This window comes from Gorilla gorilla, chromosome 22, assembly GCF_029281585.2.
Source record: "Gorilla gorilla gorilla isolate KB3781 chromosome 22, NHGRI_mGorGor1-v2.1_pri, whole genome shotgun sequence".
NCBI lineage: Eukaryota > Metazoa > Chordata > Mammalia > Primates > Hominidae > Gorilla > Gorilla gorilla.
In genome coordinates, this window is record NC_073246.2 from 37,335,228 (window position 1) to 37,407,316 (window position 72,089).

The window sequence follows — 72,089 nt, forward strand, 5'->3', positions numbered from 1 at the left end:
AGTCAACAGCTAGGACATCGTTTGGAACTACGCATACGTATATAGATCTGCAACCAGCTTTTTTCAATTAGCAATATATTCAGAGAAAAATTTTGTATCAGAAAATATGGTAGTGCTTCATTTTAAGGCAACGCCATGGTATCTGTATTAGTCAGGACTTTCCAGAGACAGAACCAGTAAGAATCGATGGATAGAGATTTGATACATAGAGGATTGACTGATAGGTAGACAGATGATAGATAGATGGTAGATAGATAGATAGATAGATAGATAGATAGATAGATAGATAGATAGATAGATAGATAGACAGACAGATAGACAGATAGATAGATAATGTGATTTATTTTAAGGAATTTGCTCAGGGGATTGTAGAGCCTGGCAAGTCCTGATTCTACAAGCAGGTTGGCAAGCTGGGTCCCAAGGAAGAGCTGATGCTGTAGCTCTGGTCTGAGGGCAGTCTGGAAGTAGATTTTCTTCTTCCTCTGGGGATCTCAATCTTCTTCTCTTAAGGCCTTCAGCTGATTGGATGAGGCCCACCCATGTTATGGCAGGTAATACATTTTACTAAAAGTCTACAATTTAAAGTTTAATCATAGCTAAAAAATAGCTTCACAGTAACATGTAGACTGGTGTTTAAGCAAACACCGTGCACCATGGCCTACCCGGGCAACACATGAAATTAACCAACAATAACCATGAAATTAAATGTAACCATTACAGTTTAGCCACAGTAATTTCTATAACCAGCTTCTGATTGATACAGATTTTTCCTTATTTTTCCATTATCATGAATAATGATACATACAAATAAAAACATTATTTCATATGATAAATGATGATATAGATTTTATATCCATATATGACATGATACTGTTACATGATAATACTGTATTATTTTAACATGATAATATGGATATTTCTGTTGCATACATTCAACAAAGTGGACCTGCTGCTCAGAAGGTATGTGCACCTAAAAAATCATAATGGATACTGTCAAACTGCCTCCCACAAAGCTTCATTCCACAACAGCATGTGAGAAAGCTTGTTTCCCTACGTGCTCTTGGACACTGGGTATTTCCAAGAATCACCATATTTGCCAATACACTTTTCATGAGCATAGCCAAGGGAAGTGGGTAGAAATGGGAGCAAAAGCAGTAGTGGCTGGAGCAGGCAGGCCCTGGGACTTTCTCCACACAGCAAGCATACTGCCCACCATGAGACATTAGAATGATTCACCAAGGCAGTCAATGTCTTAAAAACGAGAAGCACAAAAGAAAGGCATTATGTCACTCAGGGAACATTGGCACAATTTTCTTTCTTGAGATCCCAGCTGATCCTGCCTCATCCTTCTGCAGAAATGACAAAAGGAGTCACCCCAGGGGGATTCTCCTTCAAAATGTTCCTTCAAGGACACTTTTCGAAGAGGAAGGGAACTGGATTAGACCACTCTTGCATTTCTACACAGACATACAAGATGGGCAATTTATAAAGAAAAAGAGGTTTAATTGGCTCAGGGTTCTGCAGGCTGTACAGGAAGCATGGTGCTGGCAGCTGCTCGGCTTCTGGGGAGACCCCAGGGAGCTTTTACTAATGGCGGAGAGCAAAGCGGGACATTTTGGTATCCCATGGCCAAAGAGGAAGCAAGAGAGAAAGGAGGGGGATCTAAGTTCCTTGAAACAACCAGCTCTCATGTGAACTAAGCAAGAACTCACTCATCATCAAGAGGATGACGCTAAGCCATTCATGAGGGATCTACCCCCATGACCCAATCGCCTCCCACCAAACCCCACCTCCAACATTGGGAATCATATTGCAACATGAGATCTGGAGAGGACAAACATTTAAGCCACATCAGGAACCTGCCTGAGCTGCTGGGAACTCACCCTCATCTACCCTCTAGCCAGAAGCTCCATGTGGCAGGCACTGTTCACACACTCTATGTGCATTGACCTAAATGAGTTAAGTAGAATGTTTCTAACATTTTAGAGATGAGGAAACTGAGGCACAAGGTATTCAGGTATTGACTACGATCTTACAATTGAAAAATTGAGGAGCCAGAATTCAAACCTATATGGACTGACCTGGGGCCTGTGTGAGAGGTTCCACTTACATCTATGTAAGGTTTCAATTGAAGAAAGGGCTCAATGGCAAGAAACATGAGCAAACTGCTGCTCTCAATGGCGCCAGAAGTGACACCCTCGGACTAGGAATTTGAAGAAAAGCTCCAGAGTAACATGCCAGGTACACACACATGCACATAGGTGCATGCTGGTTCATGAAAGCACCCACATTTTTCCCACTCAAACTGCCATAGCATCCAAAGTCTACCATTAGAAATTCATGCCTATTCGTCACTACCCTTTCTTCTTTTAAAATTCAAATTCCACACCATGTCAGATTACAGCAATCATCAGTTTATTTGATCCCTGTGAGAAGATGATCAGATTCAAACTTAGGGATAAAAAGCAGGAGGGTGCTGGGTGAACTTAGAAGGGATGGTGCTAAGAGAAACATGGAGTGCTAAAAGAAGACCCACAGATGCATTCCACCACTTTCTGGAGTGTTCAGACCTGTCTGAGGATGTCTGGCAGAATGGTGGGGTGCAGCTGCCTGGAGTCAATTTGCATGCAGGACCCAGGAACATTCTGGAAAAAAGCATGTGCAGATGTAATACAAAGGTAAGCAGATAAGGCTGGCTTGACCAAGTGTCTGCTTCCTGAACTTTCTGAATGTAGCAGGGTCTGTTTTCACTACAGATTTCCTAAGACATCTGTGCGTAGGTCCTGCCTTGATGATCCTCTCATGGCACACAGTGACCAAGTGGGAGAGAAGCTTCTCCACACTTAAGAAGGCACCTTGGGTGGAGAGGACTCCAGAAAACAGGCTAGCCTCATCACCCCAAGACCCAGAGATGCTGTAGAGTGCTGGTGTGCCAGTGGTCACAGGCAGAAGGAACCAGGGCACAAGTGCTGGTGCCCAGGAGAGCCAGGGTACCTAGGAGAAGAGGCAGAGGTCCTCTGTGAACAGGCTGGTGGTAACAGAAAGCAGTGTTTGATGGGTGTATTTGAGAGCACCATCATTCACTAGGAAATACTTGCTCAGAAATATGTGAGGGAGACTTAAACAGAGAATTAGAGATGAGGAGGTTAGGTAATGTCATCTAGGGGAGGTGACAGCAAAATGTGGAAAATAATTTTCCTATTATTATGAGTGAATTGTGTCCCCCATCTCCCAAGGTTTGTATGTTGAAGCTTAGTACCCCAGAAAGTGGCTTTACTTTGAAATAAGATCATTGCAGATATAATTAGTTAAGATGAGATCATACTGGCTTAGATCTACTCCAAAATGACTGATGTCCTTATAAAAAGAGGAAATTTGGTGGATGCAGTGGCTCTTTCCTGTAATCCTAGCTCTTTGGGAGGCCAAGGTAGGCAGACTGCTTGAGCCCAAGAGTTCAAGACCAGCCTGGGTAACATAGCAAGACCCTGATTCTACGAAAAATACAAAAATTATCTGGGCATGATGGCACATGCCTGTAGTCCTACCTACTTAGGAGGCTGAGGTGGGAGAATTGCTTGAGCCCAGAAGGTCAAGGCTGCACTGAGCCATGATTGTAGCTGAAATGCTACTGGCATTTCAGCCTGGGTGACAAAGCAAGACCGTGTCTTTTTAAAAAGAAAAAAAAATGGAAACACAGACATGCACACAGGGAGAACACCATGTGAAGATGAAGGCAGGTATCTGGGTGATGCTTCATAAGCCAAAGTAATGCCAGGTTGCCAGAAATCCACCAGAGTCTAGGAGAGAGGCACAGAAGATTCAGCCTACAGCCTCAGAAGAAACCTTCCCTGCTGACATCTTGATCTCAGTCTTCCAGCCTTCAGAGCTAAGAGATAATCAATTTATGTTGTTTAATGCAACCCAATTTGTGGGACTTTGTTACAGCAGCCCTGGGAAATGAACACAATGAGGAATGTAGCTGCATTTGTACCCACAGGCCAATGTGACCTGGGTCAGCCAACATCTGCAACTAGAAGCTCACCTTGAAAATCGATGCTCCTTAAACTCATCACCAGGACCTGATTATGATACAGTCAGCCAACTAATTACTGCCAAGAATAAGAAATAAAAGTTTTCTGTTTTCACCAGAGTAAGAAGGTCCAGCTGTTCCATTAGGAGCAGTGATTAATCCAGTTTTGAAGAGCTGGGTATTTCCTGTTGAGCTAGGTCTTTCCTCTGGGGAAATTCTTATTTTTCACAACCAAGGAAGAAAGTCTTATTCACTATATAGCAGGAACTCAAGAAACATGGTATTGAGGATGTTGATGACAGAGATGATGGGAGTAGTAGTGGTAAAAACAGAAATTAGCCATTTCTTCAATAATCTTCACTATAAGAGTTGGATGGAGCACAACCATCTTCCATGGAAGTTGTTCCTGTTTTCTCATTTCACATTCTGACATCACTTGTAAAATGTATATTAAGACAGCAACATACTATTTTTTGAAATGAGACACTTAAAATACCTTGAATCAAGTAAAAATATGAAAATCTTTAAATTAATAATAAGGACTTGCTGGCCTTTAGAACATTCATTTGAGCTATTTTTGATATGTGAGAAAGTTGTGCAATCTCGTCTCTTGTAATGTGACTTTCACTAGTGTATTAGAGAATATGTTATTCCAATTTGCAAAAATTATGTAACCAAGAATTTATTTGCTGTCTTTCATATGCCAAGCAGTGTGTAATGGAGAATAAAGAAACTCAATACGTGGTTTCCGCTCTGAAAGACCTTACTTGTTAAGCAGGGCAAGACCTTAAGACAAGAAGCAATAATGGGTGAATAAGGTGAGGTGTTGAATTTTTCAAGACTAAGAAAGCTCGAAGAAGGAAATATGCAGTCCTTGGAGAGACAGGACCCAAAGCAACCTCACAAAACCAGTCCTGTTTTGACTGGAGAGTCTGTCTGGCTTAGATAATCCTTTTCATGTTTTGGTTTCTAGTTTGGTACAGGGAAAAATGTCCTTGATACGCCAAAGCATTCTCATGAGAAATGCACCAAAATTTTTTAAATGTGCATTTATTTGATGATTAGCAAATGTTAGGTCAATTGTGGTAAAACGTTTTCTGGGTCGGGCGCTGTGGCTCACACCTGTAATCCCAGCACTTTGGGAGGCCGAGGCGGGCAGATCATGAGGTCAGGAGATCGAGACCATCCTGGCTAATATGGTGAAATCCCATCTCTACTAAAAATACAAAAAATTAGCCAGGTGTGGTGGCGGGCGCCTGTAGTCCCAGCTATTCGGGAGGCTGAGGCAGGAGAATGGCGTGAACCCGGGAGGTGGAGCTTGCAGTGAGCCGACATCGCGCCACTGCACTCCAGCCTGGGAAAAAGAGCGAGACTCCGTCTCAAAAAATAAATAAAATAAATAAAAAACTTTTTCTGACCAAATGGACACCTGTTGGTTTTGCCTACTCAGCACCCATTTCCCTGTTGTTGTTGTTGTTGTTGTTATAATGCAAATATTTTCCTTTAGAAACCACTTCTCACCCACCCTCAGAATAACCACATTGGCTGGGACTGATCCCACTTATCCCTATTTTCCTATGGGCCCTGACAGCAGCCTGGCCATTCAGAGCAGTCCATGCCTCAGGCCAGACTTGGGCTCAAGAATTGGCATAGGTTTGTGTATATGGAGCCAAGACGTACTTTGAAAAGTACAACGTTGTTTAATAAGTATTTAAGTGCCCTTTTCATCTGCCAATCAATTTATAATAAGGTATTGAACTACTAGTAAAGTCTAAATTAATGTCATAATATTAAAAATAAAACGAATATGATATTCAAAAATACATCAATGTCTTGGGAGGGTTTTAAACAAGCGTTTTAGAAATACTTTAGAAACAATTATCTGGGCCAGACAGACATAGTGCTTTATGGACTGAGTTGTAGGTTTATGATCCTTACATTATCCGAAGCACCTGATAAATCACAGGGCTGTTTCAGCTCTTTCCAACGGTCACTGAAAACTTTGAGTAGATATAATTATCAATGTTATGCACATTTTCTACATATTGAAAGCACTGGAAGCTCTTCCTACATAAAGTATCAAAACATGAAAGAGTTTGAAAAATGTGTCAGGCTTCATTTTATTTGATAAAATGCTGTATTTAAATATAATTAAAATAAAAAGTCAAAACCACATTAAAACTGTGTCAATATTTCAGCAAAAGGTGATATTTTTTTCCTCAAAACTCAGAAATCTATCCCATCTCAACTGATGTTCCACGGGCTATACAGTATATTTCCTGTATGTAAACAAATAAAAATAACACCAGCACTTCTCCAGGGCTTCTGTGTCAATATGTTATCAGAAAATGTCACCTATCTCTCTCCCCTCTTGGGCTTATTAAAATGAAATTTGGTAAGTTAAATCAATTAGATGAAAAAATACTTTCTTAAAAAGTTCAATTTTATATTTTAAAATTAGAAGTAAAAAAAATCATATTGTACTTTTGCTATGTTGAAAGCATTGGTCATTTCTTAATAATGAAAAGGGAAATGTTACATCCAGTTGAGAGGAAAAAAAAAAAAAGATGCTGATGGTGATGCTGACTTAAAATAAATAATCACAAATAGCCACGCATTTGTAGCCCTGCACTTCCAGACTTTCCCTTCATGAAAGCCCTTGGGATTGGGGCCATTTTTAAAGGCTCTGGAGTGACCAGAACATTAGCTAATTTCAGAGAGTACAAAATGAAATACTATCTATGAATTCCAATAAGCATCGTCTCTAAAGATGACTTCTCAGAACTGCGGAACTCTTTATGGAGATTTTAGCTGGGATGATGGTGCTTGTAAGTAATCTCACCCCAAAGCAGTTCATTTTCAAGAAGACACTTACATCACTAATTGTTCTCACTCAGAGAGCTATTTAATGCTCCCAGATCCTCCAGCCCCTCCCCACTGCTCTCCTGCGTTCCAATGCTGTCTTGTCTCCTAATGAGAAGCCTGCAGCATCTATCAGCCCTCCCAGAAGCCCTGTACTCCCACCTCCTGCATGGGAACGTGTAACTGCAGAGGGGGCTCTGAGCAACAAATGACTCTTCCTTAGTGAGGAACGAGATAGACTAAGAGTTCATGGTAAGAAAGCTCAGAAAGTATAAACAGAGCACCTTAAAAAACAATGACCAGCAATTTAGTACAGATAGAAGTAACAGCGAGTTAGTAAGCTCTAAAGCAGAATTGTAAACCCCTATTCTTCAAAAAGCACAGCACATTCTAAGGAAAAAACTGAATTATCTAAACACTCTAGAAATCTAAAAAAGACAACTCTAAATCAAACTAAATGTTTCTACCCCAAAGAAAAGACAAATGCTGATCTTGGAGAGTTTACATGCTCCTAGAGATCTTTGAGGTTAAAAATTCCCCAAATGATTCATTTTGACCACCTCAATTTTGGTGAGAAAGGAAGAAGACAGCTTACGATACTGAAATTAATGTGCATGGGGAGTATTCATCCTGCATGGAAATCACGTCAAAGAACACCTTAAGTTGTTAATTTCATAGACTTAAAATACTTTAAGCTTCTTAGCATTCATAGGAAAAATTACTACATTTCGTGATAAGCTGAAACTAAACATTTTCAAGAATTTTCTTGTATGAAAAGAGGAGGAGATTAAAGGTATCTTTCTTGGGATCATGGAAAGTCATCAAATTGATACAAATTGAGTGTTAACTCTTTTTCTGTTCCTTTTATTGTATATCCCCCAGTCATTTATCCTCTTTGTGGTTCAGCGCCCTTCTTTGTGGAATCAAGCTGTTTTGAAAGTGCTAGATTCTCTACCCAGGAAGATAGTGTACATTCTAGGAGTAAGTGAGCCCCCACTGAGAGATGTGTGAATTAGCCCTACTGTGGGGTGGCGGACAATGTGTAAACTCTCCTCCAGTACACACACACCTAGTAATTTAGATAATTCTATTAGCCATATGTTGCTAGAGATTTCCCTTTCCCATAAGCAAATCACAACGAAGGGAAAGGTTGTTTGAGCATCAGCCAAAAAAATAAAAATAAAAAATAAAAAAAGAATGTTTATTGATGGCTTTCATTGTGCTAGATTCTGAGACTCCGTGAGATAGCCCATTCCCCCTGGGTTTTACCCGCCAGCCCGGGAGCTATGACACAAATTCCCGGAGATGAACAGAGCAGCCTCAGCTCAGTGTTGGCTGTGAAGGCAAGAGGCACATGCTCTAGGAATTCCAGAAAGGAGGTGATACGAGGGACCGGGCTGGACAGCAAACAGCATTCTGCAGAAATTATATGACTTTTTTTTAAAGACCTTTTTATCTGGAAATAATTTCAAACTTACAAAAAATTACAAAATACCACAAAGGTCTCCTTTATGTCTTCACCAGATTTCTCAATTATTAACATTTTGTTATTTTTGCTCTGTCATTTTCTACCTTATGAATCATTTGAGAGTAAATTACAGACAAGATGCCTCTCTACTAAACACTTCAGTGTGTATGTCCTAAGAAGGACATGCTCTTACATAAGCTCAGTGCAGTTATCACAGTCAGGAAATGATCATTGATACAATACTCTCATCTAACCTTGGAGATGACTTTTTAACTGCTCCTTTTGCACAGTTTCTCCTATTCCATGGGTTTCTGTGTATTCAAAACAATAAAAAACAACCCTCATTTTTATTTGGGTCTTAAGAGATTCCCAATAGGGAGAGAGGTGGATCTCAAACCATCCAAACCTCAGTCCAAAGAGTCTCCAATAAGATGGCATTCAACTCTCAAAGGAAACACATTTTCAACTCATCATTTAGCCAGCTTCATTTCTCAAAATTCCCTCTGACAGCAAAAGTTTTAACAGTTAAGTTTCTGCCAGAAGAGTTGTCTAGCAGTTGTTCCCGTCCCCTGTTCCTCTGTGCCAGCTTCCTCCCCCTCCCTGTCTGCCCCATGTCTGACACCGAAGCCACATCAGACGCTGGGAGAAGAAGCAGACACACACCCTGTCAACACATCTTTGGCTGCCCGACTCTCAGCACAGTAGTGGCGGGGGGTCACCAGCAGACAGGATGCTTCCCACACGGGGATGATTTAATCCCCAGCGTTTTCATCCAGTGCAAGAGAGAAGCCCGCTGCTTGTGGGCCAGGTGATGGGAATTAGGCAGGAGCCATGGTAAGAATAAAGGCGCTCCTGAGTGACAGGCATCACCCCTCCTTCACTGGGGTTTTGCCACTGCAAGGCTCAAAATACCCGACAACAAAAAACTTCAGAAATTAATCTGGGATTTTCATTTTAAAAAGACTTTTTGAGCCCTTTTAGGCAGATGCTGAAATCATTTCAACATGCTCTTCCATAACAAGGTTCAGTGTTATTTTAAAAAATTACTTGGAGCAGGGTGTTCATGCTTGGTAACAGATACATTTTAGGACTTGGCTCCTGGGATGGCCTGTTAACCAAATACAATCATGTGATTATTCTAATGACACATCTGGGTCCTTCCAGAAATGTGAAAGAATGAACAATCTAATAACCAATTCCTGGAATAAATCACATGTGCTTTTCCAGAACTTTCTCACAACCTAATACAGTTTTCTTCCATTAACAAAAGGCATAACATTTAGCATTTTCTCTGGCAAACTGAAAGCATAAAGAACCCACAAAAATTAAAAAAGTAAGCATAGAGAAATATTTTATGATCGTTTTATAGTTTTATTTATGATTAGTTGAAATGAGAACTTGGGTCTTTTCTTTTTTTTTTTTTTTTGAAACAGGATCTTGCTCTCTTGCCCAAACTGGAGTACGGTGGCACAATCTCTGCTCACTGCAATCTCTGCCGCCTAGGTTCAAGCAATTCTCCCGTCTCAGCTTCCTGAGTAGCTGAGACTACAGGCATGCACTACCATGCCCGGCAAATTTTTGTATTTTTAGTAGAAACAGGGTTTTACCATGTTGGTCGGGCTGGTCTTGAACTCCTGACCTCAAGTGATCTGCCTGCCTCGGCCTTCCAAAGTGCTGGGATTACAGGCGTGAGCCACCATGGCCAGCCAAAGACTTAGGTCTAGACACTTTGCTCAAAATGCAACCCAAAGATTAGCAACATCAGCATCACCTGGGATTTGTTAAAATTCAGACTCAGGTCCCACCCCAGGACCCCTGCATCAAAATTTGGATTTTAACAGGATGTCTGAGTGATCTGCACACACATAAACTGTAAGAAGCCATTTTGTAAACAAGTGTGTCATCCAGGCAAGGCTAAAAGAAGCCACCAGAGAGTGAAGAAAATCCCAACAGAAGTTCGCAGAAGAGGTGGGGGCCACAGTAAACTTAAGGAGTATGAGTATTTTCCAAAGAACCAAAAAACTAATATCCCACTTAATTTATCCAAAATAGAGTTACCAGATATAGCAAATAAAAATACAGGGCACCCAGTCAAATTTAAATTTCAGAGCAGCAATGGACAATTTTTTGGTATGTCCCAAGAAGCATTTGGACACATTTTTACCAAAAAATTATTTGTAGCTTATCAGAAATTCTAATTTAACTGCACATTCTATATTTTATCTAGTAATCCTATTTCAGAGACTCTAGATTAAAAAGCAAATTGCAAATATGTCCTTCTGAATGAAGGTTTCTCTAATAGACTTTGACGAACTTTGCTAAAAGAACGATAGCCTTTTCTTTCCTTAGCTATTTGTATTTGTTTTTGTCTTTTTTCCTTCCTTTCTCCTTCCTTCCTTCCCTTTCCTTTCTTTTCTTTCTTTCCTTTCTTTTCTCCCTTCCCTTCCCCTCCTTCCTTCCTTTCTTTTCTTTTCTCTTTCACTCCTTCTTTCCTTCTTTTATGCGCAAAGTTCATCTTATTTCTCATGTGTTCCTGAGACTGTAGCTAACCTATTTTATTCTCTTACCAGAACCCAGGCAAATAAGTGTTAATCTGGAATAGTTCTACTTGTTGTGGCATGAGAACTGCTCACAACTGGAAAAAAATGGTTTTTACTTACTGGGAGCATCCTGGCTAAATTTGTAAATGCGTCCCTCCGTTACCGATAATAAACGACGTAGGACTATACCATCCAAATAGGTACCTTCCAATATTTTAAAGTGCTTAATTATGAAATGACACTTATAAGTAAGAAAACTTAATAAAATGTAGAAAATATTATACAGTTCAAAAGCAAGATTTTACCTTCTAAGAACAGAATGAAAACAATCAAACAAAAATTCTGAGGCCCAGTGATTTCACTCAAATGAGAAACACAGAAAACAATGAGTAGGGCCAATGTGCAGTAAAAGGCACCTTACATTCATGGAAAAGGAAAGAATTCAAGCATGTGTTAAAAGGGCAATAAAATAAAAAGGAGAAAAAATATAAAAGCCTATTAAGCCACAAGAATGTTTCTTTTGATGCTTATTTTTGTATTAAATAGCAAAAGGATAATGCCATCAATTAACCATGATCTTCATAATAAAACAGAATATTTTACAGTCAAAAAAAAAAACTTGGAAAACCCAGCTTTTAGTTCCCATGCAACATCCTAAAATCACTAGAACAAGTGAGTTGCTAATTTTCTTCTCTGTTACAACAACAGAAATAAAATCTGGCAGAGAACAAAACAGTTACCATACCCACAACCAAAATCTCTACACATCTTTTTTTTTTCCAGCTGCTATTCATATCAAGTTTAAGAAGCCACCCCATAAGTCTCCCAGAAGTCTCTGAAAAATAAAAATAGGCAGAAAAGATGATTACTGAGGACTGTGAGTGGGAAAACCATGTACTCAATTTGTTCCCAAAGTTTTTCAAGAAAGCAAGATGATTTTAATAACATATTTGCACTGATTCCTCTAAAAGGACCATGCACCATAATGAATGCCGAGTAGTGGAGTTGGTGGTGACAGTTGGGTTGGCATTCTTAGACCCAGATGTTCTCAGCCAGCATCAGCTTTGATCTCCCTGACGACCTGCATACTCTTAAGATGCTGGTTTAGAAGATTTTTTGCAGAGTGGAAAATACCAGGGAAAGATGCACAGAGGAGTGCTGAAACCTAAATGCTGTCTTAGGTTGGTCAATCGTACCGTCAAAGGAATTGAATTTCTCAGAGATAAGAGTTTTGTGTACACTGTAAGATGAACTTTTCCATTCCTGATCACTAGATGGTGTGAAGGAGTCCAGAATATGCCACCCCAAAATATCCCATTTTAGCATGAGTATTATTTTGAGCTGAAGGCAACTGTGAATCAACAGAAGCAGGGAAAGTTCTCTGCCCTCCCCTTATCTGCCTAAAAACAGGGCATAAATTTCCTCTTGTGAAAGTGTCATATATTCCCCAGTCCCCCTGGACCAGGATGAAAAGAATGACCTTTATCACTGAAGAAATATAATTGACACTGAGATGAGTCTGCATAAACAAATTTTAAAATTATCCTTAACTTTTGTATTAGTCAGAGGGACAGAATGCTAGAGGGACAGAACTAATGGAATAGATTAGATTAATAGAAAACTCCATTAACTACCTGACCTCCATAAGCCCCTCCTTTAACTGGAGGACCATAGTGACATTTAAGGTCCCCTTGGATGAACGTCAGTTCACAGCCAGTGTCCAGTAGTCCTCAAAAAGTCTGATCATTTCCCTTTTCCCAGTGCACAGTTAACCCTGGTAAAAGACTGGAGGTCTCCTTGGGGAAGGATGGGAGAAAGAGTCACTGCATAAATAGCTGGTAATGTAGTGCTGGTCCTTCCTCAAAAGGACCCAGACTCCCCTTCATTCAAAGGGTTCTGGGTCTGTAAACCGTCTCAAGTCTGGAAATTGATTGAGGGGCTGTGATTCTCCATTTTTATAATTCAAATTAGACTTTCGTCCATTTGACCTAGAAGTTTTCTGCTTGTATAAATTAAGTAGGAATGCAGTAGGCTTCCTATCAATTTCACTTCTAGGAACACCATGATTAATTACCCAATGCCAGAGCTCTACACGAGTCAGACTATTCTGATTGCTGCTTTGCCTCTGCTGTCCATTACGGTAGCTACACCCACCTTGTCTTTGGTGGTTGAGTGCTGCCACTTGGCCCCTGCCACCTAAAGATCCAATTATTGCCACTGTATTTAAATTTTGTAGTTGAGTGACTGTGGTTCCCCCTGTTAGATTTGACATACAGAAAAGAGCAATTACAGGGCTCTTCAAAGATGCAGGTGCTGCCCTCACAAATCCATTTTGCAAGGCATTGGTCAAGGGTATATTTTTCTGGACCCTCCCAGCTGGGATGAGCAGGTCTAAAGTGACTAATTCACTCCACCATCCCAATCTCCCTAAGCCTTTGGATCCCTTCCTCTACATTAAACCAAAAGAGATCAGGCATTTCCACCTTGCTCACAAGGGTCGTTTTTTAATCCAAATTTTAGCTAACCAGGCAAATAAACTATTAGAACCTTTTTTAACTTCCCGAGCTGCAGCATTAAATGCAGAGTCCTTACTTAGTGGGCCCAAATCAATAAATTCAGCCTGATCCAACTCTGTGTTCCTTCCACCATTATCCCACATCCTTAATATCCATTCCCATGCCTGTTCTCCAGATTTGTTTATATAAATTAGAAATCTCAAGCAGTTATTTTTGAGCATAGTACACCCCCTCATGGGTCACACTCTCAACCTCACCTCTAGGGGCCTGCTTGGACTTTAGTCTAGTTACAAATGTAGAAGCAAACAGGGGTGTTACGGGTGGCTCCTGAGGAGAATCAACATTATTTTGCCTGGCAACTGCCTCAGAGGAGGCCATCACTGTTGCCTCAGGCAGTGCAGGGTTTATCTCCTCAGACAAAGGGGGAAAGGCTGATGGCCATGATGGCATGGGTTGGGGAGGGGATGTTGCCACTAACGGGGATGAGGAAGCTGTTGGTTCTGGCAAAAAAGGCTCATCAGAGTTTACAAACTCAGTGTCCCCAGCTTCATCAGGGTCCTCCCACACGTCTCCATTCCGAGTTGCAGGTTTCCTTTCTTTCCCAATCAGTGCCCTCACTTTAACAGTAGACACCTGGCGAGACTGTGTATGCACCTTTCATTGCAGGTCAGACACTCGCATGGTAAAAGCTTGTATCTGTTTCTCCACAATTTCAGCTCTTTCTCTACAGGAGATAAGACTCTTACTCAGGCCGGGTGCGGTGGCTCACGCCTGTAATCCCAGCACTTTGGGAGGCCGAGGCGGGCGGATCACGAGGTCAGGAGATCGAGACCATCCTGGCTAACACAGTGAAACCCCGTCTCTACTAAAAAATACAAAAAATTAGCCGGGCGTGGTGGCGGGCACCTGTAGTCCCAGCTACGCGGGAGGCTGAGGCAGGAGAATGGCGTGAACCCGGGAAGGCAGAGCTTGCAGTGAGCCGAGATCGCGCCACTGCACTCCAGCCTGGGCGACAGAGCGAGACTCCGTCTCAAAAAAAAAAAAAAAAAAAAAAAAAAAAGACTCTTACTCAGGGCAATCTTAGCAGATTTGAGGCTCAGTACCTGCTTCTGAAGTTGGGAACTAGAATCCCTGAGTTCATCATTTTATTTCATCACTTTGTCCAGCGAACTTCAGAGCAACCAACCAGCTTCATTATGTTCTTTGGTTCTCCACATATGATCAAATGCATTATGTATAGAGTCACTAAACTCCTTTTGCCTCTCATGAGTGATAAATCAGGAGTGTCAAATGCATTTATTTTGCATAATTCTCTAAACAGTTCACACCAAGGACTATCAGTGTTCTCCATACTATTAGAAGTAGAGTCCTTAGCATGTTTTGATCTAATCATATTAAGCAGTCAGCTCCAGAAATCCCAAAACCAACGAAAGAACTCCATCCTTAATATTCTTTTCCTCTAGAACTACTTCTGGTGCCAAAATCTGTATTAGTCAGGGTTTTAGTCAGGGTTCTCCAGAGGGACAAAACTAAGGGAATATATATATTTATGGAGCTTATTAAATATTAGCTCACATGATCACGAGGTCCCACAATAAGCCATCTGCAGGCTGAGGAGCAAGGAGAGCCAGTCTGAGTTCCAAAACTGAAGAACTTGGAGTATGATGTTCGAGGGCAGGAAGCATCCAGCACAGGAGAAAGATGTAGGCTGGAAGGCTAGGCCAGCCTCTCTTTTCACATTTTTCTGCCTGTTGTATTCTAGCCACGCTGGCAGCTGATTAAATGGTGCTCATGCAGATTAAGGGTGGGTCTACCTTTCCCAGCCCACTGACTCAAATGTTAATCTCCTTTGGCAACACCCTCACTGACATACCCAGGATCAATGCTTTGTATCCTTCAATCCAATCAAGTTGACAGGCAGTACTAACCATCACAGCTTTCATTAGTTTTCCCTAGGAATTTCCTAGTTACTTTTCCACAAATTTTCAGTCCTGGAAGCCCAATTCCTCTTTCCTTTGTCCAGGTACTTCTTCGCAGTTTATTACTCTTTGTTAAAATGGTATATAAGCCCCAGAGTCTAACCACTTCTTTGTGTTGTCAACTCCTGTGCACACAAAAATATTAACATCAATAAAATGTATATGCCATTTTCCCTGTTAATCTGTCTTGTCAGTTTAATTTCTATGCCCCAGTTACTAAACCTAAAATGGTAGAGGGAAAAGTGGTTTTTTCCTCCCCTACACGTGACACAGGGCTGTAAAATATGTTCAAGTTAATTTAATCTGTTTTAAGGTTTAATGAGACTGGTTTTATTTTAGAGCACAATGAACTTTGGAACTCTTTCCTCTCAGTTGCCTAGATGCAGGTATGACACATCTGAGAAATTATCCAGGAATTAGCTTTATCACAAGAAGAAAAAGTCAACCACCCGTGATTGTTGCTTTCCCAGAAAACAGGGGTGCATCTTAGAATTTCTGCACCTCTGACTTGGCAGAAGCCTCAGCTTCATGAATAGTTGCAGGAGGTAAGTTGATGCAATGGGATGCTGGGCAGGTCTCCTAAACCCAAATCTCCCGCCTCCTCATGTTCCCTGTAATTTCCATAATAGAAGACAACAGTTTTCATTTCACAATTATTGATAGCAATCACAAAACAATACCTGTGAGAAATGTTACACTAACAATCCCACATTCAGTTTTCAATGGTTTAAGAGACATCTTTTCCAGCAAAAGATGTGGATGAGACTGAAAAGGATATCACAGATGGAGGAGAAAAACACTGAAAATGGGGCTTAGCCATGATGGAAATAAATTTCACCTACTTCTGAGCTTGACAGGTCAACCCTTACTAGGCTTCATCCAACGACCCAAAGCAGCTACTCAGACATTACTTTCCAAGCATTGTTTTGTTTTGTTTTGTTTTTTTGTGAAAACAAAACAAAACAAAAAAAACCTGAGTTCATCATTTATTTCATTTTTTTGGTAAAACAATTCATTTAATTCTTGCCTTCAAAGAGCTTTTCAACTGGAGGAGGACGTAAAGAAAAATGCATAATTATGTAGAGTAGAAACATAAATATATTCTAGCAATTTACAGTCCTTTAGAGCCTAAAGTTTAGAAATACATACATTTCAACACATATTCCAAAAATACTTCTGCAAAGAGGCAGCCCTCTCCTACCAACAGCTACTAAAAGAGTCCACCAAATGTCTAGATGTAAAAATAATCATACAATTAATGAAAACCTATTTTTCATTGTGTAAAATTTCAAATATCTATCAAGGTTGGTTCTATCATTGGTGTGCTTGAATTGGAGAGTGAGCAAGGCTCCTATGTTGCACCTGGGAATGCACCTCTTAAATCTGTTAATATGTTATCCTTCTCTTTTTAATTTTCTTAAAATTTGTTTGTTGAAAAACCTAGAGCATATTTTCTACATTTTGCATGTTGCTGACTGTATCCCCATGGTGATTCTTGATAGATTTATTTTTCCCTTGTGTTTTCTACAGCCCTAGTAGTTAGATCTAGAGGCTGGCTAAGATTTAGCTTAGAAGGTTTGAGTGATAATATATCAGGAGATGTGCTGTGTCCTTCCCATTGCATCCAACTGGAGACACGTAATATCTGGTTCTCTCTCTTTTTGTGATATTGGCATTGACCATTGGGAGTAGATGATGCCAGCTTCATCCAAAGCTTCCCTTCAGCATTTTGTCTAACAGTTTTAGCAGTCATTGATAATCCTTGCCTAGACTCATTGTTTCATTAGTGGTTATAAAGTGGTGGCATTCTAGCTCCTTCTAATGCCTCCTTTGTTTATAAATTCTTTTGAAAAAGAAAAAGTTTATCTCCTCAACTATTTTGGTTATCCCAAGGTACAGCGCTTTCTGGAAACTGGGGATAAATGCTTGATTCTTTACCTTTATTTGCCACTTTTCAGAACAATGAGTTGGTTCCTGGCATCCTACAAGGGGAGTACAAAGCTTTTAAAATATCACTATAAATGCTTGGATTTTGACATATCCTCTATGTTTCAATACATTGCGGATATTATTCTTTGTTTGTTTGTGTTGAAATAGGATCTTCTGCTGTTGCCCAGGCTGGAGTACAGTGCTGCAATCATAACTCACTGCAGCCTCGACTTCTTGGGCTCAAGTGATTCTCCCACCTCAGCCTCCTGAGTAGCTGGGACTGTAGGCATGCACCACCACACCCAGCTAATTTTTCATTTTTTATTTTTTGTAGAGACAGGGTATCACTATGTTGTCCAGGCTGGTCTTGAACTCCTGGATAGTGTTCTTTTTAGTTCCATCTTTGAATATAGTTTTTTCATCTTTGGCCAGTAGGAGGCTTTACCTGTTGGGTCCTGTGTGTTTTGAGTCTTTTCCCATTGCCTAAGCTGTCTTTGAAGGCTTCCTTGCTTTCTGGTATGATAAGATGTTACCAGCTCATCTTGAACATTTCTTGCCGTAGGCTGGAATTAACCTTTTTTTTTTTTTCTTTTTCTCAAGGACCCCTGGTTCCTTTCAATAAAAAAGGCATTTGGATATGAAAGCATGGATGCTTGGGAGCTCCTTGTTCTTGGGGGGGTTAATCATTGGTTCTAGACCTTTTCAGTGGACACATCCGGAAAATGTTTTTAAATAGAAATACATCAGGAGTTTATACCAATATTTACAATTCAAGTTAAGAGCTACAGATTTTTAAATGTAGTGTCTTTGATTTTCTATTTAATTATCTTAAGTCAAACAACTTGATTTCTTATGACATAAATATAATTATTTTGTGCTTTTCCTGGTTAATGTAAGAAAAAAATTTTAAGAATCCATACCAACATATTATTAACAATACAACTACTGAAGCAATTTAATATTTTGTTGCAGTTCTTCTCGTCCTGAGGACATGTCCCACTGCAGATATACAACCAAATAGACAAGAGTGTAAATCACTTCAAATAATTCCTTTCTACGTGGTTAATACTCCGACTGATTTATTTCATTTTGTTTTTGAATTAAGGGATTTTTTTGTTTTATAATTTTGTCAAATATTTGTATATTTTCAAATGAACAAAACAAAGCAAATTCAGGAAAACCTCGTTTCCAAATCTGTTGCTTTCACTGTTTCCTCCCTCCTCTAATGATTCACTTTTATTAATTTGTTGTTTACTATCCTACTGTCATTGAATGTGTTAAATATTAAATACACACTCACTTTTCTTAGGCAAAAGGTAGCATAATACACATTCTAATTTTTGTCTTGCTTTTTGCACTTAAGAATATATTCTAAGGATTACCCCTTGGCAGTATATAAGTTAGTCTTTCATCTATCTCTTTTAGTAGCTACATGGTAGTTCATTGTGTAGATGTAGCATAGTTTATTCAATCAGTCCCCTCCTGGTGAATATTTGGGCTACTGCCAGTTTCCTTCCACTGCCACCAGTGCCACAATAAATAGGCTTTTGCACTTTTTTTTCATATTTGGTAGTCTATCTTTGGGATAGATTCCTAGAAGTGGGATTGTTTGTTTAAAAGATAAATAGAGCTATCATGTTGCTGAAATCCCTGCCTAGTGGCTGTACCACTTTGCATTTCCACCAACAATACATAAGAATGTGTGTTTTCCCAAGAGAATATTTTCAAACTTCAAAGTATTCAATTAGAACACCCACCAAGAAAGATCTTTATTAGGAGAATCAAAATAAAGCTATTGATACTTAAAATACACCTAATAACAACAATTTTTAAAGCTTTTGACAGGTGCTTTTCATGAATATAGACCTAAGAATTTGACTTAGAAATAACAGAGAAGTTGTACTGAAAATATAGAACTAGAGAGAGGAGACCCAGTGGAAGAGTAGAAAAGTAGAGAGTCATTGGCTTAAAGAGTTGAAAAACAGATCCTTATCTCAGCCCTGCTGTGAGCTAGGTATGTAATCTACACGAAATTGCCTGCCACTCTGGGTTTCAGTTCCCTCTGATGCATAAGCAGGAGGTGAGGTTTCTTACCTCACCCTGCTGTCAGTTGCCTTCCAGATCTCTCATCTGCGTGCCTGCATGCAGAAGGCGAAAGGAATGCTACAGGAAGCCATCAGACCAGGGTGGGAAAAACTGGGGGAAGCCCCGCTTCCACGTTAGACCAAAATCAAATCAGAACCCCAGACACTCCCAAGCTGGGTGTTGTTTGCAAAACATTGTTCTCCTGGGACCTGGGACCAAGGCTGGGCAGAGGGGTGGAGTCTTCAACATTTACCAAGTTCCTATTTTAGGCTGGGCATGCTGTAGCTGCCTGGCATTTGTCAACTTGCTTTTGTCCCTGTAATCTGTTTTGCAAATAAAGACACATGGTCTCAGAGAGATTAAGTGGTTTGTCCCAAATCACACAGCTGGCAGCAGAGCTGGAGTTAAAGTCTTCTTATTGCTTTGTACCTGTGAGCCCTACACTGCTGCAGAAATACTACAAAGAATCGGTTCTCTCCTAGACGACAGAGGCCATGTACTGAACACAATTAGTTAAACCCTGTGTAAAACTGGAGCCTTCTGGGCATGATAGAGAACTTCCAGGTGTCTTTGAACTGTGTCCCAAGAAAGCTGTCAAATGACTCACTGCCTGATAACGAATTAGAAAACCATAAAATAATCCTGTCAATCTATTCACTAAAAGCTAGAAGTTCATTTATTACCAAATTCCTGGCCAAGCAAAAAGGTGTCAAAAGGGAAATTAACACTTAATTGATCCATAACTATGCAGAAAGCATTATGTTGGGTAATTTACAGATGCTACTTAATTTAATTTTCATAATATTCCAATAAAATAAGAGTCATCTTTCCATTTTACAGACGAAGCAACTGAAGTTCAGAGAGATAAACTAAATGCTGTAAGTTCTCGCATTTAGTAGTGGTGGGACTACAATTTTACCATGTTTCTTTGTGATTTCAAAGCCCACTCTCAATTCCCCAAGTTGTATTAAGCCAATGTGACAGGGCCGAAGGAGCCCAGCATTGGACACAGAGCAGGATTTGTTCTTCTCCGGTTTTCTCGGTAACCAGCTATGTGCACATCACATAAAGACTTCGGAGTTCAGTTAATTTTTGTCAACATCTCTTGTTCCCTTCAGGTCACAGCCCACATTCTTAGCATGGCCACTCTGCCCTATGGCCACCGTGGCCTATATGACCTCATCCCTGCCTACCCAATAGAAGTCACTCCCACCTACCACACTCTAGCTCCCCTGGGCCCACTGAGCTCCTTCAGAGCATCACACCATCCCACCTTGGAGGCTTTGGTTACACTGTTCCTTCTGCCTAGCACTCAGTCCTCCTTCTCCCTCTCCCGCTCCATCCCTTGGGTAACTCTTATCTATCCTTCAAGGATGAGTTTAGCCATGTTTACCTCAAAGAAGTTTCTGATCATTCAATCACATAAGATCACTCTGCTATTTGCCTCCCTACTATCATAGCCTCCTTTCCCTTTTTTAACTAGCATTTGTTACTTTTAACATGGTTTCTTCATCGTATTTTCTATTTCAAAGTTCATCTTCCTTGTAAGCTCTGATGGTGACAAACACACTATCTGTCTCGTTCACTGATATTTCCCCAGAGTCACACACAGCACCTGGCTCCATAAACACATGCTCCCGACTCCGTCCCTCCTGCTTGCCCCTTCCTGTAGCCTAGACAGGAGACTTGGGATTCTTCCAGGAGAGATGCTCTAGAGTGGACAGACTTCATCTATCATTGGCATTTTTTAAAAGACTTGATTAGAAACCAAAGTAACAAGTATGATTAAATGATGGAAATGCTAGATGTTAAAAACCAAGGTTAGAACTCCAGGTTGTGTCTTGTGACCTCAGCTGCCCATGAGTTTGGCAAACTGCAAAACCACGCATAGGAAGGGTTATTGCCTCAACTGTTGTTTTGGATCAGTTTAGTCAGACAAGCATATGGCAGAATTCTTTTTTTTTTTTTTTTTTTTTGAGATGGAGTCTCGCTTTGTTGCCCAGGCTGGAGTGCAGTAGTGTGATCTCAGCTCACTGCAACCTCTACCTCCAGGTTTCAAGCGATTCTGCTACCTCAGCTCCCAAGCAGCTGAGACTGTAGGTGCGTGCCACCATGTCCAGCTAATTTTTGTATTTTTAGTAGAGATGGGGTTTCACCATGTTGGCCAGGGTGGTCTCAAACTCCCGACCTCAAGTGATCCATCCACCTGGGCCTACCAAAGTACTGGGATTACAGGTGTAAGCCACTGCGCCCAACCCAGAAATTTAACATCAGGTATATGTCATCAATTATAAAGCCCTGAGTATGGAGAATTCATCTTTTGCAGAAAGTTCCCAGGTGGCCAATTTACTAGAAAAATACAAAGAAACCACACCAGGAACCAGGAGGTTAACACTATCAGCAACATCTTTGCATAAGACAATATCTCCATCTAAACACACTCATTTTTATTTTTACTTAACTATAATTTGCTCGATAAAAATGCAAAATAATCTTCCGTGGTAAATTATAAATACTTTCACTCAATACTACAATTAACCTATATTCCTGAACCCCAAACCATGGCACACTGTCTAAGTGCCTTGTACACACTATTTTGATAAATTCCCACAGTGACTTTAAGGATGGTACTGGTGGTTTCCTTGTAGACATCCAGGAAAGGGAGGAACAGAGAGATCGAATACTGGTCCCACACAGCATGGGCGGAATCCAAACCCAGGTGGGAAGCCTCTGAGCCCACTAGGAATCCTTCCTGTTTGTAAGCTTGCTTTGTATCAAATGATCAAGCACAGACACACTTATCCTAAAATGGGGAGCACCTGCCCTGCTTTTTGACTGAACTTGAATTCTCAGAAACATTATTTATGGGGGAAAAGTCTTACAAGTAAAGAAGTCAGCTAGCTTCTCAGTCCAAAATCTACCTAGAGAAATCTTTTATTATTGTCCAATTAAGTTTGGCAAATTGCAAAACCACTCATAGGAAGGGTTACTGCCTAAATTGTTGTTTTGGATCAATGTAATCATACATGCATATGGTCGAAATTTAACATCAGGTATGTGTCATCAATTATAAGGCCCTGAGTACAGAGAATTCATTGCATTTTTTATTGTGACAACATTTACCAAGTTGACCATTTTTAAGCATTTACCAAGTCAATCATTTAGCATTCTATAGTTCAAAGGTGATGGGTGTTACATTTAAAGGAAAGATGACATAGTCAACAATGCCACTAGCATAAAGCATCTAATTTCTAGGCTCTCCACTTCCAGCTCTCCTCTGTTAAGGCTGGAAGTAACTGCCATGATCTCACCACTAGGAGGGAAAAAGAGAAATCTACCCATCTATGATAGTGAAGAGAAAGCTCAAAGCAAGTGGACCTATGGCGCTTGTGCTCAGACTTGAGCAGACATCAGAATCCCATGGAGGGCTTGTAAAGATCCGGATTGCAGGCCCACCCCTAGAAATGGATCTGAGGTGGGGGGGCCCATGATTTTGCATTTCTAGCAAGTTCTCAGGTGACGCTGACACTGCTGGTACAGGGACCACACTTGAGAACCACCCACCCATGACACTGGTGCACAATGTTTCAAACTCATGCCAACAGCAGACAGGATGCATCTACCCACATCTATACCTGGCACACCTGCACCACACAGGAACACCACATACCTGCGCAAGGTACCACAGGCATACCCGTCACACACATACACACACTTTTTTGCATGTGTATGCCAGAAACACACTATACATCTGCACCACTCATAGGTAATACAAACTGGCATCACGCACACAAACACCACATACCTACATTACACACTGTCGTGCACACACAGCTGCACCACACGTCTATAACTCACATCATACACATTCACCCCGTATGCAGACAGGCACTCACATACACACTGCACATAAACAGTGCATACCTATACCACACACTCCTCACACCTGCTCCACACACTCACATGCATGCATACCCCCAACCTACACATCACATGTGCTGTTCATCTGCACCACACATGTGCCCCACAGCTACACACACTCACCCAATTGCAGATTCCAAGCTACCTGCTACTATCACCTTGCTCTTGAGACATTCCCTCAATCCTTCTCCTCCTTTCCCCCTGCCCTTTGGCCTCATCCTATTTTTCCTCATGGGTGGCCCAAATACATTTCCCAAAGTGTCCATCCAAGAAGCCTCCCGCACTGTAGGCATCTCTGTATTTTCTTCCCACCCCCATTTGACTTAGCTACTCTTTGTGAACCAAGTTCTTTATGTTCAACGTCAGTCCAAATACTTTTGTTTCAACTTAAATAAATGCAGCAAATAGTTACAGATCTTTTTCTGTGCAAAGCCTTAAACTAAGCATGTTGAGGAGGAAAAGTGATGAATGAGATGACGCTGACATTCATTCATTCATTCATTCAATGTATTAGCTAGGTACTGGTGAGCCATGGCCAGCATAGGTAGGAGGCACTTGATAAGTTTCTTCCCAGAACTCTTTAGATTCCAGGGAGTGGGCAGCAGGGTCCTCTTCCCTCTTCTGAGGTGACTTCTGGCCCCTACTACAACTCCAGATGGTTCTCTGAGTATGGAAGAACCATCCACGCCAGCAGACAAAAATTAACATTTTTATAATATTAACAATAACACTAGCAGCAAAAAAAAAAAAAAAAAAAAAAGCCACCTTTTAGTGAGGATAGTATGGATATGTAGGGCATATCTACATACTAAAATATGTAGCACTATGCACTACACATCTTAACTGATAATTATTCCTCCAGATATTATCAATCCATTTTCCAGGTCAGAAAATAGAACTGTGGGATGAATCTTGCAGGTGGAGAATAGAAGTGTCAATCCAGGTAACTGACATGAGCCAGCGGCTGCTTCCTTTCCATTTCAGCACATGCAGCCCCTTCTCCAAATTCAGACAGAGCTCCCTTGATTGTGCAATCTGAGGCACCATCAATGCAACTCACAGAAATGGTGGACATCTCTGTCTCACCTGCTCCGTGTCTGTTATCAGGGAGAGCAGTGTCATAAGGTCAAAGGCATTAAAGGTAAAAGCAGGCATTCAAGACAAGAAGATGAAACCACAGTGGGACTTTATTTCTTTTTATAATTTGAAACAAAGCCTTAACTTAGAGTAAGCAGGCTTTGGCAAAGAGATGACTTCCACCATGCAAACCATGAATTCCATTCTTATGTTAGGATGGTCTCCCTGTTTTAATGGAGCCACATACCTTTGTGTGGCTGGTTACACAGTGGGTATCCAGGTAGTAAGGACTGATTTAATTTCTCCATGATTCAGGCTTGTCCAGACATTTGTCCTCAAGCTGTATTTGAGGGCAGCAAGGATAAAGAGTCTCTGGCCAGAAGACGCTCCCTCATTCACCTCCCACTTTTTGCCCTGTCTGCTGACCTCCAAGGAAATTCAGTCCTGCAGTTAACATCTGTGGTCCCATCAGCTGGGTTGAAGTGAAAGGTACTTAACGCACGCAGCTCGTTTTGCAAGGTTAGAAGGAATCAATAGGAGATGTGTTTAATGTGGTATCACTATCAGGGCTCATCACACTTTTAAAACTGAAATATCCACAGTGCTGTATAATCTTAGTCTCGCTGTAAAGAGAATGGGTTTAGTGTGCTTTAAGATAGATTTCATGCCTATTACAGATGCACACACACAAAAAATGGGTGAGTGTCCTCAAATTTCACTATTACATATCTTCTTACATATCTTTTTCTTTTCTTTTTTCCCTTTCTCCTTTTCTTCCTTTCAAGCATTCTCTTCTCTCTCTTTTCCCATCTCTCTCTTCTCTCTCTCTCTTTTTCCCTTGCTTCATTCCCTCCTTTCTCCTCTCTTTCTTTTTCTATCTTTCATTCTTCCCTTGAATTTTAGGTGTCTAATTCCCTCCCATGGAAATTTGCCAGAATTTCAGCAAACCACCAAAAAGAGCTAGCTAGGTGATTTCTCTTTGAGTTCCCCGGAGCACACAGGTCTTCTGTAAGACTGAGGCTTGGAAACTCTCTCATCAAGGAGAGGAGCTGATTGGAACCCATAGCCTTATAACAAACCCGACTTTTCCATAAGTTTTTGTGAAATTATTCTGAAAGAGAAGCCTGTCTGAACAGAGCATAATTAAAGATAGCACATTGTTCTTTTGCTAAGTAGATTGCAAGGTAAAAAATCTTTGTTGATATTCACACATCATACATAAACACTAGTGGAAAATTAGAAATAGTAAGGTCAAGAGTGTATTATGTGTTTGTGGGGCAATGGAGGTTCTCTTCAATTTCATAATGCCCTATGTAGGGAAATCATGGTCCATAACAAACGGAAGTGTCAGAAGAGATGAAAGAAAGCAAACCTTGGTTAAACAGTCCCTATCAGCACTAGCACAAGGCAAACATATGGATATTCAGCTGTATGAGCATTTGTCTACGGCATTCTTAGTACATAGTTCTGATTTAAGAGTAACTCAGCAGTACAGTCTAATGCAGTTTCCTCAGATGACTGTTTAGAGAAGTGACTCAACTGCTTGACTTGGAAACTTACTGATAACTACCACTGGTAGTTATCAACAATTTTCAACCAAAATGGCTAAACTGGGAATTAACTTATATTGGTTTGCTAGAGCTGTCATAACAAGTACCACAAACTGGATGACTTCAACAACAGAAATATATATCATTTCTCTCGCAGTTCTGGAACTCAGAAGGCCAAGATCAAGGTTGGTAAGGTTGGTTCCTCCCGACGGATGTGAGGAAGAATCTGTTCCAGGCCTCCCTCCTAGCTTCTGGAAGCTTCAGGAACTCTTCAGTTTGTTACATTCTCCCCAAGTCTTTACATCACCTTCTATTTGTGTGAGTCTGTCTCTGTGTCCAAATTTCCTCTTTTTTACTAGTTTCTCTTGTTTTGTGAGACAAACTCTCACTCTGTTGCCCAGGCTGGAGTGCAGTGGTGCGATCTCTGCTCACTGCAATATCTGCCTTCTGGGTTCAAGCACTTATCGTGCCTTAGCCTCCTGAGCAGCTGGGATTACAGGTGTGTGCCACCATGCCCAGCTAATTTTGGTATTTTTAGTAGACATGGGGTTTTGCCATGCTGGCCAGGCTGGTCTTGAACTCCTGGCCTCAAAGTGGTCCACCCACTTCGGCCTCCCAAAGTGCTGGGATTACAGGCATGAGCCACTACACCTGGCTCAAATTTGCTGCTTTCTTTATAAGGACACCAGTCTTATTGGATTAGGACTCACCCTAATGATGTCATCTTAATTTGATCATCTACAAGGACCCTATTTCCAAATAAGGTCACATTCATAGGTGCTGGGGGTTAGGACTTCAAATATATATATATATATTTTTTTCGAGATGGAGTTTCACTCTTGTTGAGCTAATTTTGGTATTTTTAGTAGAGATAGGGTTTCTCCATGTTGGTCAGGCTGGTCTCGAACTGTGGACCTCAGATGATCCTCCTGCCTTGGCCTCCCAAAGTGCTGGGATTACAGGCGTGAGCCATCACGCCCGGCCAGGACTTCAGATCTTTAGGGGGACACAATCCAATGCATAACAACAGGCATTCGTTTTCATATCCACATGTTCATCACTTAATTATTATCCTTACTGAGTTGTAAATGCATACTGTATGTCACTTTATATATTCACACCAAATTCTCTTTCATATGCCCTAAATACCTCTGAATAGAGGGGCTTACATGCCAAAAAGGAAATGAAATTTCACTTATTTTCCCTATTTGACCATCCAGAGAATAAGCCTTTCCAATGGCACAGGACAAAGATGCAACCCATGCCATAAAGGAAGGGTTGAGGTCCCAGCCAATCCAAACAGAAGTGTCCATTGTGGAATGAGGGTACTCATTGTCATAGCCACTGTCCTTCCTCCAGGAATTCACCAAAAGTGAGGATGAGGCCTAACTAAGCTAGACTTGGTTATATGAAAGCAGTACTCTGTCTTTCAGGTAAGCGATAAAAACTAGTTCATGACATGGGTAAGCTACACATCAAATTGAGTCTTTTGGCAATATTACATAAAATCTGACACGACTTATGAGGTTGTCCATCCTGTCTCATTAATATCCAAATTACTAAATTTCTTTTGCTGATTTTCCTCCACGTTTATAACATTAAATATGCAAAAAAGTACTTTTTTACTAATGCCCTTATACCAAGTTCTTCATAATTTATTTTTTTCTTTTTTGTGAGACAGTGTCTCACTCTGTCATACAGACTCTGTGATCCATCCATCCACTGCAGTGCTGCGATCTCAGCTCACTGCAACCTCCACCTCTGGGGTTCAAGCGATTCTCCCACCTCAGCCTCCTGAGTAGCTGAGACTAAAGGCACGTGCCATCATGCCCGTCTAACTTGATGGGGTTTCATCGTGTTGGCCAGGCTGGTCTTGAACTCCTGACCTCAAGTGATCCTCCCACCTCAGCTTCCCAAAGTGCTGGGATTACAGGTGTGAGCCACTGGGCCTGGCCAGTCTCCATGGTTTAAATAGCGTTTCAGTATCAGTGTCAAAAATTTGGTGAACATATAAGTATCAAATAAGTCAACAAATCCTGTGATGATGGCCCCAGGAAGTAACAGGTGATTTCCCTTCAGAGAATCAGCATTTTGCCACTCCAGGCCACCACTTGAGGAGTAGTATACCTAAAATATCATAGCTAGAGGTTAGGGCTTCCTTAACTTGATTAACCCAATTTAGGGCCCTACTTGAAGCCACAGCAGATTGTACTCAATCTTACTATTTTATTTTAAAATGAAGAGTGTATGTACAAGGTTCCCAGTTTAATAATTTAATAAGCCCACTAAAAAGTGTCTCAGATCTGAGAAACAAGCACTTTTTACAAGAAAAAATTCAACACTAAAGAACAATCACTTTTAAAGCACGAAGGAAGGACAACTGAAAAAAGGAACTGTGTGTCTGTAAAAGTAAGAATATCTTCCATCACTTGGATTTATAGTATATTTCATTTTTCCTGAATAAATCACATAGACATTAATGTACCATTTAAGTTTATTTCCAAATCAAGAACTTAATGACCCCTTAAAACTGAAGGTAATTCTGATATCTATAATATTCATTCTTTTTTACCTTTGGTGGACACTGCAATGAAGCAAATGCACGTGATTATTCTCAGTTTCCTGATATAAGTGGATAAAAAGTACTAGATCCCTATGAATGTTTTTTCACATGATTCTCTGTATGTAGTATGGCCACTGTCAAAACTTTGGGAAAATTCTGAATTTTGTTATGATCATATAATCTACATAAAGACAAAGACCAGTTATGTGCCTAACCAAGAGCACCTCATAGCCTGATACCAGCGGAGTGAAGAATTGCAGCTGGACCATTCATCCTCCTGACTCCAGTCTCACCCCGCTTCCACTCACCCTCTGTGTCCTTTAGTTCTGAGCCACTGAACCCTATAATTCAGCACCCTCCTCTTTCAGGAGGTCATCTTGGTTTTCCTGGTCTGCTTGTGAACATTCTCACATTTACCCATTTATTTCTATCCTAGGAACCTCGTTCCCCATGCTCTCTATCCCAGATGGCTCACAGTCTCAATAATGCACCAAAGGTGAAGGCGGAAAAGCTGAGCAATGGAACATATTGACCTAGGTGCCCCGAGGAACCAGACACTCATGTGACTGGATGAAAACGAAGGCTCTGGAGCATTGGCTTTCTCATCTGTATAATGGATAAACTATTTCCAAAACCAAGTTGTGATTGTGAGAGTCCAAGGATCTAGTGAACCTGGTCAGAGTAAGTGCTCAGCAAATGTAAACTATTTTATTATTAGTAATAATAACTAGTTATTATTGTTAATATTTTACCATCTAGATAGGTATCAATACTTTACCATCTAGATTGTTGGTCAATACATTACCATGTAGATAGATGTTATCTATTGTTTATCATCATATCATGAATATATTTATATTTTAACAGCAAATGGGACACTGGGGCTCACTGACTTTACCATTCTTATCTAACAGATGGAAGGGAAAGGTGATCTCTACAGCAGCTATCAGCAGAGCCAGGGCTAGGACTCAGCTGCCCCAATTCCCTAATTCCTAACTTGTCCTTGGCACTAGGAAGTTTCTCTCTTGAGTCCTGAGAATCAGAGAACTGATGTTCACCTTATCAAATAAGATCTTTTAAGATTATAAACTCAGCAAGAGAGGAGACTGTTTCATAGTTAGAGTCCCAATTTCCTCTTCATTCTCTTCTGCATTTGGGGGAGTGGAATGCTTTGAGATATCCCTCTAAAGCTTCAAGATACTCTCCTGGGAATGCAAGAGCTTGCCCAGGGTCATTTGATGTCAATGACACACCAATAAAAATGATGCTAAAAATAGCATTAGTTAACATTTTCCAGAATCCATATCTTCCTTAATAGACATTAAAAATCTCTAAAAATGCAAAACTATTTTTTCTTCTGGTTGAGTAGACCCTCTCAACTCTATTCGTTCACTATTATGAGAAAAGCACACTGCTTCCCTACACTCTCACACACAACTTCTGACACCATACGTAAGAATAGTGTCACACTATCCACCCGGAGATAGTGCTAGATCCCAGAGCTTAAGAGCTCTGCCCCACAGAACTGCCCCCACTTCATACGCCAATCACAAGCCCCAGGTTGTGGCCTGTGCTTTTGACCCAACAGCTATAAATTAGTAGTTCCCATGACTCCCATCCTTGGGTTTTATAATTTGGTAAGATAGCTCATAGAATGCAGGGAAATACTTTACTATGTTTACCAGTTTGTTATAAAGGATATTACAAAGGCTGTACATGAACAGCCAGATGAAGAGGTACCAGGAGCAAGATACTGGGTTGAGACGGGAGAGAGTGGAGCACACAGTTTTCATGACATAAAGCTTTTTCCATGAAAAAGGTAATAATATATGTGTATTGATTTCCTAGTACTACTGTAACAAATTACCACAAACCTAGTGGCTTAAAACAACACAAATATCTCATACAATTCTTAAGGTCAGAAGTCTAAATAGGTGTATTAGGCCATTCTTGCATGGTTATAAAGAAATACCTGAGGCTTGGTAATTTATAAAGAAAAGAGATTGTATTGGCTCAGGGTTCTACAGGCCATGCAAGCATGGCACTGGTATATGCATCTATCTGCCTGGCTTCTGGAGAGGGCTTCAGGGAGCTTTTACTCATGGCAGAAGGCAAAGCAGGAGCAGGCAAGACGCGTGGCAAAAACAGGAGTAAGAGAGAGCACAGAGGTGCCAGGCACTTTTAAACAAGCAGACCTCATGTGAACTCAGAGAAAATCTCACTCATCACCAAGGGGATGGTGCTAAATCATTCATGAGGAATCTGCCCCCATGATCCAATCACCTCCCACCAAGCCCCATCACCAGCATGGGGAATCACGTTTCAACATGAGATTTCGAGGTGACAGACACTCAAACTATATCATTCAGCACGATGGCCCCTAAAATATCATGTCCTTCTCACATTGCAAAATACAATCATCTCTCCCAACAGTTCCCCGAAGACTTAACTCATTCTAGCCCCAATTCAAAAGTCCTAAAGTCCAAAGTCTCATCTGGAGATGAGTTTCTTCCACCCATGAGCCTGTGAAATCAAAGACAAGTTTCTTACTTTCAAGATACAATGGGGGTACAGGCATTAGGTAAACATTCTTGTTCCAAAAAAAAGAAATCAGCCAAAAGAAAGGGGCTACAGGCCAGCAGCGCAATCATTAAATCTTAAAGCTCCAAAATAATCTTCTTTGACCCCATGTCCCACATTCAGGGCACACTGGTGCAAGGGACGGGCTCCCAAGGTCTTGGGCAGCTCCACCCCTGTGCTTTGGAGGGTGCAGCCCCTGTGGCTGCTCTCACAGGTTGTCGAGTTCCTGTAGCCTTTCCAGACCCCCACACTTCCCCTTGGCATTGCCCTACTACGTAGAGGTCCTCTGTGATGGCTCCACCCCTGCATCAGGCTTCTCCCTGAGCACCCAGGCTTTCACATATATCCTCTGAAATCTAGGTACAAGTTGTCAAGCATCCTTTACTCTTGCGTTCTGAGCACCTACAGGCTTAACACCATGTGGAAGCCACTAAAGCTTATGGCTTGTGCCCTCCAGAGCCATGGCCCAAGCTACACCTGGGACACTTTGAGCCAAGGCTGGAGCCAGAGAAGTGAAGATGCAGGGATCAATTTCCTGGGTGGCTTAGGCCATTCGCATCTCAGGCCTGGCCCACAAAACCATTCTTTCCTCCTAGGCCTCTGGACCTGTAGTGGGAGGGGCTGCCTTGTAGATCCCTAAAATGCCTTCAGGGCCTTTTTCCAATCGTCTTGGCCATTAGCACTTGGCTCCTTTTTAGTCATGCAAATCTCTCTAGTAAGTTGTTGTTCTATGGCCCACTTGGATGCTTCCTCTAAAACTGGGCTTTTCTTTTCTACCACATGGCCAGGTTGCAAATTTTTCAAATTTTTATGTTCTGCTTCCCCTTTAAATATAAGTTCCAATCTTAAGTCATTTCTTTGCCCCTATATCTGCCAGTCCACCTCTTAAAGGCTTTATGGCTAAGAAATTTTTTCTGCCAGATACCCTAAATCATCACTCTCAAGTTCAAAGTTCCACAAATCCTTAGGACATGAACACAATGCAGGCAAGTTCTTTGCTAAGGCAGAACAAGGGTGACCTTTGCTTTAGTTCCCAGTAAGTTCCTCATCTTCATCTAAGATCATATCAGCCTGGCCTTCACTGCTCATATCTCTATCAGCATTTTGGTCACAACAATATGACCAGTCTTTAAGAAGTTTCCAATTTTCCTCATCGTCCTGTCTTCTTCCGAGCCCTCCACACTCTTCCAACCTCTGCCTGTTACCCAGTTCCAAAGCTGCTTCCTCATCTACAGATATCTTTATAGCAATGCCCCACTCCTTGGTTCCAATTTTCTGTATTAGGCTGTTCTTGTGTTGTTATAAAGAAATATCTGAGACTGGGTAATTTATAAAGAAAAGAAGTTTAACTGACTCAAAGTTCTGCAGGCTGTGCAAGCATGGCACCAACATCTGCATTTGTTTGGCTTCTAATGAGGCCTCAGGGAGCTTTCACTCATGGTGGAAGGTGAAGTGGGAGCCAGTACATCACGGGAGAGTGGGAACAAAAGAGTGAGGTGGGAAGTGCCACACACTTTGGTGATAAGTGAGTTCTTGCTCAGAGTTTCACGGAAACTCACTGAATTTGCATGAAACTCTGAGCAAGAACTCCCTTATCACCAAGGAGATGGTACCAAACCTTTCATGAAGAATCTGCCCCCAGAACCAATTACCTTCCACCAGGTCACACCTCTAACATTGGGAATCACATTTTAACCGAGATTTGGAGGGAACAAATATCGAAACCATATCAATGGGTCTCTACGTTAAAAGCAAGGTGTCCAGAGGGCCGTGTGCCTCCTGAAGTCTTCCATCTTCTATAGACTGCTCACTTTCCTTGGCTTCAGGCTCCTTCTACTGTCTTCAAAGCCAGCAATGATGCCTGGAGACCTTCTTGCACTACAGCTCTCTGACCTCTCCTGCCATGATGCCTGGAGACCTTCTTGCACTACATCTCTCTGACCTCTCCTGCCTCCCTCTTCCACTTTTATGGACCCCTGTGATTACACTGGACCTAGCAGAATAATTTCAGATATTCTCCTTACTTTAAGGTCAGCTGATTAACAACCTTAATTCCATCTGTAACCTTCATTCTTCTCTGCCATGTGAGGTAATATGGGTTCTGGGGATTAGAATGTGGACATCTTTGGAGGAGCCATTATTCTGTTTTCCATAAGATGTAAAGTACCTGTTTAGTTCTAGTAGTTTTCTGTCATAGAGAATTTATTTTTTCAACTGAAGACACAGACAGCCTAATTAAAACTTAATTTAATGCTAATACAGCAAATGGGTTTATCACTTTGTGTTGAATTGCTTCACCAATTCTGGGTTTCCTGAGAAAATCTTCTCTAACACCCCCATGTCACCTGGGGCTCTTTGACTCACAACATGGCATTTAACAACCAAGACAAAATTGGAATCTGGTGTCCTGTGAAGTGGTTTCTCCTTATCACATTCCACCATCATGAAGCCCCTTGAAGTTACTGCTCCAAAAAATGGTGACTCTCCCCTGATTCAACGGAGTGGACTGACCTACAAGGCAGCCTGCACTGGCTGATCAAAACACCCATGTACATTCCAGACAAAATTCGTGGAAAGCACAATTTTGTTTTAATGCTAGGAAAGAAAAAAATTTCATCAGCATTCACAGTATTTGTTTAAAATTCTGACATGTATACATAAGCATTTCATCCTTTGTATAATCAAAGGTCTTCATACAATAAAACTACTGGGTTGGTGCAAAAGTAATCACAGTTTTGCATCAACCCGATACATCTATCAAGTTTTGAAGGGAAAAGATTTTATTCAAGAATCTTGTCAGCCGAGCACAGTGGTTCATGCCTATAATCCCAACCCTTTTGGAGGCTGAGGCAGGTGGATTGCTTGAGCCCAGGGATTCAAGACCAGCCTGGGCAACATGGCAAAACCCCGCCAGTACAAAAAACACAAAAAGTAGACAGGCCTAGTGGCACACACATGTAGTCCCAGTTACTTGGGAGTCTGAGGCAGGAGAATGCTTACCCCAGGAAGTTGAGGGTGCAGTGAGCCATGATCCTGCCACTGCACTCCAGCCTAGGTGACAGAGCAAGACTTGTCTCAAAAACAAAACAAAAAATGCAAATTCTGTGGCCCAAAAAATTGTTGTCTACATGTGAAGGGACCTGAAAGAGGCTTTGAGAAAGCACATAGGCATCCCTGGGCATATTTGTTCAGGATCTACTTCAACTTACTAAGAAAAAAACCCTACAACATAATATGATAAAATTTCTATAACCCCACTCTAAAATCACAGGTGACACCAATGAAAACTGGGAAGTGGGCCTAGATATAATATGGAAACTAAAGACTACTAATCTTCTCACTTTACATAGATGCGAATCGGTATTTAGTGCTTTTATTTTTATGTAGGTAGTTTAATCAACATTAATGTGTTTAAAATATTATTATTAAAAGCATTTTGATAACAAAGTATATTACTAGTAGAATTTAAAATAAAATTGCTACAGAAAAGAGCAAAGAAAACATAGTTCATATTTTTTAAAAACTTACTAGGGAAATAGCAGGAAAAAAATTTTTTTTTAATGAAGTAAGATAAAGAAAGGAAGCACAATTACATCAGTAATAATAACATAAACATCTACCCTAAACTGCAAAGTAAAAGACAGCCACATGGTTTGATTTGGTTAGTTCAAGTGGTAAGTTAATCAAATTCAACCTAGTATTATTTAAAAGCCCTAACACTTAAAATAAATTGGCACATAAGTATTATTAAGTGATTAGGCAAAGATGTAACAGCTAAAGGCAAGAAGAAATAAAATAAATATAAGAAAAGAAAATAGAAATTTTCATATTCTTATCAGGCAATGGAGAATTAAAAGAAAAAACCATCTCCTGAAATGAAGAGAGTTATAGTATTTTGATAATAAAATCCAAAAGGAAAACATGACAGTCATAAATCTTTACGCTCCAAATAATATTGTTCAAAAATACAGTAATCACAAATCATTAGAGGAATAAAGATAAGTTAACAGTAGTGGGACCTTCCTCCATCTTTCACAGTTGAAGTATACAAATATATATACACCTGGGTGGGGCGTAGAGAAAGAAGTTCCAAATAACAATAAGATTTATTAGGTTTACAGAAAGTTTGGTGTCTTATGAGAGAAAAGGATGATATATTTCCTATCAAGCTTACAAAGAATATTGGCAAATACTAATTATATAGTACGCTATATACTCTTACAAGCCCAAAAAATAGAAAAAAAGACAGTCCAAAATTATCACATCACAAATTATTCTCTACAAAAAAATCGCACCACAGTGGCTCAGGCTTGTAATCCCAGCACTTTGGGAGGCTGAGGCGGGTGGATCACCTGAAGTCGGGAGTTCAAGACCAGCCTGACCAACATGGAGAAACTCCGTCTGTACTAAAAATACAAAATTAGCCGGGCATGGTAGCACATGCCTGTAATCCCAGCTACTCAGGAGGCTGAGGCAGGAGAAATGCTTTAACCCAGGAGGTGGAGGTTACAGTGAGCTGAGATCACGCCATGGCACTCCAGCCTGGGCAACAACAGCAAAACTCCGTCTAAAAAAACAAAAAAAAACCCCAAAAAATAATTGCACTAAAAATCAAGCACACCATTAAGGATTATTTTGACACTAATGAAAGTGAAAACATAATTTATAAAAACGTCTGGAATGCTGATACAGTTATATACCAAAGCAAATTTACAGCTTGTAAGCCTTTTATCAGGACATCAGAAAGAATGAAAATTACTAAAATAAGTGTTCAATTTTTAAAAATGGAAAAACAAGAACAAAGACAATTTAAGGAAAACAAAAAGGGGAAAAATAAGAGCAGAAATTAATGAATTAGAAAATAAATTATAGATAAAATAAACAAATCTAAGAGTGGATTCTTTGTAGAAAAAAATTTCTGATCAAACATTTAGCAGGCCTAATCAAATAGAAAAGAGAAAAAACATACATACATAAAACTGGGAATAACAATGAATATGACCACAGACATAAGTAAAAATTGTGTAATATCGTATTCTGACAAATTAAAATTTTAAATTAAACAGATGATTGGTGAAGAAAACATAAAAGATGCCAAAAAGCTTAATGAATAAATAACTAGGGAAGAAAATTTCACAATTTTCTAAAATTTCTCGTAAAGAAAGATGGAAGAATTTTCCATTTTTTTATGCCAATCTCTACATGGATATTTGAAAAAGTGAAAAACTCCAGAAATATAAATCTACGGACCAATCTTCCTCATAATTATAAATGAAAAAATTCTACATCAAATACTGACAATTTAATTTGGAAATGAGTCTAAAAATATTATATCATGTTCAAGAATAATTTCCTCTAAGAATGAAAAAATTATTTACTATGGAAATTTCAAAAGAATTCACTGCATTAGGTCAAAAGAGAAGATGCTCAAGGGTATTAATTAGAGACCAAAATGTATTTGACATGTATATAGCATCTGATACTGATTTTCTCAGTCTTTTAATAAAGATAGACATCCATATGTCTTAAGATGATAAAGACCACTATTGTTCACTGTTAGCCAGTGGTCTTTAATGCTAAAACACTAGAGATATCCATATTAATATACGAAAAATACATGATACCTTCTATAATCACTATTTTTAAAGATTGTTCTAAATGTTCTGGCATTGCAAAAATATGCTTTAGAGGCAAGTCACAGTCTATAAATATGGTGGAAAAAGAGGCAAGTTATTAGAAAAAGAAAATTACAAAACTTAACTGAGGGATGAAAAAGAACCTCATGAAAGAAGTGACAAACTATATTTTAGAAAAGAAATATAAATATTAAAATTCTTCCCCCAAATAATTAATAGGCATAATTAATTTTGTTTAAATCCAGTAAGATTTTTGGAAACATGGTAATTAAAAGCTAAAGTACATCTGGGAGAATGGAATACTTAATAATTGACCATTCAGTTAGAAAAGCAAGAGATAGAGCAGTTGATTTCAGAAAATATATGAAATTTATGAATATGTAGTATAATTATATGTAGAAGCATATATATTATAAATATTAGTTAAAATGACAAAAATGAAAACAAATTTGAAGGTGCAATACAATACTCTAAACCTAGAATACTAGGTATAGAAATTATGGAATAACTATATAGAGATTTCAAGGCAGATGTTAAACATCATGCAGAAAAATATTATACCAGTAAGTCCATGTTCACATATTTAAAATGATCTCAATCCTACAAATATATATGCACATAAACTATATATGTAATACATAAAATATATTTGTGCTGTCCCCAAAACATTTTTTACTTATTAAAAAATGCCACAGTGTGATATCAGCCATAACAATCCACATCAACGATGTGGCATTGCTATGCTGATTCTCTCTAAATGACATGTTTTTGGATGACTATTATTTTCTTTTTGTGCTTTTCTGTATTTTTCATATTTTCTGAAAGGAATGTGTTATAATATCAGAAAAGATATTTTGTATGAATAACACCATACTAGTATTGTGCATAATGTTTTGCATAATTCTAATTTTTTAATCACAGAAATCTTTGAAAATCTTATAAAATTGTTAGCACTTTCTCTAGAAAAAATAAACGCATTATATACAAGTAAGCATCAAATTTTACATAACTTTACAGATTTTATAGAACCACTGAAGCCCATTCAAGGGTTCTAGGTGAGAAACAGACTGTGGAAAAGTTCAAAGAAATTCCTTAGGCATTATCTCAATGGAGTCTCATCAAAACTTTGTAGACAGGAATAGCTACTATTTTTGCCAATTTGAGAATGAATAAACGATGTCTCAGAGAGGTAAAGAACACACAGTTGACAGGGACAGAATTCACACCAGTGGCCACGTCCTGTTGCCTTGGCACTGTGAGTTTCATGTCATAGCACAGGGTGGTTTATTATACACGGAACAGGATATTGTCAAATAACAAAACCAGACCTTAAATCCTGATTCGCCCGTGAAATTCTGAAAAACCTCCTGACTTTACCATGCCTTGGTTTCATCATCACTAAAGTAGAGATAATAACACTTGCCCTGCATATCCCCCAGAGTTGTTATGGAGATAAAATGTAGGGGGAAGCATTTGCAAACATAGTTTATCTTTATTATTATTAATACATAAACGTGTCTATTACGCATCTATTACAACTCAGGCCAGCACTGGGGTAAGTGCTGATGGGACCTAGGTGGGGGAAGAAAAAGACAAAGCATCTTACTAAAAGGCAATTAAAATGCACCATTCTAGTTCAAAAAGTCTGTTTCCATGAGTAATTAGCAATCTATTATGCATCTGACAATGGTTTGCTGGCTATTACATCAGTTCCATGTGGCCATCCTATAAAGTGAATCAACATAGCAGGGAGTTCCCAGCTTTAAAAAATGTTTGCTTTCACAGGTATCTGTCTAATTTATCTCTGTGATTTAATTTTAATGATTAAAATTTTAAGTTAATTTTGAAGTCTGCTCTTTTTCCACTGCATTCACCACAGACTTGCTGAAGACTCCAGGACAATTAAGGCACATAAAAGCATAACAAAGCTCCCTCTCCCTATTTGACCCTATCAGGCTTCATATTCTTACTGTCAGAGGTAATTCACATGCCTTGATACCCCGGATACTTTGTTTGCATAAGTAGGCTAGGTCTTTCATAAATGTGAGTTGAGTTGCAGTGTGTGAATAAGATGCTGAGCTAGTGGTCTCTGAGGTGAGAACACGTCATGCAACTCAGTTTTCTTGTCAGTAATCTGGGTATCATGAAGCCAGTTTTAATGGGAAAAGTCTCTGTAAATTACAATGGCCCATGAAAGTGGAATAAAACATGATTTTTTGCATTTAGAACATCCCTGAGCCAGTTCCTTCCAATATCTTCTTCATCACAAACAGTCTATGACATCACCTAATGTACTTAACAGTCTGCCTCTAAAACTGAACTGAGACTCACGACCGATGTTCTTGTTTTGGGTTTTTGCTGCGGATTGCGCTCACTCATTTAGATACCCTTTGTTCACTATTCACCAGGGGATGGGCCATCTGGATCCATTATCTGTTTTATTTCTTATGTACCCCACAGAAGAGCAGTTAAAGCGAAAAACTTTATGTGCTGATCCGTTCATCCTTAGTCACAACCCTTCTACAGTTGCTCCGGAGTGACGGTTATAGAGCCCGTAAGTGTGAGATCACTCCAGGCTGCTCTTCTAACCTCTAAATGGAATCAGTCCTCAGGGATGGATGGAATTTCACTGCATTTTCCCATTTCATTTGTATAATGAAATCATTGTTTGGCCTTTCATTCTGTACTCTTGCCCTTTTTGGTCTTAAGGTGGACCATTCAGTAGCCCCTTCCTATTTCTCTACGAAAACTAAGAATCACAAATGGACTCTCATCAAATCTCAACAATTTCATGTATTTGTAAAAATATCACATCAAATACATTCCACCTTCACAGCAGTATCTATTTGTTATATACTTGCATGTATTTATATACAAATAGAAGTGAATATGTATATAAATCTATAATGTGCGGACGTGGTAAAACTCAAACCGTCACCAGAAAAATCAATCGCTTATCATCACTGATTGGATCAGTCGTGTGACGATATGATCCATGTATGATCAGATTCAACTCCAAAGAGCAGCATGCAATGAAACATTAGCCTTCCCTGGAATCAACTGGGGTACTTGTTAAAATAGAGACAATCATACCTCGCCCCAGAATTACAGGTGGTTTATGGAACAGAGATAAAGTTTTTAAAAAATGTATTTGTTGATTTATAGCCAAAATCTCCCCAATGTTACATGGAGGGCAACAAAAGGGAGAGTTGTTGAGTAAATTACACAATATTCATTTAATGGGAACCCCACAGTGATTAGCAAGAAGCCTATTAAACAGAAAAATGCATGTGGTATTATGATAAATAAAAAGCCAACATAATAATTGATGGATCAGAGAAAAAGGTCAGCAGTAAATCAACATACTTGGGAAGCTTTAGTTTTGAGCAAAGATGATATTCACATCAGTAGGGAAATAATATATTATCTAAGAAATAGTGGTGAGGCATCTAAGTAGCTACCTAAAAAATTGTATCCTCCTTTACACTTACACCAGCACAAATTCCAGAATGAATGAAAGTAAAGCCATAAAAGCAATAAAGGAGAGCATAGAAAATATTACAATCTCAAAGTAAGAGAGTTTTCCAACTCTAATATAAAACCCAAAAGACAATAAAAAATACTGATCAATCCAACAGTGTCAAGGCCTGTTTTTATATGCTCTTTCTCCCCAAATAAACACCATAAACAAAATAAAAAGACAAAGAACATACTGGAGAAAATATTTACAACTCTTAATGTACAGGGCTAATTAATACATGAGTCATTAAAAGTCAATATTTTTAAAATTCCATTAAAAATGGGTAAATGACAGAAAAACATACAGAAAATAAAATATGATAGCTTTTCATCATATACAAAGTTTCTCAACCTTACTTATTCTCAGAAATTGACAACAAAACTTCAGGAAGATACTATATTTCACTTTTCAGGTTAACAAAGATCAAAAGCTTGATGACACACTACGTTGTGGAGAAATGAGCACTGCCATTCATTGCTGGTGGGCGTGTAAACTGGTAAATCTCTAGTCAATTAAAATATAAAACGCACACACCATTTGACCCAGCACTTCCATTTCCCATGAATTTCTCGTGCAGTTGAGAATTTAAATTTTAAAGGAAAATGATAACTCTTTCTTGGTCATAGTCCTAAGGTATCAACAAGTCACTTGTTGTTATAAACAAGTCACTTGTTTGATGTTATAAAGACATCAAAATTGGCCGGGCACAGTGGCTCATGCCTGTAATACCGGCACTTTGGGTGGCTGAGGCAGGCAGATCATGAGGTCAAGAGATGGAGACCATCCTGGCCAACATGGTGAAAGCCCGTCTCTACTAAACATACAAAATTAGCTGGGCGTGGTGGTGCACGCCTGTAGTCCCAGCTACTCGGGATGCTGAGGCAGGAGGACCACTTGAACCAGGAAGGCAGAGGTTGCAGTGAGCCGAGATCGTGCCATTGCACTCCAGCCTGGCGACAGAACAAGACTCCGTCTCACAAAAAAAAAAAAAAACATCAAAATTGATCCGTGACAATCCACTTTCGTAACATACTTCTGCAAGCTAGCCAAGCAATCCCAGCCATACTTCTGAAATCCAGCTATTAGCAACAGGCACACTCCAAATGCCAAGCTTTCACGGCTAAAGGTCAACTAATTTCTAAACACACTTCTCGCAGTGTTTTAATTCCTGAACTTAATACTTCCCAAACCCTATATATGATCAACATTTGCTTTGTTTTGAGAGAACCGTGTCCTACAAGCACTGTTGTCTCTTGTTTAGCAAACAATAAAGTCAGGTTTTTGCTTTAGATATTGAGTGGTAGCCTTTTCCTTCCATCCAAGAACTAGAACATAGGAGAGACAGCATATGCATAAAGATGTTCTACTCTTTTTCAAAGCATTGTTTAACATAGCAACAGGTTGCAAACAATGTAAATAATCTCGAAGGACCAGTAAATTAGAAAAACAGAAACACCACATGTGTCCTGGAAAGGGAACTAGCTGGCATGGGGCAAAGGAGGGAAGGAGAGACCAATACATTTCATATACACAATTTTGGAGTTCATAACATTTTGCCCCACAGGCAGATATTACATATTAAAAAGTAAGTTATTTCAAGTCAGAATTTTAAATTGTATGTGTAAAAGGAAAAAATACATATGAAGTTGGTAACAAACCAGTAACTGTTGCTATGCTAAATTATTGGTGGAATAGTTTTTTCAATGTCTCTTTCCCTAAACATTTCATAATGTTGTGACATAACTTATAATTTTAAATGGAAATGATTTATAAATTTCATGCACAGTATCAAACCAAAATGCAGCAAATGAGATTATTCCATTGCAAGTTGGCATATAACCACAATATTGAAGGGGCAGAAAGCTAATTTCTCTTATTAGGAGAAATAACCAAGGAGAAAAGAGCAATTAGAGAAGTCCAATTACATTGCATGAGAGAAACTGACGGAACAAAATCTTGCTGTAATATTAAAAGGCTTCAAACAAAGCCCGAAACCTCTGTGAGACTTGAAGCTAACACTTCCATTCCCAACAGCTTGGAGAGCAACACTCTTGTTGCACTGGAACTCAGGTGCAACTACAGACACATGCATTACTTGTCTATTTTTGCAAGTAAATAGTTGCAAAATAGACAAGTAATGCATATGGATTGCAAACTTTGCAATTACTTGTCTATTTTTTAAAGTAAACCTAGTAAAGAGTAGATACATATCTTGCTTTATTTTAAATTAGTTCTTTCTCCCTGATATACAAGTCCAGGAAAGATCCCAGCAGCCTCTACTTCCAGAAGACAGCTACATGTACAGCACAATACCAATCAGAAATGACATCTCCCAATATCATATTTGCTGAGTCACTCAAGTACTCAAAAAGAAAAAAAAATAGACCTTAATTTTCTTACCACTTTGCCGTGTGCTCTTGGAATTCAGAAGCCAGGTTAAGCTTTCTTCTTTCAACTGGAGACCTCTAAAAGGGGAGAAATAGTAAAACAATTGAAATCATGTTGCTTAAAAGTTATCCTGAGCTGTTGAGTGGGGAATAAAACAGTACATTAAATTGATCCAAAATATCAAACAGAACTATTTTCATCCATCATTGGATAGTGACACATTACTCAGACTGTGCCGACTTGCAGGGTGAGGTTAAGTTGCAGGGTTTCAGCCACCCATTAATCCTAAGGTAACTCACAAGGCATATTTGTATTATTCCATCACTTAAGACAACTTTAATCCAGTCCCCCATTCCATTTTCATTTCTAGTCTTGAAATACTTAATACAGGGTAAATTGACTATAGAAAAAAGTAACACTCTTGGCGTAGAATTTAATTTTGCAGTTTATTCATTTTAATTGGTGTCTACACTCAAAACCTTTGACAAACAAGAAATTTGAAAGATCTGATAATTAAACAGTTAATCCAGACTTCCTCCTGTATGAAAAATTGTAATTTTTAGGACTAAAACCAAAAGGCAAACTTTGAATATATTTGTATTTCTTTTCATGTTTGAGAAATCACTTAAATAATCACTCGTATCAGTCTTATACATAAAATTTATAGTTTTAAAAGTTTCTTTCAAAGGCTATCATTAGGTGATCTGGCACTATCTAATAAAATTAAAAATACATAAGGCCAGGCACCATGGCTCATGCCTGTAATCCCAGCCCTTTGGAAGGCCAAGGTGAGGGCATTGCTTGAGCCCAGGAGTTCAAGACAAGCCTAGGCAACATAGAGAGAGACCTAGACTCTACAAAAAATTTTAAAAATTAACCAGGCATGGGTGTGCATGCCTGTAGTTCCAACTACTTGTGAGGCTGAGGCAGGAAGATTGAGTTCACAAAGTTGAGGCTGAAGTGAGTGGTGATTATGCCACTGCACTCCAGCCTGAGTGACAGAGCAAAACCCTGTCCCGAAAAATAAAATAAAATGAAATTCTTATGCTACAATTCCATTTCTGGGGATCTGTAAAGGCACATGTACCATGATACTCATTACAGCATTGCTATTTGGAGGTCAAGAACTAGACATCATGTTAATGCCCATAGATGAAAGAATGGTGGGATAAACCCATGGAGCAATGTTATATTCACTGGACAGAATATGAAGCATTCATGAAAAGTAATTAAATAGCATTAATTATATGTTAAAGAACCTTGTCAATGACTTTGATTCAGACAAGCAGTAGGTAGAAAAGCAGTAGGTAGAAAGAGAACAAAATGGTTACTATATATATACATACATACATACATACATATATATATATACACACACACACACACACACACATATATATATAAACAAATTGTAAAACTAAGCCTTCATATCAGTATTCCCAATCAAGAGTGATATTACCTGCTAGGGACATTTCGTGATGTCTGGAGACATCAAAGCTGTGGGGAGCATGCTCTTAGCATCTGGTGGGTGGAGGCCAGGGATGCTGCTGAACGTGCCTCAGTGCACAGGACAGCCCCCACCACAAAGACTTACCTGGCCCACGTGTCAATAGCACTGAGGCTGAGACATTCCTGTATGTGGATGTGATATGATTTTATAATTAAATTACATAAGTATAGAAAATGTGTGGAAGCTCACACACCAGGTTGTCCACGTAGCTCATCTAGCAAGAGATGGGGGCGGGGATGAAGGCTGAGATGCTAGTGGAGAGGAAGTAGTAGTAGACGGAGGTGCCCAAGGTAGGGTCAGCTTTATAATACAATCTTATCTCTTATATCTTGTTATGCTTCGGCTCTGTGTCCCCACCCAACTCTCATCTTGTAGCTCTCATAATTCTCATGCACTGTGGTAGGGACCCAGTGGGAGATGATTGAATCATGGGGGTGGGTCTTTCCCATGCTGTTCTTGTGATAGTGAATGCGTTTCATGATATCTGATGGTTTTAAAAAGGGAAGTTTCCCTGCACAAGCCCTCTCTGTGCCTGCCGTCATCCACGTAAGATGTGACTTGCTCCTCCTTGCCTCCCGCCATCATTGTGAGGCCTCCCCATAAATGAAACTGTAAGTCCAATTAAACCTCTTTCTTTTGTAAATTGCCCAGTCTCGGGTATGTCTTTATCAGCAGTGTGAAAACAGACTAATACATACCTGTAACAAATTACCTTGAAATTATTACTGTCATGTTTCTTTTTGTTCCTTAGATGCAGCAAAGTAAAGGCATAACTTTAAAATTTCACTAAACCACACTCTTCCCAGATAAAAGAAAAATAAACCCAACTTGGAAGGAAACCCCAACTTAAAGGCCATCAAAGGGAGAGAAATGGTAACAGCCAGCCTGGCCTTTGGCCAATCTTTGTACAATATTGCTTCGATTCTCCTAAATAATCTTGTTGATTTCAATTAATTTGAACTGGCCTCACCCTCTTCCACTGTTCATATAAGTAGTTTGGTATTTTTATTACACAATAGGGAATTTAATTTAAATAGAGCAGAGCACAAAAATATGAAAAGTCACTCATTAACTCTGCATAGGTGTGAGTATGGCTGGTGCCGTTGTTCCACTTTTCCTGCTAGCAAATCCACAAGATACACTTTAAAATGAGTATTCTCCCTTATGTCAGACGTGAACCACACCTAGTCAATGCCATTTCTGAATTAAGAAGTAGTACTTTTGTCATCTTTCCTAAACTGTTAGTCTTCAGGTGTTTTGTGTAGATTTTAGTAAAGTCACAGAGCTTCATTGTATTCTGAGTAAACCCCTCTTTGATGTAAGCCCTTGTGAGGCTTGTATATGGCTATATGGCATTACTGTCAGACATCAGCACCACCAAGAAAAAGTACCTGTTCTCACTAAATGCCACATGTCAGGTTCCTGCATACACATAAAATGCCAGGAATGCAGAGGGTGATATGGGAGGCCAAACCGATCCTCACTATTCATCAGAGGAAAAGAACATTTTTTTTGTACTCCTATTTCTAACTCTTCCCAGGCCCTTGCCCCTTGATTCCATTCACCCTGCTCTCACTGGGGTGATAAATTCTCCTTCTCCCATTTTTTGCTCCCATTGGTTCTTTTCTCACTCCTTCCCCATAATTTTATTTTATTGTGGAACATTTCCTTACTGGCCTGTAATGTTTTGTGATTCTCAGCATAAAGTATTTTTCCACCTGAAGTCTCCTTACCCAAATATCTATCCTCAAACTATTGTCTGATTGCACTTCCAATCTCATGAAGATACTGTCACTAGTCCGGCCTACATATCCATACTCATTTGTGTGCACTAAGTGCTTGTTTTCTGATTACCCCTCTGATGAGATGACACCACAACCCTTTGATGCCTACTCTGTTCTGATTCTCAAGGTCTATTTTAACTTTCTTGGTTATGTCACAAAACACAGATTATAAGACTATCAGAGTACAGCCGGGAGCACTGGCCCACAGTAGCCAATAGGTTTCAATTCCCCTGCTAATGCCATTCATTGGAAAGTGTGTTTTTGCAGTGTCCAGAGGAATGCCCCGTGGCGGAGGCCACCATGACGCATCGGCAGTGTTGGCATCAGTAGAAGTGGGTAGTGGCAGTGGACATGGCCAGCATCTGTTTATTGTCCCAAAACCAGTCATAAGGGACCTTTTGATGACAGGGAAAATCTAGGGTATATGTGCCTGTTCTATGTACCTGAAGTGCATTTAAGAGTGTGGATATATACCTAGACATGCACACAAACTACATGTGTGTGTCTCCAATGTGGAAAAGACCAAAGGTGTTTGTAAGCTGTAGACAAGATACCAGCAGAGATTTCTTCTTGTTTCTTCCATATTTTCCAGTAAAGTCCAAATTCCTTCCTGACATAAACTTCCTCCCTAGCCTTCTGTTGGGCAACTCTTTGAAGAGCCACCCAGAACATGCTTCTTGCCAGCTCTCATGACTGGTTCCTTCACTGTACGCAAGTGTCTGCTCAAAGGTCACTGTGATGGTTAATATTAGTGTCAACTTGATTGGATTTGAAGGATGCCTAGATGGCTAGTAAAGTATTGTTTTTGGATGTGTCTGTGTGAGTGTTGCCAGAGGAGACCGACATTTGAGTAGGTGGAATGGGAGAGGAAGACCCACCCTCAATGTGGGTTGGCACCACCCAATTGGCTGCCAACATGGCTAGAACAAAGCAGACAGAAGGGATTTGCCTTGTCTCAGATGAGATTTTGGACTTTAGACTTTTGAGTTAATGCTGGAATGAGTTAAGACTTTGAGGGACTGTTAGGAAGGCATGATTGTATTTTGTAATGTGAGAGGGACATGAGATTTGAAGCGGCCAGGGCCAGAATGATACAGTTTGAATCTGTGTCCCCACTAAATCTCACGTGGAATTGTAATCCTCAATGTTGGAGGAAGGGCCTGGTGGAAGGTGGTTGGAATATGGAGGCGGAGTTTCCATGAATGGTTTATCACCATCCCCTTGGTGCTATTCTTGTGATAGCGAGTGAATGAGTTATCACAAGACCTGGTTGTTATACAAGTGTGTGGCACCTCCCTACTGTCTCTCTTCCTCCTGTTCCAACCATGTAAGACACCTGCTTCCCCATTACCTTCTGCCATGATTGTAAGTATCCTGAGGCCCCCCCACAGAAGCAGAAGCCACTTTGCTTCCTGTACAATCTGCAGAACCATGAGTCAATTAAACCTCTTGATATGGTTTGGCTGTGTCCCCACCCAAATCTCATCTTGAATTGTATCTCCCATAATTCCCACATGTTGTGGGAGGGACCCAGTGGGAGATCATTGAATCATGGTGGTGGTTCCCCTATACTGTTCTCATTGTAGTGAATAAGTCTCATGAGATCGGATTGTTTGATAAGGGGAAACTCCTTTCACTTGGCTCTCACTCTTCTCTTGTCTGCCACCATATGAGATGTGCCTTTCACCTTCCATCATGATTGTGAGGCCTCCCCAGCCACAGGGAACTGTCAGTCCATTAAACCTCTTTTTTTGTAAATTGCCCAGTCTTGGGTATATCTTTATCAGTGGCATGAAAACAGACAGATACACTTCTTTTCTTACAAATTACCCAGTCGCAGTTATTTCCTTATAGCAGTGTGAGAATGGACTAATACAGTCACCTCCTCAGAGAAGCCATGTCTGACTACTGTATGAACAGGGCCTGGCCCTGCCTCCTGGCTGTTCAGCCCCAGCCTCACTCTATTCCATAAGCCAGCATCATTTTCTTCACAGCATGTGTTCGCTTCTGATGTAACACTATCGATGTCTGCTAGGTTATGTGAGTCTTAACCCTGTATTCATCCCCTGCCCACACTCACTGTATTGTGATCACCACCATGGGAAGGGCTGGGCTGTCCTCTGGACCAGGCATCTACCACAGGGCAAGGCATGAGGTGGACACTGGACAGAGGTTCATGCAATTTCTTAGTTGATCTGTTTTCTGTACAGATGAGGAAGAAAGGCTCAGAGAGGTGATGCGACCCAGCCAAGGTCACTCAGCAAATACTAATAACTGAACATTTCATTTGAGCCCAGAATCCTTTGCCCTCAAGCATTGGCTCAGATTTAATTCACTTTGTTTTGTTTTGTCTTTCAGAAAAAACTATAAATAACTGATGCAGACTGTTTTTTCCCCAAGGGAAGCCCAGAAAAGTGACTGTATATTCTATGAAGAACATAAGTATGTTTCAGTCATGAGCCAGACATTTTCAAGTAATTCTCAGGAATTCTCAAGGAATTCTGAGTCCTGACCTTCCTCTTCCCATGGTGAACTCAGAGCCACAAAGTCTGCTGCACACAGAGCTTCTATAGATGCAAATCTGAGAACCCTGTTGGCTCAAAGATATCACTGCCGCTTATAATAAGTTGCTTTGCCTCAGCTTCCAAAAAACTCACTGAAAAAGCAGGTTCCAATTCTAATACCTCTTATTCTGAGTCCCTGAGACAAGTCATCTCCTTCCCCCAAGGCCCCCATCAACTCCTTCTCCTTCTTCTTCCTCCTCCTCCTCCTCTTTTTCTTCTTCCTATTCTCTCATTTGGCTCTTCATTTGTGTTTTGATTGTTCCTTGTGCCTAGTTCTTTTACAATATCCATGGCACTTCTCACTGTTAGGTATTTGGTTATATACACATGAGTATCCTAGATTTTGGAACCAAGCATGTGCCAAGTGCCTTATATGTTACAAAGTTAATTTATTTAATCATCCCAATAAATTTATGCAGCCAATATTTGTATCCCAGTTATAAAGATTAAGGCAACTGGGTCTCAGAAAGATGAATTCACTTGCCCCCTAATAGAGCTCAGAGACAGCCTGTCCCAAAGTCCAGTTCATCTCTTTATATCATTGTAAGTCACTATAATCCCTTTGGGACTTACATGAAATGCAGAATGGGGAGAGAGTGTAGGGAGAATGGGAGATAGGCAGGCAGTATAGAAGAGGTAAGAGCTTGGGCTTTGGAGTAGACTTCGTGTTTGAATCTTTACGAACTATGGACAAGTGATGTAACCATTCCAAGCTTCACAATTATCTTAAAAGCTTTGCAAATCTGTCTTTCAAAAAGTAAAGAGAGAATAATATTTTCCTGATAAAACTGATATATGGCCGGGCATGGTGGCTCACGCCTGTAATCCCAGCACTCTGGGAGGCCGAGGCAGGTGGATCATGAGGTCAGGAGATCGAGACCATCCTGGCTAACACAGTGAAACCCCGTATCTACTAAAAAATACAAAAAATTAGCCGGACGTAGTGGTGGACACCTGTAGTCCCAGCTATTCGGGAGGCTGAGGCGGGAGAACGGCCTGAACCCGGGAGGCAGAGCTTGCAGTGAGCCAAGATCACGTCACCACACTCCAGCCTGGGCGACAGAGCGAGACTCCATCAAAAAAAAAAAAAAAAAAGCTGATATAAGATTAAATAAGAAAATACATAAAATGTATATTTGCCCCCGAGTCTAAAGGATAAGTGATGTGTAAATATATTATCTAGGAAACACCAGAGGGGCACCAGTGTGTGCATCGGCAGGGCTGAGTATCTGGAGGCCCTGGTGTTGGTCCCGTGTGCAGAACCTTAAGGTATAACAAGATAGAAGTCCTGAGCTGTTCTGACCCTGGAGATGTGGGCTTAACTACAAGTGCATATTCCCATGTCTTTCCCAGCCACTGACAAGCTGGAATGCCTAAGATCGCCTGGCTGCCAGGAACAGCTGGAAGAACACCAGCATGTGATAGGGGACAGAGATCCAGAGCACTTCAGGAGAACTCGGGGAGCAGGCACCATCTTCCACTGAAGGGCAGGTTGTTATTAATCGTGGAAAATAATTGTTCTCAAAATCCTGGTTCTCTTAAAATGCAACTACCATATTTCATTTTTCCAGTGAGTAGAGTCACCAAATTTAGCAAATAAAAATGCGGTACAGCTAGTTACATTTGAACTTTAGATAAGCAGCGAGTGAGTTTTTATTGTATTTCTCATGGAGTATTTGGTAAGCCTAGCTCTGAGCAATGTTGATTTCTAGGTATCCTTTCTCTAGTTTAACCATCACAGATGTGACTGTGTTGGAAAACATTAGTTCCCAGATGTCATAGGAATGGTTGATAAGGGATGGCTCTTAGAACTCTGAATCAAGGAAAGGCCCAGGAACCCACAAGTATTCTACATCTTAACCACTATCCCAAAACAGCATTGCTATTGTTATTGCTATTGCTATTCTTAACTCTCTCTGTAGTGGCAATGAAAATCCCACATTCTGCACATGTGAAGTGTCTCTCCACTGTACATTGTTTCCTTTTAATTTTCAAAATTCATATTCTTCTCATTAAAATACCAGACACTCACATTAAGACAGAGTCTCCGTCTGTGGTTCAGGCAGGAGTGTAGTGGTACAATCATAGCTCTCTGCAGCCTTGACTTTCTGGGCTCAAGCAGTCCTCCCAACTCAGCCTCTTCCCTGGTAGCTGGACTATAAATAAGCATGTGCCACAATGCTCAGCTACTTTTTAAATTTTTTGTACAGACCGGGTCTCGCTATGTTGCCCAGGCTGGCCTCAAACTCCTGAACTCAAGCAATCCACCTACCTCAGCCTCCCAAAATGTTGGAATTACACTGTGCCCAGCTCTTTTTTCTAAATAAATAAACAACACTTCGATTTCTGTTTTTAATCACCCCATCCCCATACGAGATCACTATTAATCGTGGTTGAAATTTCCCACAAAGTCAGTGTTGTCTTGCTTTGCACTATCAAAAGTTACCCTTATGGCCTACAAGGAATTATCGGGTTGGTGCAAAAGTCACTGCGATTTTTGCCATTACTTTCAATGGCAAAAACAGCAGTGACTTTTGCACCAACCTAATACAAATATTTACGATTCTGATGTGACTTCTTTAAACGTTTGAATACCCCAAATGTGTATTTAAAAAACTACTTTGAAACATTTTAGGTAAGTATGTATGAGTCAAAACATCTGTGAGGGGGAAAATGACAATTTATCTGTATTTCAAAGATCTTATCTCCAACTTTACTGAGGTACAACTCGCGAAGGGCAGTGAGAGACTGTCGCAGTTTTGAGTCTGGTTTCATGTCTCTATTCTACCCATATGTGGAGGTCATCTGATAAGCATGGGTCACCCTCATGGCAGAAGCAGTTCCTTATCCATGCTCATGGCCCTAACAGTGATCTTTCACACCATTCCTTGGGCAGAAACACATTTAATTATTGTTATGCAAGAAATGTATCCTTGCAAACCACTGAACTTGTCAAAAGGTGGTTTGTAAACATTTCTCATGCAAATAACCCTCTGGTGACTGAGAGCAGTCCCTTCCAGGGCCTCTTTCCTGCAGTGCTGATTCAGTGGGGCGGGGGTGGCTGACTCTCAAGGAGGGCCCAGGATCCCACATTGTTTTTTTTTGTTTGTTTGTTTTGTTTGTTTGTATTTTTTTATTATTATCCTTTAAGTTCTAGGGTACATGTGCACGACGTGCAGGTTAGTTACGTATGTATACATGTGCCATGTTGGTGTGCTGCACCCATTAACTCGTCATTTAACATTAGGTATATCTCCTAATGCTATCCCTCCCCCCTCCCCCCACCCCACAACAGGCCCCGGTGTGTGATGTTCCCCTTCCTGTGTCCATGTGTTCTCGTTGAGTCTGCGTTTTAACCACTACCCCAATCTGACCCAAGTGATGCTGGTTCTCTGAACACACTTCGAAGAATAATGCTGTCCCCTCTGTAAACTGCTCACAGATCTACGAAGATGCCAGCAAAGTGACAGAGAAGGCTTATAGGTTTAAGATCTCAAAAGAACTTCAATCCAGGGTTAAAGAGAAAAGCAAAACTAAAAGTTAAACATCAGAAGGATACCTCAGTCAAATGAGCTTTCCAGGGTTCCTCAATCTTCCCCAATTCCTGAGCTTGATATTGACCTGGGAAAGGTCAAGCTTTAAAGTTAAATGCAGAACCTTTTAACAGCTGCCTCTCTGGGGCCGAGGAGGGTACACATGTGGGGCAGGACCCGGAAGGCCATGCCATTCCTGTGGTCCCTGCACTCCTGGTCCTGCAGCACCTAGTAACCCAGCCTGGATCGGGCATGACATGTCATGCCACAAAATTCCCCTCTGCATTTGAACGTAGTCTTTCTTTCTCAGATACCCTCCATGGCCACTATTTTTCTACTACTGCTCTCTTCTGACCTAAACTAGTAAGTACAGTTTTCCCTTTGTTACACACTACAGGCATGATCTGCTTTTATCATTCAATGGCAACAATGTCTTGATATGGTTACTTGGTGTCCTGTGAAAATTATTTCTTCTGGGACACAGGTCGCATTTTTGATGCAAATAAAAAAAACTGTTGTCAGGGACAATAAAAGGCTTGGCTTCCTACAAATAGCAAAATTGAGATAAGAAAGCAAAGTTCACGCAACATAGCTGAGTGGACAGGACTCAGCTCAGTGCCTGACCGCTTAGGTTTCACAGCTCCATCTCCACCATCCGACTACCCTTGCGTAAGTTAATGAAACTCTCTGTGCCTCTGTGTCCTCATATTTATTGTTTTTTTATGTCTCTTAAGTTTTATGACTCATAAAAAGCTTTATTTTTAATTTAGCTTTCTGCCTCTGTGCTTGTTCCTTCAACACTTTTGACAACAATTTTCTGCTCCTCAATAAGGACAGCATGCTTGATCCCTTCACAAGCACATTTAGCACACATGGAATCACCATAGGCCCTGCTGACATGTTTCAGTGTTTTGGACAAGCTCATAAGATTTTAGGTCTCACAGCATGAAACCCTTGAACACTCCGAATACAGATTTTGGTGCTTTCCGAAGCTTCTTGGTATAAAGGTAAACAATTTTACTACTATGGGTTCTGTGGCAGCCGAGTTTAGTAAGAAGCTGTATTGCGGGAAAGCCTACGACGATTTGTCAAACACTGGACCATTCTGAGTGCCTCTAGACATCATCCCCAGAAGAGGAAAAAGCTCATCTTTAAATCAAAGAAAACTCCAGCAACGATCTGGCGAGGAATGCTTTGAAGTTTAGATGTCAGTTGATATCAAGTGCATAGAATCCAGTATGCTCAGTAAATATGAGCTCTCATCATCACTAGAAGAGAATGTTCAGAGCATTGATGCCCCCATCGGCTCCATGGACAATCATCATCGTTCCTGTCTTTCTGTGACCTACTCAATAAGAAACTATTATTGCCACTGGTTAGTTGCATCATTCCATCGGCCATGTTAAGTACATTCATCTCCCCTTTCTTACCTAGAGCATGAACATATATGCAGTCTCTGAGACTCTGTTATCCCTATACTTTTCAAACCTCCGTCAATTATAGATGTGTGTGTGTGTGTGTGTGTGTGTGTGTGTGTGTGTGTGTGTGTATGTGTATGTGTGTATAACTACAACTCTGAGAGCAATGTTTGGCCCCAAAATAAAACAAGGATTCATTCTCTCTGTCTGCCCTTCTCTGATTCTATCTTTCATCTTTCTCATTCTTTCTTCCACCCTGTCTCTGTCTCAGTCTCTCCCTCTTCCTCCATCTCCCTCTCCCTCTCTCTCTTTCTTTCTCTCTCTCTCACACACACTCTCCTAAAATAGAAGTATAGTATTAAGAAGAAAATAAGTAACTGCCTAATTTCCTAACATAAACATTTTCATTTTATTTCCTATGGTTCCCCCAACTACCCGTGTGAACAGAATTGAGAAACTATACTACCCTGGAAAATCGAATGACTAGAAATGAGCTTGTAACAGCCAATCTTTAAATCCTTTCATTCCTTCCCTACCCTTTCTCTTCCTTAGCTATGTACCATTCGCCTGTGAGGCTGGCATCCTGGCAAATAAGTGAATACATAGATTTACCCACAGAGAAGTCATGTTTTCTCTGCAACTCAATTGTTATTAAATACTTCAGAGCCAACATTTGGTAAGATGAGCTAATAACCACCCTTCATCCTAACTCCTTTAATTCTTTGCCCTTAAACTGCCAACAGGGAAGAAAAGTTGGAAAGCCCCAAATTCTTTCACTGGGACTGTACCTGCAAGCATTACACTTCTAAATGAAGCCTCAAAGGCTCATAAAATGGAATAGTGAGAAATGTTGCAGAAGAAGTCATCTAAATATGCCATGAGGAGTTGTACAGCTTCAGAATCCAGTGGACTTTTTTCAAAGGGAGAATGCAATTGGGGAAGAGAAAGTGGAAGACAGAGGGTCTGAGATCATGAAGTCTTATTCTGACGAGAACTAAAACATTTCCTAGAAACCAGAATGGGAAGTCAGTTTTTACAGGTTCTAGCATTTCACAACTTCCGAAGATGTGCAGGTGGCTAAAACTGACTTTTTATTTCTTAAAAAAAAAAAAAAAAAATCTACCTGGCATTGCATTTGCAAGAGGGCTCAGGCCTGCTGCTGCTTTGTGACAGAATAATTAATAATAATTATAATTACTAATTATTATAATTAATAATACCAGAAGTCCATGGTACCATTTTCTCATGAGAACTACACAATAGCTAAGCTTTCTGGAAACTTAAAACATCTCAAAATGCATGGTACACTTTTTTTTTTCACCAAAATTTCCCTAAAATATACTATTTTACAAGGTTAATTCCTAGAATTACAGAGGAAAAAAACCCTGAAATTTTGAATTCATGCAGAAGAAATTAACTATAGTAGTTTGTACTTTCTGAAAGCATATTCTGTGACTTTGTTATAAGAGTTCCAGGCTAGGCATAGTGGCTCATGCCTGTAATCCCAACACTAAGGGAGGCTGAGGTGGGAGGATCACTTGAGGCCAGGAGTTTGAGACCAGCCTGGGCAACATATTAAGACCTTGTCCCTACAAAAAATTAAAAAATAGCCAGCTGTGGTGGCACATGCTTGTAGTCCTAACTACTTGGAAGCTAAAGGAGGATTGCTTGAGCCCAGAATTTCAAGGCTTCAGTGTGAGCTGTGATTGTGCCACTGCACTCCAGCCTGGACAACAGAGCAAGACTCTGTCTCAAAAACAAACAAAAAAATCCAGCATATATAAAATACTTTCTTATTTTTCTGACCAGGGTTTCAAAAAGGGAACAACCCAAATGTGATGGTCTACCTAGTAAATCACAACCATATTCATATCTATAAACTCAAGTTGCTTAACAAAGGCAAATTAGGATTTTTTTCTCTTTAGGTGTTTGTTAATACCTGTACAGAATGGGACACAGTGGAAACTTGATGCGATATATTTAGTCTACTACCAATCTGAGTTAAAATGAAGGATGTAACTGAAAGAAAGAAATATGATGTAAAGAGAGATTTATTTGTATATTATTTCCCTAAGACAGTTTCCTTCTAGAAACTTCTAGAAGTTGAATGGCTATGCAAAAGTATCTTCTTGTTTCTTAACTTGTATTGCCAGGATGCACTGCACTGAAAACGGTAAAGTGGAATGAGATCTCTGCTTTCCTTAGTTACTCTCAAATTAATGGCTGGTTAACAAAAGCCGTCTTAGGTATTAGTAGCTCAAAAACCTCTTCTATGTATTACAAAGCCCTACAACAAGTGAGCCCAGGAGGTCAATGAAAATGCAATGTATGGACTTTTCCTATCCAGACAGGGCTCATTTTCCATTGTTTTATTTCTGAAATGAAGAGCATTTCCAAAGCTGTTTGAGGAAGCTGGGCTGCTTGATGATTGAAGAGACATGTGATGAACACCCAAGTTCTCCAACTTAGTCATCATATCAGCATCAGGGATGTGATAATAGCTGTACTGTCCTAAATGCATACTTTCCAAAGATTGGCCTTGCTTGTTGCTTTCTGGAAAGGAAGTGTCCAATGCATGCCTTTCTTCTTTAGGAAAAAAAAAGCTCCATTATATGCAGCTTCAGTAAACATCTCCCTTTGGTTTGATTTCCCACTCTTCAGACAATTAATTATACTCTTCAGGCTCCTAAGAGTAAAATCTAAATTCATTACTTTTTTTTTAATTTATGACTTTAAACAGAAAATTAATGTTACTGAAATAAACAGAACTTTAGAAATCAAGCCAGTAACTGTATCCCACCCACCCCCTACAAAACAAAACACAAAATTAAAATAGCAAGTCAAACGAAAATTAAATAGACAAAAATTAAAAGCCAAAAGTGCCATGTGATTGTGTGTACAGTTTATCACGCTGTAAAAATCTAGATGAATTGCTGCAATGCAAATAAAACTTCAAATAAGTACATCAATTTTAAAAAGAAATGAATTCCTTTTCCCCCGTAAAATTAGAAAGTGATAGTAGAGAAAATGAGAAAATGTTGAAAAGATAACAGATGTGTTGGGGTTATTCTGTTTCAGACTTTACCCAAGAGAAACCGATTGGAGAGTTGCCTAATCCTGGTATCATGTTTCCGGCTATGACAGGAAGAGATAGATCATAATAGATAAAAATGGAAAATGTTGTGAAAAAAATCAAATACTTCTAAGAAAGACAAAACGCAAGACTCAGCTGTGGTGAGTGTTAAAGGAAATGAGTGTCGCAACTAGATGAAGCTCAAGACATATATTTAAACATGTTCTAATGGCGGAACAGTGAGAAGAACAGCTAAGAATAATGGCCTAAGACAGTCTCAGAAACCCAGGGCTCAGCCCCTGACTCTTTACCCTCAGTGATTCTCCCCATCAAACCCCATGATCTGTCTGGGCAGTCTTATTCTCAACACCTCCCTTGATGGAAGTGTAATCTCAGCTTCTAGATATTCTAACCAGAAGTCTAAGTCAATCCTTTCTGAAATTTAAATTCAATTCTTTTTTTAACCTGACTCTCAAGAGAAAAATTCAGGTACTTTCTATTTCCAATTCCCTTCTCTAAACTGAAAGATAATGTAACTTACTTACTCTTCTCCCCATGAAATAGCTTACAACTTTTTGACCTCTACCAATGGAATAACTCTCACACACATACTCCTATGATCAGGCCTCTGATAAATATTCAATTATGTTTTCCACTTCTTCCCAGGGAGTTGCATGCAACAGAAACTGCAAATGGCATACGAAAGTTTCCTAATTAAAAAATAAACCATATGAGTGATCATCTGCTTAACGTCTTCCTCCTCACTGGAATATAGGGTTCATAACATCAGAGACCCTGTCTCTCATTCTTAGCTGACCCATGGCAAGTACTGAATATGCATTTGCTGTATGTCTGGATCACTGAGTGAGGGAATGAACGGACCAACACAACTCAGGGCAGAATTTGTCTTTTCTCATAACCCCAGACTTTCCCATCTGTTTTGTTAACTTGAGACACAACACTTCCCAGAGAAGTGAACAAGCTAGTACTGAGGTCTGGGAGGCCTTCACGGAGAATGTTGGTGTTCTTGGAAAAACACGATAGTGGTTGAAGGAAAAGGAAATGCAGCCATCATTTGTTCCAAGGGAACTAAGCCTAAATCAAACACGTTTGACGACTCAGATGGGCTCCAAAAACAAATACAGAAATATTTATTACCCGAGTCGTTAGGCAGATTTAGAACAAGCAGACTTGTTTAGATCTCCTTTTATAAATAGAGTTAAGTACAATATGCCTTTTCAAAAATATATTTTTTAATTGTAAAGACTCTTGGGATTGTCTGGTAGAGAAAAAAATAATAACCACAGCAACATTCCTTGAAACATACCTTTCTGATTACTCACGAATCCTCATGAAAACATTTTGGGGTAAAAGACATTAGTATTTAGTTTAAAAATATAATCAGCAAATCCAGGAGAGAGCAGCTTCCCTGAAGATAACTCCCTACACTGATGCTGGGGTTAAAAGGGGTGTGGAATGTTCCATCACCTCACTGACACCCTGGACCACCTGGGAGCCAGCTGCCACTCTCATCTTTAACCTAGACACCAAGTTCACTGTCCTCGTCAGGACCATGATCTTAACTTCAGATATGCATCAGAAGTAGAAGAAAAACAAAGCGGTGTTCCATAAACAGTAGTAGTATCTTACATTTTGCATAGTACCTTGCCATTTACAATGAGCTTCTATGTATATTATTTCACTTAAAGACCAGGACAATCCTGTGAGGTAGACATGCTAGTACTATGAATGCCTGTTTAATAGACGAGAAAAATGAATCTGAGAAGGTGAAGTGGGTTGCCCACCATCATGTGTTAGCCAAGTCTAGAGCCTAGGACATATAAACCTCAAAGGAGTGGGAGTCTTACTACCAACTGTGGTTAGATGACAGCTACCATTTGCCCTCTATTCAAGACAGATATCAAAAATTAGATTCAGAGCCTAGCAAGTAAGCATTCATCTGTTAAAACTTTATTTTTCCATAGTAAAAAGCTAATGGAAAGGAAGCAGTAGAGAGGGAAGTCGTGGTTAGTATCTCTGTGTCTCAGTTTTCTCATCTGTAAAATGGGTCTAACTATAGAACCAAATGCACAGAATTGTTGTGAGATTGTAAAGACCCTGTAAAGTTGCTGACGATGGCTTCTGGATGGTAGACAGTGTTCAATAAAGCTTAGCTATTACCATAAATGAGATCGTCCAGACAACTGCAATAGGAAACTTATTTTCCATCTTTTCTTTCACAGGATATCTGGCCTGAGGTGAATCCAAACTTTAAAAGGTGGATTAATTACGGCAGTAAGTTAATATGTCACTATCATGTAGATTATAGGAGTGTTTTCTTTAAATTATAACTAAATTAAAGAGAGTCTGTGCTAGAAGGATAAGCACATGCTTGGAACCAAACAGATGAGGCAGCCCTGAAAATCAATCTCTGCTGCTTCTTTCTGGTGTTGGGTTCTGAGATACTCTGACCTCCTCGTTCTTGATCCATGTCCGCATCCACTGCTCATGCTTAGACATGATGAGCCTTTCTTACTTCCTTTTATACACAGAAGTGATGCTAAAGCAGGTGCCTTCCTCTTCTTTTCTGAGAAATCTTGCAGTACAGAAACTTGTTAAAATTAGTTTAACCCATCATTTTCCAAACTTATGTAAACACAAAATGTTTTTTTTAAGTATTAATGTTCCACAAACATGATCTGGGAAACACCGCATTAGAGTACAAAATCAGCAAAAGTCAGGAACCTCTTGGATACCATTGAAAGTTGACAGTTGAGAGGTATTATCACCTATGAGTAATCCTGTGACGCAAACCCAGAGAATAACTTTTTGGCTGCCCCAGTGAGTTCCCGAGAACATGGATGAACCTCGGTCCCAAGCTTTATACAAAGTTAGCTTTAGAATCTTTCCAGATACTGCTGGTTCTGGCTACATAGTAGACTAAGTTATTATGGAAATCATAATACTATAAAGCAATAACAATGTTGAATAAAATAAAAATAAGTTAAAAATATAACTGTGTACACAAGAAAGAAAGTAAAATCACAGATTCCAGAAATAAAGAGGGAACTGAAAGCAGTGTCTGTAAGCACTGGAACTGAAACTGGTGAGCCTAGGGAGGGAAGAAAAGAAAGGGTTTGGGAGGAAGGAGATTCTAATGGCTTGGGAAGTGAGAATCCCAGAGCTTGGAGACCAGGTTTTTGGCTCACTCAAGGTGGGATGTTGACACTGAGACATTTTCATAAACTCAGAATTTTCAAATGACCCCACCCCAATTATTCTCTATCCAGCTAGTCAACATTGCAAAGATTTTCTATGCCCAGAGATCTTCATGCAGAAGGAAAGATCCCCATGAAAAATAAAAACCCTATACCAGCATGATGCATAGGTTGAGAGACTGCCATTCTACTATCTCTCTGGTATTCAAATCCTCAGAATGAGAATTTAACATAAAGTTTGCCCAGCCTGGTGAGATGCTGGAGGACTCACATTAGCAAATGCAAAACCACTTCAGAGAGACTCTCCTTAACTGAGGCCACAAAATGTATTTCTCACTGAAAATAAGTGCATAGTAAAAAATATTAAAATACACCAACAAATACTCCATTATCAATAAACTCAAAAAACAGAAATACTTAAAATCTAAAGACATCAGGGAAAAAAATCTGAAAAAAACTATCAATTCAAGATGTTAAAGATAGGAAAGAAAGAATAAAGCTCAGTAGGTAAAAATAAGACTACATTTACAAAAAAAGTATAAATTTTATAAGAATGAAATAAAACTTCTAGAAATTATAAGATACTAAAATTAAAACTCAGTAGATGAGTTAGTCAACAAATTAGACAAAGCTGAAGAAAGAAACAGTGAACTGAAAGTCAGTTCTGAGGAAATTATACAGAATGAACAGAAAGACAGAGATTTTAAAAATGGATAAGTTAAGATATGGTAGATAGAATGAGAATAGCTAGCATGAAGCTAATAGGAATTCCAGAAGGAGCAAATAGAATGTGAGAGAAGTAATACTTGAAGAGACAATGGTGAAGAATTTTTTAAAAACTGATGAAAGTTGCAAGTCCTTAGATTAATTGAATTAGTAAATTCTTAGCTGAATGAAAAATAAATTCACACTTAGACTAAATAAGTGGAACTTCAGAACATCTAAGACAAAGAGAATATGTCTGTAAAAGCTAGTTTAAAAAATTTACAATCTAACAGCCGTTAGATTGTGAAGAACTGATCAGCAACAGTAGAGTCCAGAAGAGAATGAAGTAATATCTTCAAATGGCTAAGGAATATTAGTAAATTAAGAAAAAAATGAGAGCATTTGTACTCTTTGACCTGCACTAAAATAATTATTAAAATATGATCTCTGTAAAGAAGGAAATTGAACTCAGAAAGACGTGGTGAGATTAAAAAAACAAAAACAATAGTGAGTAGTGAGCAAAGGCATTTATAAACATAGTTCTATCTCATAAACATGAGCTATAAATATAACAGTAATGATGATTTTTATTTATATAAAAGCAAGGAAAAAATAAATATTAGACCACAACATGATAGACTATTTTGGGTTTTTTACAGTTATAAATACCTTCTAAGGTATTTATATTGTGGAGAAGAAGAATAGAAAAGGGTAGAGATAAAATTTAGTGGTTTTTTTTTAAAAGGTTAAGTTTACTTGTTAACATAAGGGTGGATACTGGAAATGGAAATAAAATGCATGCTTCCCAAAGCAGGGAAAAGGTAGGGTAGGGGTCAGGACATAAAGAAAACTCAATCAAATATGAGTATGAAAATTAAATTTTTAAAAAAGAAAAGTATAACAAATGCCTCAGTTTTAACAACCAACTGAACATATGAAAAGAGAGAAAATTAACCTTCATCTTGCATTATGTGGAGATATATGTCCCATATAAATTAAAATCCTAAAAATAAAAAGATATAAGTATAATATACAGTATATATATACACACATAGCATATTTTTATAAACACATACATCTTTATGTATGTAAATCATATATATATATATATATATATATATATATATATATATATGTATAGCTAAAATTGCAGGATAGGGTAATGATGTCTTAGAAAACCAACAAAAGAAGCACAAACCAAAAGGAAAATGATTGATACAACTGACTCTATTGCAATTAAAATGTCTGTGTATCAAAAGGGACCATTAAAAACTTGAAACAAGCAAAGACTTGGAGGAATTATTATTACTTTCTGTGGCTGAGAAAATGTTTCAAAGATGGCTGCTCTGATATATTCCATCGCATCCCATATGTCTTTCTTAGAGTGTGATGTTGACACTCTTCCCACAGAGTGGCAAAGTTCATGTCCCATACCTTTGACCCTAGCTGAAACTTCCAGTCTGCCTTGATCAACAGAGTACATGGAGAGCAAGGCTAAGTCAGTTCTGAGGCTGAGCCACAAAAAACATCATGCACTTCCGCTTTGTCTCCTGTGAGGCTTGCTCTCGGAACCCACCACCATACTGCAAGGGAGCCCAGGGCACAGTGGAGAGGCCATGTGTAAATCTCCCAGCTGATAGCCTCATCTGAGGTCGAGTCAACCTCCAGCAATAGCTACCAGGTGCATGAGTGAGTGAATGAGCATTTCATTAACCCAAGCCCCAGCCACTATCTGACTCAGCTGCATGAAAAACCCCATGTGAGCCTCCTGGTTGGGTCCAGTCAACCCACAGGACCATGAGAGATAATAATAAAGTTACTGGTATTGTTTGAAGCTACCTAGTTTGGGATAATTTATTGTATAGCAATGCATAACTGACACACTATCCAAAATCAAAAAGAAAACAATAACTCAATAAATAACATGGTGAAAAAATATGAACAAATAATTCACAAAAGAGGAAACATGGTTAGATGAAAAAGACACACAAAAAAGACTCAACCTCATTTATATATACCAGAAATCAGGTAGATACAAATGAAAGCAACAGCCTAAGACCATTGTACACTTATCTTTTTGTCAAGAACTTAAAACTCTTAATAGCAAATACTGAGAGATGCAAGCTACAGTCATGGTTAAGAGGGCAGGCTCAGGGGCCAGGCTGCCAGGCATCTAATTCTAGTTCCACTCACAAACTGTGGCCTTGAGCAAATAATATAAGCTTTGTATGCTTCGATCTCCTCATCTGCAAAATGGGTTTCTGCCTAGGATTGTTGTGAGAGTTAAATGAGTTAATATGTATAAAGTGCTTAGACTGTGCCTGGCAGAGGAAGCAATGAATAAGTGTTTATGATGACAATAATGATGACAACAATGAGGAAAACCTAGAAGTCTTGGGCAGTTTTGGTAGGACTGGACTATCAGTTGGTATAACCAAGATTTAGAGAGCAATTTTTCAATTCTCTTGTTAAGATGAAGATGTCAATACCCTTCAACTGAACCATTCCACTTGTAGAAATGTGGCATAGAGAACTGCTAGGACATGCACAGTCAGACACAGGCAAGGATCTTCACTGTGACCTCATTTTCTAATTGCAAATTCTGGAAACAACCTGAAAGTACTCAGAGTGACTACAAAAAGTGTAGTAATGGGCATTAGCTCGGTTTCTAGGCAAAGGAGCCGCCAACACTGAGGATACCATTTCATTCCTGGGGCTGAAGGCTCAGTCTGATCCATGGAAAAAAAGCGTGGGAACAGTATGAAACATTGTCTACCATCCAGCTTTGGAGTAGAAACATCTCTTACACTCAGGAGGAGGAGCATGAGGTTGATGGTAAGGGAACCCCCAAGACCCAGTGTAGAAGGCAAAGCTGATGAGCCAGTTCAGGACAGGATTGATGGTATAGGACAATCGTTTCTGTCCTGTGGGTCTTACCCATCCCACTTTAGCCTTTCTGTGTTTTTTACATTGGTACAGAAAGATGAATAAATCACAAGTGTGAATCATCATGGAGTAGCACTTAGAAGCTCCAACTTTAATCCTGTTCCTCTACTCTAAGAGACATGGTGGGGCAGCCTTGGCCAGGGTGGTCAGTCCAATTCAGCTTTCATCAGTAACTAGCAGTGCAGTTGCATGGCCTCTGTGAGTGTAAGTGAAAGTCTTGAGTTCAAATCCCATCAGTGCCATTTAGGAGTTGAGTTTCCTGGAACAGGACACACAATCTTAATAAACCAGCATCTACATCTGTGAATTGGGACTAGTCATATCTCCTTCCAAGGACATTGTGAGACTCAGGTGTTTGTTAAAGCACCTTATAAGCTCGAACCTCAATGGCAAGATTGACTATTCTGCTTGTGAGAGAAAACTTGGATTTCTGTGATCCAGTAATTCCACACAGTGTAGCTTGGATGTCAGAAATAGCAACAAATCTGGAGATGATTTAATACAACCCTAGAGCTCCCATTATAAAATTTACATAGCCATTTTTTACACATTCCCATTTTTTTGTACACATAATAAATCGTGGTGTTAGTCATTGGTCTTTTAGGACAAGCTATTAAAGCAATAGAATTCTTAATTAATTTAGTGCAGAGTTTATCAGTTCTGTGTACAAAGCTTACTCAGAGCCCACTACATCACCCAAGTGTGGGGTTGGATAAAGTCAGCTCCCATGGAATAAGCCTTATCTTGTGCCCTGCAGTTTCCAGAAGCAATTCTTCCTAAGTTGGAGATTTGTTATCTGCTAGCCCCTTGGTAATGCATTTCCTGGAATAGGTCATGAGTAGTTGAGTCAAAACCTTCTATAGAATTAGCTCAGCACTAATAGAAAAGGGTCACTATGCTGCCATGAGACTCACAAATATCTGAATGTACATGTCAAAACTAGACTTCGAGTGTTCAGAAAGAGACAGGAAATGTTATAAGTAAAAGAAGTTTTCAAAGCATTTTTGAGGTTCAAAAACTATAGAGCCAGTAGCATCATATGGTGTGTAACTACAGAAAATATTTTTTCTAAATAATAATCATTCCCATATAATTATTTTTCACATTGTACCTTTTCTTCTTAACTTCATGTGCAAATATAGTCATAGTAAGTTTAGAACGTACAATACATAAAAGCTTTGACACATCCTGTCATGCCATTTTAGGAAGCATAACGATGTCCCATCACTTTCTCTCTGCAAGGGAACCAGAGTGGGGGGATCTTTAATTCATTTCAAACACTTTGACAAATTCTACATGTGGAAAAACACCTGTGTCTCATTTTTTACTCTGCCTCTTCCCCTCTACCATCCTTAATTCCCACAACAGAATGTTCTTTGCAGAAAAAAAGGGGAGCGAGGATTCTTAAGCGAAGGGTGTTCCCTATTGCTGATTTGTTCAGGAATAAATAAAAGGCAGACTATGATGCATTCATTGCTATATCTGCCCCACACCACCCTCTTCAGGCCCCATCCCACTCCCTCCATGGCCCTATGCTCCTCAGATGACCTCATCTCCCTCTTTACCCAAAACTAGGGGGTATCAAAGACAATTCCCTTGTTCACTTTCCCTCCACCTCTAAACTGATCTTAATCACCCTTCCCTCCCTACTACTCCTCCATAAGACATATCATTTTAGTAGATAACCCCTCCATCTGGGCCCTTGATTTTAACCCTCCCAACTCTTTTGGACCTTTTCCCAGCAATTACTGCCTTTTATCCTGTATCTCTATTCTATGCCTAATGCCTCTACTGGTTCCTTGTCTTTGAATTATAAGCACCAATGGTCTTGTCCATATTACAAGTGTATTTTAGATGTATTATATGTGTGTGTTTCTGCATGTGTTTGTCTATATTCAAACCCTAAAATTATCTTTTTTCTTCTTGTTGTTGCTTCCATATTTTCCAAACAAGCGAAAATTCCTTCCTGCCTTCCTTAGCATCCTATTGAAGAAACTCTCTAAAAGGCCACCTGTAGCATGAACCCTACCAAATCTCCAGGCCTATTTTCAATCATCATTTGCCTGGAACTCTCTGAGACATTTTCTCCCCAGCATTGCAAAGCCGTCGTCTTCCCACTACTCATTAGCTCCTGCTCTTGAAAGCATCTTTCCTAAGCTCAGAATCATCCAGCCTGTCCTCCTTTCCCTTTGACCACTGCTCCTGATTTTGCTTGTTTCTCTTATTTCCATTTTCAAAGTGTTCAAAAACCCTGCCCACCCTCTTCTTTTCTCTCTTCTCCCTCCCCCACAAGTGATATACAAGTTTTTGGTTTCAGCTGTTGCTGCCCTGTGGATAATGCTGAGGCTTATTTCTGAAGCCTTGATCTCTTCAATGGAGGGCAGGGCACATTTTCAGCTGTCGTCTCCAGTGTTCACTAGCACTTCAGAGGCTTCTTTCCTTTCAAACTTGATTCTCTCCTTCCCTTAATCAGCTCCTCCTTCTAATGTCCATCCTACTTTTGCTAATGGCAACCTGGCTGGCCAATTAGCCTGGCCTCAAACCGTGGAGAATTTTTTAACTCCTCCCCTTCTGCTTCCTATATTCAATCAGATATCAGATCTTGATCCACCTAAGTGGTGTGTATCCTCTTCTTGCCACATTACCTATGTCACCATCTCTAGTCTCTTCTGTTCTAATCACATTTAAAATTACTCTAAAACTAATATTTGGATGCATGAATCATGTCTCTTCACTAAAATGTTCAATGACACCTAACTGTTTATAAGAGTAAACTTTATCTCCTCAATTTAGCAAAGACCTTTGGGACTTGACTTCCAACTAAATCTTGAAATCCTATTTTCTATATCCCCCTTCACTACCATGAAACTCTTATCTGTGGCCACCCTGTGTTCCCCTGTAACCATGACTTATCTACAGTCCTTCTGCTAGAAATGTTCGCTCTCCATCTCCACATGTATGGATCTGTGGTGCCTTTAAAGGTAAGGTTGAATAATTTCTTTTTATGCAAAGCATTTCCTAATCCTTTCAGCTGATCGTAATCTTCCCATCCTTTGCAGCCCAAATTATTTTCCTGCTGTCAGTATTACATAATTTGGCCCAACTGCATCCAGTAGGGGGAAGAAAATAGATGCATAGATGCATACTACAATACCATGAATGCGTCTATTTTCTCCTCCGTACTTGATTAGAAGGTCCTGGAAACAGAGATCATGCTTGCTTCTCCTCTGTGCACCTCTTTACAGTGCCCTAGCACAGTACCTTGCACTTAGTAGATGCTCAATAAATGTTGATGTATGATATGCCACGGCAGCTAAGAGCCAGGTTTCAGAGTTGAAACCAGAGTCACGGGATTATGATCAAATGAACTCAAGCTCTCTAAGCTTCATTTTACACATCTGCTAAATGCAAATGACAGCAATACTGCTTCGCAAGAATGATTATTGAATTAAAAGTGAAAATAATGCATAGAAAACCCTTAACATAGTGCCTGGCATATTTTATGTTGTACTATTAATGCTTATTGTGACAGTACTGAAATGCAGGGGTTTGTTGTTTAAGTGGGTATAAAACGTTGTCATTTTTCTCTGGGCAACTGGACAATGGGTATAATAGCTTTAAAAATTTGATCCTGCAATTCCATTTCTGGGAATGCATCTTAAGGAAATAGAGGCAGTTCAATGCAAAGACTATAATGAGATAGAAATGTGTATAATGCCTAATGAAGGAAAGCAGCACAAATTTCCAACAGGAGGACATTGGTAAACTTTGAAACATCTGTAAGAAGAGACATGAGGCAGTTACTATACTTGCTTTGGGAAAAAATGTTTACAATATATTGTAAAGTGCAAAGTACCGGGGGTAAAATAGTTTGTAGAATAAAATTTTATTCTGGTGAAAGAAGGTGCATGTGTCAGTAGAATTTGTGTATGTGTGAACATATGGGAATATAGGACACAAACAAAAATGTTTGACAGAGGCACTATATGGCATGAAATGATTTTTATTTCTTCCCTGTGCTTTTTTTCATTTTGAAACTTTTCTGTTTTATACTCTGAACATGTATATTTTTCGTAGCCAGAAACAAATGTTCCTATTTGTATGTCTATTTTTTTCCTTTTTCTCTTCAAGCATGCCTAAAAATAAATAATAAAACATTCTTTTTAATAACTCATCTCCCTGAGCCCTGCAAAACAGAGCACCTCCTCCTCCTCCTCAGCTGTTAAGTGTTCCTCATCTGGACTGAGGGTAAAACAAACTTAGAATGAATAAACCAAGGTTCATTCATGCATTCATGACAAGGAATGTCAAGGCAAAAATCGTGTAAAGAAACTCATCAGAGCCCTCTGTAAACCTTAACATGTAGAAAGATAGGATGTTTTGTGTCCAGGCCAGGGTTGTGGAGGTGGTTGAAAGTGGCTCCCATTGGCGACTGGTTGTTCTGGGTGGTTCTGTCAAAAGCACAGCCCACTCCGTCATCACAGTGGCAGGAACGCTGGGCTTTAGCCACACCAGAAGCATTCAACACCACAGGTACGTCCAGAAATGGAGAATTCTTGGAGCTTTTGCTAATTTCAGGAAGGCAGGGTAAAAGAGAGTGGGTAGGGAGGACAGAAGGTTGTCCCTTTTATAAAACATTTATTGATATTGGTTATCAAATCAAATTGATTGGAACTTGAGTTAAAGAATAAAAAGATCTGAAAGTAGTTAAAAGAATTATACAAGGTATAGGTACAAATTATACTACTTTTAAAATGATAAGTAATTTATACTGAAGCAGAGTTACACCATCTCTACTGTGAAAATAAGTTAACTAGCAAATGGCCTGGAAGATGATAACATTTTGTGCTCTCTTTCTGCCAATGAACAATAGACATAAATGCTTCTCTTCTTTCGAGATCTCTTCTGAAAAGAAAGCCTAATTCAAAGCAACAAGTTGAATAAAGCTTCTATGAAAATGCAAGCAAAACTCTTAGACTAAATGCAATTCAGGAACCGCCACAGTAATGGATAGTCAGTGCATCCCGCATCCTGTCTCCAGTGATAGTTAATGCATGCAGACTATGAGAGGGAAATACCTAAACCATATCACTTACAATAATGTAATTCTGATGTGAGAACTCATAGGCTTCCTTGACCTCAATGACGAGCATTTGTCATTTGTCAAGCATTAGATTTAATTACCCTTATTTATGTGCTTATCCAGGCTTCCTGGACATGATGGTCCCTTCTCAACACATAGCAAAAGCAGAATGACCAGTCATTGGGAAATACAACTGAAAACCCAATTTGGAGATGTATGTCTCTAGTTTGACATCATCATCTACAGCCGATGACCTGCTGTTCTGAGGGCAGGGCAGGTCTCCCTTTCAAAATGCACCCCACTGTTTGGCTGCCTCTATGGAGGTCAGGAAAAGAAAGTCGTTGGAACACACAGTGGACAGGTGGGCTTCTATGGTTCCTACATCTGTTATCAGAGAGCTGGGGGGAATGGAGACTCCACTGCCCAAGTGCCTCGAGGGCAAAAAGAAGCCTGGCAGGAATAAGGGACCGAGGCAGCAGGCAGGGAGCACCGACATCATATTCTATGCAAGTGTTTTCTTGTTCCTCTTGAGCATTCGAAAATGAGAAAGGGGCATGTGGGTCGAACCCCTGAAAGATCGACTTTTAAGTGCTTTTTCCCCTGGAGAACGTGCGATGGAGAGGAAGAGAAAAGTGAGCTTGTGTTGGAGGCAGGAGCTATTTGAAAAATGATTGCTTGTCTCTGGGTATCTGATGATGTTAGGGAAACAAGAAGAAAGGCTCAAGGGCAAATGGAACACTCAACCCCAAGCGAGGCCTCCATGTGGGGCTTTCTCATCTGTCGGAGGGAGGCTTTGGGGATGCTTAATTAAAGAATCAAAGTAGGATTCTCAAATTGCTTTTCTGTATCCACTTTGTCCTGTTGGATTTTTTTTCTTATTCAACTATAAAATACACACATTTGTTGCTCTTTATTTATTTGTTCGTTTGTTTGTTTTTTGAGACAGAGTCTTGCTTTATCGCCCAGACTGAAGGGCAGTGGCACAATCTTGGGCTCACTGCAACCTCCGCCTCCCGGGTTCAAGCGATTCTCCTGCCTCAGCCTCCCAAGTAGCTGGGATTATAAGTGCCCACCACCACGCCTGGCTAACATTTTAATTACACTAAAATTAGTAGATAACATTTCTACTGCTAAGTTTCCATTATTTTCTAGTCTAATTATTTTACCTCCAAACAAAACTAAAATAACTTCTTAAATTTCAAGTGACCTTAAAAACTGTGCTCATGGTTGATCTGGAGATTGACCTTTAATTTGGGAAAATAACCTTATTTATGTCAAGAACCTTTATTTTAAATGAACTTTACAACTCCCCACACAAGTGGACACACATTTGTTGAATGAGTCAGTGAACAAATGATCATGAAGGATGATGATTATTAAAGAAAAAGGTGGAAACCCAAACCATTGTCTAGACATGAAAATGATGGACAGTTTATGCAAATCATTCCTAATGCAAAATTTCCTAAGGAATTTTCATGTGGTTCTTTCAGCTTTTCCTGTAGATTAAAATCAGCTCGGTCCTGATGTTTTAAATCCTTTCTATAGGAAAGGAGAATAGGAAAAGAAGAAAACCAAACATAACACATGCACAGAAGCAAAACTGCACTGCTGATGGAGTTTAGCTGAGAGGGTAGGGTGTGTTTAGTCCTTTAATAAATTGTTATCTTGTATTGTTGATTAAGGCAGGATACGAATGCCTTGTATTTGCTGCATTTTTGATATCCTTGATGTCCTAAGAGGACACCGCACCCTGGGAAAAAAGAGAGGCTGGCTGGAGCAGCAGGCAGCACACGCCATTAGAGGCAGCTCTCGGTAGCAGTGGCCTTTCCGGCAGCTGGCGTCATTATAGGAAGAAATGGTTTCTAATTGTGCTATTGATTTTTCTCCCTCTTTAATGGATTATTCTCCCAACACACTCTAAGTTGAGACACTACCACATACCACAGGCATGTTGCCAGGGATGTATGTAAAACTATGCATTGCACGCACATGGAGCTTTTCCCTGTGTCTTACTCAGCAGGTGGAAAACCCCAGGAAAAGGGATCTCGACAGCCGTGGGTGAGCATGTGCTTACTCCAAGTGCAGCCTGGGGGAGTGCTTCACGTATCATTTCACTTAGTCCCAAGAATACCCTAATGACGTAGGGTCTGCTCATTTTGTAGATGAACAACTGAAGCTCAGAAAGGTAAAGAAACATGACCAGGGGCACACAGCTAGTAAGACACGGGCCAAGGATTCCATTCCACGGGAGTCCAAGTCCCTTTATCTTGGAAGTGGGGACCAGAGGACAGGGTCCCCACAAACATGGGACCTGACAAGGCCCTGCCCTCAGAAGAGCCTGTGCTTGGTTCGATTCTCTGCAGTCACTGTCTTGAAATGCTCAATAATTTTTGGATTAGGAGTCCCACATTTTCATTTTGTATGTGGCACCTGTTATGGCCCCAGGATTCACATGTTGAAGCCCTAACCCCCATGTGATGGGATTTGGAAATAAAGTATTTTGGAGAAAATTTGGGTTACATAAGTCATGGAGATGGGACCCCCATGATAGGATTAGTGGCATTATAAGAAGAATAAGATAGATTTCTCAATCCTCTGCTCATATCATGTAAGAACACAGTGGCCGTCTGCAAGCTAGAAAGAGAACCCTTAACAGAATCTGACCATGCCAGCACTCTGACCTTGGACTTCCAGCCTCCAGAACTGTGAGAAATAAATTTCTGCTGTTTAAGCCATCCAGTCTATGATATTTTTGTTATGGCAACTTGACCTAACTAAGACTCATATCTAGATCAAGTTCACACACACCACAGGAATCCAGCATGGTCTCACCACAATGGTGGGTAACCTTGATCCCACCCACCACCCACACTTCACCTTGACTAACACGTGATAGAGGCATTTCACTGGCATGCACTGTATATGGAGTGCAAGCTTTGAGCAAAGCAAAATCAAATCCAAGCAGAATAGATTCCTACTTTTCTGTTACACCAGCAAGAAGAAAATGCATGTAACGAATTGTTCCTACATTACACTTGAAAAAAAAAAGTATACAAGTGATATACCATATTAAGAAACAAATTATTTGTGGACACTACAGAGTATTTGTACCTGAATCATGTTCAATTGAAGTGAATTCCAATCCTTTGAAAATTGGGAAGCCTTATGGGAGCTATTCTACGGCTTTGTTGAGTGCAAGTAGTTTATTTGGAAGGTGCAGAAATGGGAGAATGAAACAGGGAAGGAGGAAAAGCCAGCGAATGGATGTTACTGAGCTGGACAGCAATGGAAATCCACTGAGAAACCTTTTAGAAAGTGCCTCGCATGTCCTCTGAAGGATGGAAAACAGGTATCTACCTCTGGCTCCCATCCTCCAGTAATTAAAAAGTACCTTGGAAAGTGTATCTCCCCCACATTTACGGGCTGCTCTGTGATGGATCTTGGCACTCCTGCCTTCATAGAAAGCCCTGAAAGAAGGAAGTCCAGGGATATTGAGGGTTGCCCTTGAGGTGGGATTCTATCAGCCTGCCTGGGAGCTGTCCATTCCCCTCACAGCTGAAATCAAAGGGGATCAGCACTTGTGCTGCATGGCACCAAAGCATTTGCTACAC